Source organism: Nicotiana attenuata, unplaced genomic scaffold (assembly GCF_001879085.1).
Source record: "Nicotiana attenuata strain UT unplaced genomic scaffold, NIATTr2, whole genome shotgun sequence".
NCBI classification, from domain to species: domain Eukaryota; kingdom Viridiplantae; phylum Streptophyta; class Magnoliopsida; order Solanales; family Solanaceae; genus Nicotiana; species Nicotiana attenuata.
In genome coordinates this window covers 71,698-143,786 of record NW_017672880.1, presented here as the reverse complement: position 1 = coordinate 143,786, position 72,089 = coordinate 71,698, and the positions used below count along the sequence as shown (strand labels likewise).

At 40.9% G+C, this 72,089-nt stretch overlaps 2 protein-coding genes and 1 pseudogene across 2 annotated transcripts; all 3 read right to left on the bottom strand.

Annotated features, from left to right (window-relative positions):
* Nucleotides 1-12,339: 12,339 nt before the first annotated feature.
* LOC109214801 lies at nt 12,340-23,330 on the bottom strand (annotated as a pseudogene).
* Nucleotides 23,331-46,487: 23,157 nt separating this feature from the next.
* On the bottom strand, nt 46,488-49,037 carry LOC109214804 (5-epi-aristolochene synthase 1). The gene is made up of 7 exons (XM_019378757.1): nt 48,921-49,037; nt 48,559-48,817; nt 48,084-48,459; nt 47,789-48,007; nt 47,522-47,660; nt 47,123-47,368; nt 46,488-47,009 (listed from the first exon to the last, which is right to left on the bottom strand). Exons 1-7 carry the CDS (start codon nt 49,029-49,031, stop codon nt 46,713-46,715), a joined length of 1,647 nt encoding a protein of 548 aa, XP_019234302.1. The 5' UTR covers nt 49,032-49,037; the 3' UTR covers nt 46,488-46,712.
* A 682-nt stretch (nt 49,038-49,719) lies between these two features.
* On the bottom strand, nt 49,720-55,654 carry LOC109214803 (acyl-CoA-binding domain-containing protein 4). Its single transcript, XM_019378756.1, has 14 exons — nt 55,493-55,654; nt 54,148-54,275; nt 53,838-53,915; nt 53,631-53,711; nt 53,363-53,429; nt 53,216-53,277; nt 52,874-53,013; nt 52,679-52,805; nt 52,419-52,533; nt 52,219-52,307; nt 51,346-51,429; nt 50,725-51,045; nt 50,583-50,642; nt 49,720-50,114 (listed from the first exon to the last, which is right to left on the bottom strand). Exons 2-14 carry the CDS (start codon nt 54,241-54,243, stop codon nt 49,950-49,952), a joined length of 1,485 nt encoding a protein of 494 aa, XP_019234301.1. The 5' UTR covers nt 54,244-54,275; nt 55,493-55,654; the 3' UTR covers nt 49,720-49,949.
* Between the last annotated feature and the right edge of the window lie 16,435 nt (nt 55,655-72,089).

Here is a 72,089-nt window from a genome sequence, read left to right as displayed (position 1 = left end):
CCAAGTCTGTGTTATGGACGGCCCTGACTATCTTCAAGGAGTCTAGAAATTTGTGTACAGCTACAACTCGGGGTGCAACCAAGTATTTGTTCCTCAACGGAACCTCATCCTTTCCAATGTAGCCCGCTATTTCCTCCAATGTCGGGGTAAGCTCGAAATCCGAAAAATGGAACACATTATGTGCTGGGTCCCAACATGTGACCAGTGCTCTAATAATATCTCCCCGAGGCACAATATCAAGCAGACCGGTGAGCCCTTTCAAATGTTTCTTGACCGCATCTTGCCCTTCTTTGCCCAAATCGTTCCACCACAGACGCAACTCCAAAGGGATTTTATGCATGACTGAAAAGGGTTCATTTTGAGTCGTGCTCATCCTGCACATTTATTAAGGTGATTTACTAATTTATTTGACCTAAAAGGAAAGCAAATAACACTATTTTTGTTCAAATTTACAATTTAAAACAAACGGTTGGTTTTGCAGTTACGGCCTTTCAGCACTTCTGAGAGAAGACCCCTAAGGCTGTGCCTGCTAACCGTTAAAATGACTCAAGATGGCTGTTCTTGCAAAAACAGCCTTCCGGCGCCCGTTTGGGGACATTCGGCTATTTTGACAAAACGGCATCACCTTTATTTATGACAAAAATAAAATTATCATTTTTGGCTATTTTTGCAAAAGGGAGGGTTGCCTACGTATCTCACATCCGGTGGGAATCAAACCTGCGTAGTTCGGCAGATAAACCTAATTATTTTGAAAACATAACTTTTTTTTTTTGGTTTTTGTTGGCAAATTCACTTTTCTGAAAACAAGACTCTTTTTATATTTTCTTTTTTTAGTGGCAAATAAAACGAACTACTTTGCAAATAAGACTCTTTTTGTTTTTCTTTTCCATTGGCAATCAAAGCATTTCGACACTACTTGGCCATTGGTTTTTTTTTTCTAGTATAGGTAATTAACTCTCCACACTGCTGTTTTCTCTCTCTCTCTCTCTCCTTTGTTTTTTCCAAATATTCAAAGCCGGTCAGCATGCGAGTTCAAAACATATAAATGCACAAGTAGGATGCATCATGATGGTCCATTATTCCGGGTACACCTGTCCTAGACGGACCCAACCCCTGTGTTGAGTCCCCTAAGTCAAAATGCACGTGATGCAGATAAGCGTTCCTACTAGGGATCCGGCATGGAGTCAAGTTCTTCTAGGTTCAAAACCTGGGTATGTGTTCTAGACTGTGTACCCGAGCGGACAACTCGAGTCGAGGAGGGGACTACGTACCGGGGACCCGCGGGATCGTCCGGCTTAGTAACTTGTCCGGCCTCTTTCTTATTTCAAGGTATGACACTAACATAATAGGGAGTCTCCACCAGTGAGCACATCCCCGGAGGTGAGAAGAGAAGGGTTTCGGCACAGTTTATATATAGTTCAGATAATATCAAAGCGGTAAAGCATCTAGCACATTTAACAGGAAACATGTAGGAAAATCAGATAAAGCCAAATACAACAATATATCTAAGCTCGAATTCTGAACCCTAAACCAAAGTTCTGGGTTCTCGTCCCCAGCAGAGTCGCCAGAGCTGTCACACCTCCTTTTTCCTACACCCGCAAGGGTGTAAAGGAGTTTTTCCAATTAAAGGACAATCGAAACGGGATTTATTATTAAGATTCAGAGTCGCCACTTGGGAGTTTAATGGTGTCCCAAGTCACCGATGGAATCCCGAATCGAGGAAATTATGACTCTGTTAACAGTCCGCAAATCAGAAATCCGAGTAAGGAATTCTGTTAACCGGGGAGAAGGTGTTAGGCATTCCCGAGTTCCGTGGTTCTAGCACGGTCGCTCTACTGTTGTATTTGGCTTATTTGTTTGATTTTGAAACATGTTTTATGTGCCTTTATTAGTAAATTACTTTTACTATTTTTATGAGAATTGCAACGTAGTAAAAATGCGTCTTGAACCACGTCGCACCAGTGCACCCGTGATCATTAACACATTTCGACTTCGTTGGGATTTGGGATTCGGGTCACATAAATGTGCACCCATATTTAGGAAGGTAATTTATTAGAATACGTGCCTAAAGCAACTACGCGTTTATTAACTGTGTGGGGAGACGTGAAATTCGCTAAATGGCATCCCCGAGGTCTAAATATTTTGATATAGGCAATTGATGAGGGCCCCGCAATTTGTGTTCATTGGGCGAGGCTCATCTCGTCTGTTGTTTATTTAAAGGGTAAATCCTAAAGCAATCTATGATCTCTATATTTACTCGTTTCCAGTAGCATTCTAATTATTTATTATTGGACCTATTAGCGATTTTATATTGTATTGTAGCCACTGGGCTCCAGGATGAGCCCAACGGAAGGAGAAGGTAAAATTATGTGCACATTGAAGGCTGTCCAAGCAGATCTGGGCCCAGGCCCAAACGTACACAAACATCTAACTGAGCCTGGGCCATTCATTGAGGCCCTGAACTTTGTTCTTCTTGATAATAGAATACAGAGCCCAAACTATCAAGCCAGGCTTCCGATTTAGATTTCAATATACCGTCCTATTGATACAAACTAAAAATCGAAACAGTCCAGAAGCTTATTCAAGTTGTCCTATTGATATCAACCNGATTTGACGGTTTTTCTTATGTGTCATGGAAAAGTGTTATTTTGTATCCTTGAGAAATTATTAGCCCAATACGGTACGATCAGAACCGGCTTGAGGTTTGTTGATGGGTCTAAATGTGGATGTGTTCTCTACACCAGGCCGGGTGTGTTCATTCAGTATAGCATTTCTTATGGAGGAGTCTTCGGGCATTGAATGTTATTTTCGTCGTCAGCTATTCATGTAATACTCTATTGTGCCATGTAGTTGTGAGACGGCTTGATTATTCGCACATTTGTTGAGGTCTCGCGTAGTTGTCGTGTTATGTGAGCAGGATGATTCTCGAGATGCAGATCATATATCGCACCTTAGTTGTGCTTGAGTTTCGTAGCGTATGGCGCTACCCGTCTCCCCAGGGTTTGTATTATTCACTTGGCGTGATTGTGGTTGATATTCGGACATTTCATAGGTATAAGCATTACGGCTTGATGTGTGTTTTCTTTTTTGATTGTTATGTGCGTATCGGGTGGCACGCCGCCATGGGTATATTGTTTGGATCAGGTGGCATGCCGCCACGGGTATATTGTTTGGATCGGGTTGCATGCCACTACGGGTATGTTGTGTGGATCGGGTCGCACGCCGCAACAGTGTCATATTGGATTGGGTTGCACACCGCAACAGTGTCACATCGGATCGGGTTGCACGCCGCAATAGTGAGATGTTGAGCATAGTTCCTTACACTCATTTTCTATGCCTTGTTTTCATCCCTAAGGTAGGTTCGTACCACCTATTCGGCCATGTTATTCATTGCGCTGGCTGGGTAATTCCCCATCAGAGTTCGTTCTTCCTTATGAGTTATATTAGAGTTTGTAGGTTGTTGGCACATTGTTGGTGTTATATGAGATTTTGGCAGTGTTTGAGATTGCTATCGCCGGAACAGCTTGTATTGGGCGAGATGAGGTTATTGGACATGGGATCAGTGCGATTGGAGTTATTAAGGGTATATTAAGGAGAAAATATCATTATTCAGTTCAGAATGAGGTAATGGTCCTTGTCAGGAGGAGAGACTCCATGTTTTGTCGATTCGGCAGGTGGTTATGAATTTCTACACATCTCTTTCGTCATGGCAGTATTGCAAGAGTTGGAACAGGACTTACATGCGTCATGAGGCATGTTATGGGCATGGAATTCGTGGAATTGCGGCTAGACACCGGACGGCTGACGTTATCCCCGTGTAATCAAAGTACACTAGATAAACTCCACTTTGAATCTCTGTAGATTTTCTATGAGTTTTATTTATGATTTAAAGTTATTTTGGCTAGATTTGGGCTGTCTGGAGGTTGTTTCACTTGAGAAAGTCATTTTAGAGTAACGGTCTAGCTTATTTGAGGTAAGTATCTTGCCTAACTTTGTGTGGTGGAAACTACCCTTAGGGTTTGAGTCATTTGTGCTAATTGTGTCATGTGAATGCCATGTACGCGAGCTAACAAGTACGTACTCGGGCTTATTTGTGGAAATTTGATCGTTTAGGGCTTTTAGGTTCATATGTTCATTAGATGTGAAATTATTTTAGCATGTTAAATCTTCCATTTACTAAATTCACCCTTACGTGTCTTATTTGGAATTTATTGATTCATGTTCTAACCTTGTTGCCAATTAAACCCTTATGTGCCTTAATTGAAGTTGTTGCTTCTTTATTGCCTTTTTGTCCTTTCAATAGTTTTTTAACTTTAACTGAAGTTATTATTATTTCTTCTGTAATTGCTTAACCTTAATTGAAGTTACTATTATTTCTTCCGTAATTGCTTAGCCTTAATTGTTGTTTTGTTATCCAGTTTATTGTTGACATATTCTTATTCGAGGTGGAGGTGGTGCCCATTTCTGGCGAGGTGGAGTCTACCGTGGTAGAGGGGAAGAGGTCGGAGGCCGCTGCTATCATTCCGAGTGGTCCGTCGACATCACAACAGGCTCGCGCTTCCTCTTCGGCCAGCGAAAGGGCAAAGGGCATGGTTGTAGATGACTATGAATCCAGTTCGGATGTTGACCCTGAGGACATAAGCATGTTTGAGACGGGGTTCACTCGGGTGGAGGCGGGAACGAACGATTCTTCATGCGTGATCGAGATTGCTCCGGTTTGCGACTTGTTGGAGGACATGGTGAGCCTGGTGCCCCAACTTTCCCTTCTTTTTTCCGCCATTGAAAGCAGGGCCATTCAGGAGATCAGTGATGCTGGCCTATCACGGGGCGTAGCCGGCATAGCTTTGAGGGTGAGTTCTTTATTGCTTTCTTCTCTTTACGTCTTCCACTCTTGCTGACTTTCTCTTTCTGTTCTCTCTTCTTTTTTCACGCTTTTATTTTGGAGACTGAGAGTATCCGCCTTGAGGAGAAGCAGGCTACCGCTTTTCAGAAAATAGTTTCAAATTACCACCGTTACCGAGACAAGTGCTGCGGGATACATGCACGACTCAGGGCGTGCGGTAATCCTCAGTCCCTTAGGGAGGAGTTGGAGTGGAAGGACGAGGACCTGATGCGGTCCATTGGTAAATGCAGCGAACTCGAGGGGCTGCTTAGGGCTAAAGAAGATCTCGAGGTGGGCAACGAGGTTGCAGCTGAGTGTGTTGATCTTCGGGCGAAGGTGGTGGCCTTGCGGGCGGAGCTTGGGCAGAGTGCCATTAGAGTCAGCAGTCTAAGTGTTGAATTGGCAGAGAAGGTGACCGAGTTGGAAAGGAAGGCGACCGAGCTGGAGAGGGCTGAGGGAGGCCGAGTAGCGACCTTGGTGAGGGCTGCGGCGCTGGAAATTCTATCTGCGTTCTCAGGTCTGAACGTGCAACCGAGATAGAAACGCCTGCTCTAAGGGAGGCGCGACTTGATGAGCAGATTGGCGGTCTTGAGGGAGACGTGTCGAACCTGGGTGATGTGCTTTAACTTGGGTAGCTCAGAAGCTAAGGCACTACTTCTATGCCTATACTACATATCTCATATCAAGGATGGATCCTTTGGACCTGAAGCGATAACAGGGAGAAACACTGGGCTACGAAGGCCGAGCAGCTACCTATTGGACTCCAGAACTCTGCTGGAAGCTATCAACCTTCGCTAGCAGGACCTGAAGCGCCCGAATCTGCACACAGGGTGCATGGAGTAAAGTGAGTACCCCAACTAAGTGAGTAATAACAATAAATGAAGACTGAGCGATAAGAAATCACGTAAAATCACAACAACAAGCTATAAACAGGTAGAGTAAAATCAATAAAGTGCATTTAAACAGTGAAATCACGTAAAACACCTTAATTCAGTATAAGCTTCTTTAAAACACCCTTTTAACAATTAAACAAGTAAATGAAAGGCAGCCAGGAAAGATAAACACATAAAATCCGCCCCTCGGGCACAATGTCAACAGAAATCAGCTCCTCGGGCAATAACATGGAACAACACCAGCCCTCAGGCTATATCTTATATCACAACGGGTACCGCGCTCACGTGGGGTGTACAGACTCCGGGAGGGCCCTAGTACGCCAAGCACAATACTCAAACCATCTCGTGGCATAATCAATAGGCTCTCGGCCTCATANCCTAAGTTTATTAGAATCTACACTATAGTCCCTCCTAGAAAGTTCCATGCCTATCACAATCCCTATTCTACCCTCAAACCTCTTCAAAAACTACCAATCCTGCTGAAAGTACCCTTTTCCCATGTCCAAACTACCCTTTAAGCCTCCTGAAATTGCTAGACTACCCAAGCCCCCTTTAATTAACTTAATACTGACTATGGTTAATTTTGTCTAACCTAAATCAGCTATAACCAATCAATCAACCCTAAATATTGCATTAAGAAACAATTATCAATTTAAATTGGAACTAACATCACACTGCCATTGACCAGGCAATATTCGAACAAATTTGGAACAGTAATTAAATCAAGATTAAAGCACATTCAAAATTAAACTACTGCTATGCATTAAATGCAATAATTACTGGAACACAAGAACAAAAGAAAAATAGCATACCTAATCGGATTAAAGACTCGGCCAACCTTGTTGCTTGAATCCTCGAGGATTCTTGACACGTAACATACCTAATCATGTATTTTCACAAGAACCCACATGATTAGGAAGGTTACGGTCAGAAATCCCCAAGGTCCTCTAGTTAGGGTTTTTACAGTTTTTAAGATCTAAAATTGGAGGAATTCTAGCAAGATTTGAACAATTTTGGTTGGGGATTGACGATGAGGAAGCCATGGGGACTATGGGGTGTGAATTTGGGCCGGTTTGGATAAAGTTGCATTTTGGCCGGAACTTTTGATTCAATATTCGAGGGATTTGGCTAGGAATTGGAGGATGATATTATGGGGGTTGGAAAGAGGAGAGGAAGACGAATCTGTGGTGTATTTTTGGTGTTGATTGGAGCTTCGCCGCCGCCGGCGGCGGACGGCGGAGGGACGGTGGTGGGACGGTGGGGTACGGTGGTTTAAGGCGGAGACAGTGACGGCGTTACAGGGGTACGAGGAAGGTGAGTTATGTTTTTTTAGGATTAATTAATTTTCGGACAGTTATAAGGGGTTTCAGATTTAGTTCCCAACCGTTGGATCTTTGACGGATCAACGGATGAGATTCAACTGGGCAAAACGACGTCGTTTTTGGATGGGTTTGCTGGACCGGGTTACAGGGGATGGGTTGGGCAGACTTGGGCTGGGGTGTTTTTGTTTGGGGCTACTTGATTTTGGCCCAAATGTGGTCTTTACTTAAGACCATTTTTAATTTTTCTCTTTTCTTTTCCCCTTTTTTTGTATTTTTTCTTTTGTATTTATTTATTTTTTCTGATTTTTATAAAATGCCTAAGCAAAGCAAAGACCTAATTAAGCTATTTTAATTCCTAAAATTGCTTGTAACTCTATTCGACACAAATGCAAAACTAGTAATGCAAAAGACTATTTTCTTGCAATTTCTTTGTATTTTATTCTAAGACTAATTAATACTAAAATTGTGGAATTAAATCCCTAAATGCTAATGCATATTTTGGGTATTTTTTTTATGGATTAAATGCATAAAATGAATGCAACAATTACCAAAGAATGCCACAAAACTCACACAAAATTATAAAATATTAGAAAAATTATTTTTCTTGAAATTTGGGAATTACTGCTTAGGGCAAAAATCACATGCTCACAACTATATTACTTCACGTTTAGCACTAATTACCCTTCCAAACTAGCTCGGGAATAGATCACGTATTTTTAGAATCCCATTTACAAATTTAATTGTTGTTACCATTTTCACGGTAAATAGTAAGGCCATCAATAAACCTCCTGATCCTCTCTCTCTCTCTCCTTAGCAACTAGCCAAATAGCGTGACGAGCTAGCTCTGAGAACCTCATCTCGTACCGAGTAATAGTCATATCCCCCTGTCGCAACTGCTTAAACTGCCTACACAGCTCCTCCCTGCGAAACTGTAGAACATACTTCTCCAAAAATAGAGCGGAGGACTGCTGCCAAGTAAGGGGGGCTGCACCAAGAGCCCTACGCCTCTCATATGCCTCCCACCAAGTGAAGGAAGCTCCCGTAAATTGAAAAGTCGTGAATGCAACCCCGCAGGTCTCCAAAATACCAGCGGTGCGAAGAATCCTCTGACATCTATCGGAGAAACCCTGGGCATCCTCGCCCTCTACACCACTTAAAGTAGGAGGCTGGAGTCTGCCAAACCTCTCCAATCTGCGCTGCTCGTCCTCTGGCATAACTGGAGCTACGTAACCCTGAGCAACTGCCACCGGTTGGGCTAGTGGTGCCTTATGTGTCTGCAATCACTGACCAACCTGATCGGGTGTGCGGGCGACGGGAGTCTGAGAGCCTCCCCCAGCTTGAGAAGGGGCTCCGGCAGTGGAAATTGCGATTGCCTGAGCAAGACTCGTACACACTGTCAAGATCTGGGCCAAGGTCTCCTGAAGACCTGCAATCACAATGGGCACAGCTGGTGCCTGAGTTGGTGCTGCTGGAGCGTCCACAACTGGGACCTGATCCTGAACTGGGGCGGCTGGTGGATCTGCAAGTGCTGCCCCAGCTACTGTGCGAGCTGCACCTTTACCCCTACCACGGCCTCGACCGCGTCCTCGGCCTCTAGTGGCCCCAACTGGTGGTACTGGTAGTCGTCCATCCTGACTGGTCGCTCGTGTCCTCACCATCTGTGAGAGAATAGAATACAAGAAGTTTAGTACTCGAACCAACTGATTCGCACGACAAGAAATTCAAGAATATGAAGTTTTTCCTAAAGGTTCTGCAGCCTCTCGAGGATAATTACAGACGTCTCCGTACCGATCCGCGAGACTCTACTAAACCTGCTTATGACTCGTGAGACCTATGTAACCTAGGCTCTGATACCAACTTGTCACGACCCTAAACCCAGACCCGGTCGTGATGGCGCCTCTCGTAAAGACAAGGCCAACCGACACAACTCCCAATTCATTTAAACAACTATAATATCACTATTTAAGTCATTAACATGCTAATAATCCCAAAAAGAAGTGAAATAGTACAATTTGCGGAAAAACAAGCAACACAACCCGACATCAGGGTGTCACCAGTCATGAGCATCTAACATAAGTCTCGAATTTTGGAAAAGGAACTTTACAGTCTATTACAAATTCCAGTACGAGGGAAAGAAAATATGATAACAGGGAGAAACACTGGGCTACGAAGGCCGAGCAGCTACCTATTGGACTCCGGAACTCTGCTGGAAGCTATCAACCCTCGCTAGCAGGACCTGAAGCGCCTGAATCTACACACAGGGTGCATGGAGTAAAGTGAGTACCCCAACTAAGTGAGTAATAACAATAAATGAAGACTGAGCGATAAGAAATCACGTAAAATCACAACAACAAGCTATAAACAGGTAGAGTAAAATCAATAAAGTGCATTTAAACAGTGAAATCTCGTAAAACACCTTAATTCAGTATAAGCTTCTTTAAAACACCCTTTTAACAATTAAACAAGTAAATGAAAGGCAGACAGGAAAGATAAACACATAAAATCCGCCCCTCGGGCACAATGTCAACAGAAATCAGCCCCTCGGGCAATAACATGGAACAACACCAGCCCCTCGGGCTATATCTTATATCACAACGGGTACCCGCGCTCACTGGGGGTGTACAGACTCCAGGAGGGGCCCCTTATAGCCCAAGCACAAATATCAAACCATCTCGTGGCATAATCAATAGGCTCTCGGCCTCATATCAAGTCACCTCATGGCGTACAACTCAGGCCCTCGGCCTCATAATCACAATCAGTACAATAGTGCTGCGGCGTGCAACCCGATCCCATATAATCCTCACAACGCAGGCCCTCGGCCCTACTCAGTCAGAAATCTCTAAAAGTCACTCGGGCACAGTAAAATATGATGCTCAGCCCAAATATCATTTAAAGTGTTAAAACAGAATAAACATGGCTTAGTTACGAAACGATATAATATAGCATGACTGAGTACAGATATAAAATAAAAATAGTGAGGAAATGGCAGTAAAAATCCCCTAAGGGTCCAAACAATTGGCACAAGGCCCAAACACGGCATTTAGCCCCAAACATAATAATACTTTCAAAAATATAATAATATTAAATAGTTTCCAAGTAAATACGCGACTTAATAGCCGTACGGAACGGACCAAGTCAAAATCCCCAACGGTACACGACCCCACGCTCGTCACCTAGCGTGTGCGTCACCTCAAAATAGCACAACGATGTGTAATCCGGGGTTTCATACCCTCGGGACAACATTTAAATTATTACTCACCTCAATCCGGCCCAAACTCTAGCTCGTGATGCCTTTGCCCCTCGAATCGGCCTCTGGATGCTCCAAATCTAGGCAAAATCAGAACATAACCATCAAAATATGCTAAGGGAACAAAGCCCACTCGAAAACAATCGAAAAACAATGCGAATCCCGAAATTAGCCATACCCGACCCCTGGGCCCACGTCTCAAAATTTGATAAATTTTACATCATTAGACTCCTTATCTCCCCACGAGTTCATACATATCAAAAGTACCAAAATCCGATCACAAATGACCCCTCAAACCCTTGCTCAAAGGTCTCGAATTCTAAAGCCCTAGATCCCAAATAAGTGAAATAATGCCATAGGATCGATTATTAGGTTCAAAGATCTTACCTCCAGACGTTATCCCTTGAATCCCTCTTCAAAATCTCTCAAAAAGCTCCAAAACCGACTTGAAATGGTGAAGAACAACTCAAAAATCGCGAAGGAATTCTTTTATACCTTCTGGCCCAGGCTTTGTGCACCTGCGGCCCGATTCCCGCTCCTGCGGTCCCGCTTCTGTGGTCTAGACCACCGCACCTGCGGTTTTCACTTAAGTGACCATTTCCGCATCTGTGGTTAAAATATCGCACCTGCGCCACCGCAGGTGCGCCTCCTCGATCGCTTATGCGGTTCCAGCTAATCTTCTGCTTGGCTGCATCTGCGGCTGCCTTCCGCTTCTGCGGCCATCGCACCTACGGCCTACCAACCGCAGGTGCGGTTATGACAGCAACAAAATGGCTTCAGCTTCCCAACTCAACTCCAAACCTTCCGTCAACCATCCGAAATCACCCCGAGGCCCCCGGGACCTCAACCAAAAGCACCAATAAGTCTTATACTACCATCCAAACTTATACCAATCTTCAAAACACCTCAAACAACATCAAATCAACCAAAACACATCGGATTCAAGCCTAAGGTTCTCAAAATCTTCCGAATTACGCTTTTGATCAAAAAGTCTACCAAACCACGTTCGGATGACATGAAATGTTGCACACACATTCCAAATGACACAACAGACCTACTACAACTCCCGAAATTTCATTCCGACCCCTATATCAAAATCTCACCTATCAACCGGAAAATGCCAAATTCCAATTTCGCCAATTCAAGCCTAAATCTACTCCGGACCTCCAAAACACATTCCGATCACGCTCCTAACTCCCAAATCACCTCCCGAAGCTATCTAAATCATCGAAATTTGCATCCGAGCACTATTTCACATAAGTCAACACCTGGTTGACGTTTTCCAACTTAAGCATTCTTAAAAGAGACTAAGTGTCTGAAACCTTACCAAAACCTCTCTGAACCCGAGCCAACCAACCCGATCACACATAATACAGCTGAACAAAACAATAAGAAGCAGAAAATCGGGAAAACGAAGTGGTAACTCATGAAACGACCGGCCAGGTCGTTACATCCTCCCCACCAGATGTAACATTATCTCGATATTCATACAGGAATTATTATTGCATCCTAGATATATACATGAAATTGCAAAAAGGAGGAAATGGACGCGGAATGAAAAAATGTATTTATGTTGATAGCACAGAAGTGAAATCGGATGAACTTTAATTTCTATCATTTGAAGTGTTAAACAAGTATATTCAGGTATGAATATCGAGATAAAAATAGACCTACTTCTAGTATTATAGAGCTCTCGATCAATAAACATGTATTTAGTTATTAGATCTTAAATTTCTCTTGTAAACAGGCAAGACTGAAATAGGTTTTCAAATTAAGGTCAAGAATGAAAACATAAAATTAGTGTATAAGGACAAATGGTTGACAACTACAAAAAGAATTTGATTCTCATCGATACAAAATATTGCGATTACAAGGATCTTAAGAAGGTCCTAGTTTAGGAGGTGCACTGCACATCACGCAAAAGCAGCTCCCTAACAACGTAGTTATACAACAATGAAGAATGAAGTTTCCTTGAGATGAGCAACAAATGGCAGCTCAACTTTTGATGGAGTCCACAAGTAGGTTAATAATGTGAGGTTTTAAGACTTTTTCCGGATGAGTGTATCCATCTAGAATGTGTATGTATGTAACCTCAACAATACGAGCAAGATTGAGAATAGGAGTTAAAAATTTTGTAGCGACAGGAGTGGGACTAAGAAGTCCTTCATTAATATCTTTCCATGCTGTCCAGCCATTTTTTGAAATTTAGCCATTGCCTCTTTTGTTGATATACCATAATCTCTAATGCAGCACTCAATTCCAGTTGCAATTTGCCCCCTGCTTTTTTCAACCTAGAAAGCAGATAAATTAAAGGTTAGATTTTATATTGCCTTAATTGTCGTCGCAACACTTTGTTTGTCCAAATCCCATATAATGATATAATTTCTTGAGATGCAAATCATACCCCGTACGTGCCTGTGTCATCGATAACTCGACATATAATTACACTAGCTTCAAGAATTTTAGGATTCTTTGACAACCACTCAAAATCTAGCTCGAGAAGTGCCCGGATTCTTTGACAACTGCCCGGAATACAAATAGGACAGAAAGTAAATATGGAAATCTGAAAGAGACTCTGCTGGCTGCGGGTCGTCTCGAGAAGTGCAGCTCACCTAAGTCTCCGTGTCAACCATGCTGTTGTGCCCGCTAGGCCGCTAGAGTTACATGTGCCTGTGCAACAAAAATGCACAGCAAGTGTAGCATGAGTACGAAAATAACGTGTACTCGGTAAGTATCCCGCCTAATCTCGAAGAAGTAGAGACGAGCGGTCGACTTCGACACTTACTAGTTGTCCAATAATGGTACATTAATAATAAAACAAATCGGGGATTTATATAACATGATTATAATTCAATAGAGTGAAGCAAGTAAACAGTTCTTTCTTTTATGCGAAATTCCCAAATTTCCCTTTTCCATTATTTATGCACATATTCTCAAGTCGGGAAGAAACAATATCAATTTCAATAAATTTCAAGGCAAGCGATACAAGCATGCGCAAATCATGCCGAGGACGTACGGCCCGATCCAACAATATTTAATCTGTGCACTGCTTGAAGGTCGAATGGCGCGAACCATAGATGCATCTATTTAATCTACTGAGGCGTTCGGCCCGTTCCACAATAGATAAATACATCCAAATAGTCAAGTCAATAATTCATCAAGGAGAAATTATTCAGGAAAGGGCAAGTTTCTCTTTTAAAAGTCAAGAAATGATATCTATTCTTTTTGAAATTCATTTACACATTCGATATGTTTAAGCATTTTTAAACTTGTCAACAAGGTTGCATTTATTACAAGTAAGCATGCTTCTGGGTCCTAAACTACCCGGACATAAGCATAATAGTAGCTACGCACGGACTCTCGTCACCTCGTGCGTACGTAACCCCCACAATTAGCAGCACATGTTCAATTAATTCACCTATGGGGACAATTCCCTCTTACAAGGTTAGAAAGGAGACTCACCTCGCTCCGAAGTTCCTTAACCGGCATTCCACGCCCTTCCGAAGACTCAAATTGATGCACAACGCTCCAAAACTAGTCAATAATTATACAAATCCATTAATATACGTTCAATTACTCATTACAAACCAATTTATAACAATTCCTAACCCCGATTGACAAGTTGACAAAATTGCCCTCGAGCCCACGTGCCCGGATTCCAAATATTTTCGAAGATAAAGTTTACCCATAATCTCACGAACCCAAATATATAATTTGCTCTCAATTTCATGCCCAAAATCGTAGTCAAAATTCAAGAATATCAAATTTCTAGGTCTTCCTCAAAATCCCCAAATTTCTACAAATTTCCTTGTCTAAATACATATATAAACCTTGTATTTACTCAAAACTAGTAGAAATCACTTACCTCATGGTTGGTGATGAAAATGGCACTCCAAAGTTGCTCCAAAATCGGCTCCCATGAAAGATTTGAGATAAAAATGAGCCAAAACCCGTTTTAAAACACTTCACTGCCCAGGCGACCCTTCTATGCGATCGCAAACAATGCTCCGCGATCGCATAAGCCAATCCCAGGGCCTCCAAATCTTGCACAATGCGATCGCAAACACAGCCCTGCGATCGCATAAGCCAAAACCAGCAGCCTCCAATTTCTTCCTCTACGCGATCGCACATACAGCCCTGCAATCGCTTAAGCCAATACCAGCTGCCTCCAAATCTTGCACTATGCGATCGCAGACCCGCTCACGCGATCGCATAGAGTAAAAACCTGCTGCACTTATACCAGAAAACCAGCAATCCTCACAAGGCAAAAATCGACCCGTTGAGCATCCGAAACACGCCCGAGGTCCCTGGGACCTCAACCAAACCTACCAACCAGTCCTAATACCTCATTCGAACTTAGTCGAGCCTTGAAATCACCTCAAACAACATCGAAATCATGAATCGCAACCCGATTGAAGCTTAATGAACGTAGAACTTCAAACTTCTATACTCGATGCTGAAACCTATCAAATCACGACCGATTGACCTCAAATTTTGCACACAAGTCATATTCGACATTACGGACCTGCTCCAACTTCCGAAATCGGAATCCAACCCCGATATCAAAAAGTCCACTCCTGGTCAAACTTCTCAAAAACCTTCAAATTTCTATCTTTAGCCAAATGACTCCAAAATGACCCATGGACCTCCGAATTCACTTTCGATCGCGCTCCAACACCAGAATCACCATAAGGAGCTATTTCCAAACTCGGAATCCCAAACGGACATTGATAACACTGAAATGCACTTCAACCCAAACTTATGAAGTTCCTCCAAAAATGCTAACTTCCACAATAGCTGCTGAAACGCTCCCGGGTCTTCCGAAACCTGATCCGGATATATGCCCAAGTCTGAAATTATCATACGAACCTGCTGGAACCTTCGAATCCCGATTTCAAGGTCGTTTACTCAGAAATCCAATCTTAGTCAATTCTTTCAACTTAAAGCTTCCGAAATGAGAATTCTCTTTCCAAATCAACTCCAAACTTCCCGGAATTCAATTCCGACCATGCGTACAAGTCATAATACCTGAAATGAAACTGCTCATGGCCTCAAACTGTTGAACGACGCGCTAGAGCTCATAACGATCGGTCGGGTGTTGATACCCAATTTTTCCCTAAGTATTTTTATGTACTAAAAATATCCTCAAAATAGCATATACATACATATATAAGCATTCCCAAGAGTTTTGGTATTTTTCCTTATTTTAAATCAATTTATTGTCTATTTTAACAGTACAAAATCCAATAATTATTCCCAAAAGTATCATTTTTGTGAATAACTTATTTTATTCTCATAATTACACCAAATATAGTTAAGGTGATTTTTTGTATATTTTTACAAATTTGTTTGGTATTTTTAAAGCTAATTGCATATAAAGGCTATTATAGCCTATTTTACGATTAATAGTGTTTTATAATTGTAAAATTAGTTCTAATATTTTTAAATTAATACAAATGTATTATTAATTGGTTCAACATCTTCAATTTTCTTTTAAAATCATTTTCACTATTTTTATAAAATAACAGGGGGAAAACTGGCTATTTCAATTTTGGCCACATTTCATTTCAATTATTGCCTCAATTTCATTTTAATCTTAAACCCAATTGGCCCCAATCCTAATGCCCAATTGGGCCATCCCAATTCCAACTTAACCCAACCGCTGACCCATTAAACTAAACCCGCCCGGGATTCCTTTAAATCCAGGTCGTTGATCCTTTTGATCAACGGCCACAAATAACCCTTTCCTTTTTAATTCCAAACGACCTAACCGTAACCCTCATTTCTCTCAAACAGCCGCCCCCAAACTCTCTCCTTCTCTCAAACGCTCCCTAGCACTCGAAACCCTAATCGCCTCTGCCGTCTTCTCCGAGAAATCTCATCGGAGTCCATAGCTTATCCGGCCATGGACATCCTGTGCTTACCTTCCTTTCCCCCAAACCGTGGTTGTTCGAGATTTCGAGGCCTGACCTCGATAAAGTCCGTTCAGATCCGTTGTAGATCTATGGTTCTATGGCTTCTCCGGCCATGTCCCGGTGTGTTCGAGCTTTAAGAGCCTAGCTATGGCTCAGATCTGTTCGAGACCAGACCCTTTCCACGCCTTCTCATTTCTAGGGTTTCTCAGAAACCCTAAGCTATTCGAGGTTTTTTCTTTGTTTATTTGCCTAGATCTGTGTTGAACCTATGCTATATTTGACGTTTGAGTGTTTTCCCCAAATTTCCTTTTCAAAATCGTTGGTTTTTCAAAATTAGGGTTTCTGAAAGTCTTTCGATTCTTGTTGTTCTTTTCTTTTAGATGTTTGTCTGTATTATGCTTGTATGTTTGCTTCCTCTATTACGCATATATTGTCTTTCTACTTTTATATGTATGCTCACATGATTAGTCTATTTTTCTCACTCTTCTACCATGCATATTTACTATTGAGTTTCTTGATGTTTTGCTTTCCTGAAGTATGTTCGTGTTCTTGTTAAGCATGTTTTCTTAAATGCCAAAGTTTTTCTGAGCATGTTCTTCACGCCTTAAAGTGGTTTTCTTTCTTTGATTGTTTAAAGCCCGCCATTGTATTTGCCTGATTCTCATGAGCTCCTTGAGTCTGTTCACTTGCCTTCTCGTTTCTATGTTTGATTCAATGGGGAAACCCTAGAATTTGGGGGTTTTTCTTGGTAAATTGAATTAGGGTTCCACTTTGGGGACCCTGTACCTTCAGACTCACTATGAGTCTCTGGTTGAACTCGTATCCTTTTGTTTACGATTCTAAACACTTCAATGTTAAACTCTTCTGTATGAATTGTTTGCTTTATATGCAAGAAGATCCTCTTCCAAGGTTTTTGGTGATTGCTTGATTGATTTTAGATCCCTTTGATAGGGTCTTGATTGATTGCCACTGATTTTCTTTGGTTAAGCCCTCTTTACCTATTTCTGGTTTGGTTCATTCGATTTAAACTTAGTACTTTGATTTTGTTAATTGTTTGATTGATTCCCTTTCCTTTCTCTTTACAAATCAAGTACTATTGAAACCTTTCCTTAAATATACCTCGTGTATTTTCCCTTCTTATGCTACTATGAAGGATTCTATTCAAATTTCCTTTCCTTGTTACACTTTTCCGTTTGAAATTAAATCCCTTGACTAAAGGGAGAATATTTGAGACTAATTTTTTTTAAAAGGTTTTTCTTACCTTTCTTGTTTGCTTCTCTACACTATAAAAGAGGCTACCCTTCTACACTTTTACACACGAACACAGAATACTATCTGAGTTCACAACTCCCTTTCACTCTCTCTTTCTGATACTCACACTGCTATGGACTTTGCTCGCTTTCTTCTGCATTCTTCATTTCTATACCGGTATGTTTCAGTTAGTTTATACGCCCCAAGAACAATGTGTTTAATTCTGTCCACATGTTTTCTAGCATATTATAACGTGTTTCCCCTTATCTTACACTCCAGCATTTAAATAATCTGTGCGGTTATTTGTTTGTTGTGAATATGATGCTTTATGAATTCCCTTACCCCTTTTACCCCTTTGTATGTGAGTTTATTGTTCAGGGCATAGCAGCACCCCAATATTGCTGTCTATGATCCTGAACTGGGTTCATTGAACTCCTTAACTCAATCAATTCCCACTTCCCATTCTCCCCATTATGTGCTTGAGCCTTGACTTAGGTCTGATAGTATCCTAATCACTATCCAGACCTTTGTCTGACCATCAAAGGGTCTGCTCCTAACTTGTTCATCTAGCAAGTGGTCAGGGGTGTGCCAGCCTACCTTATGGCTAGGTATGACCACCACCTGTCATGGCCCCCTAATTCCCTTTCACTTTGCACTTACTCCTAGCTATAAGTTCTGCCCCTCTCTTGCAAGCCATGCTTTGGGACACCTGAGCTCCCCCTGAACATGTATGCCTGAGGGTTGGCTATTCCACACTGCACTATCCTGTTGATAATGGCATCCTGGGTGTAAGCAATGCCTGGAATCCCTGAAGTTCCTTGAAACTTTGAAACACCCTGGATAATGAGAAGGCTTTGGAGATCTGGACCCCGAAGTTGGTTAAATACATATTATTGGACATTAAGATTGAATTAGGCTGCTTGGATCTAGCTGTTAGTTTTTGATGTATTTTTATTATTTCAGTTGATTCATTGGGTTGTAATAACTTGTATAGAACTCAGGGAATCTAGTAAAAGGGTGTGGGAGGGGTTTTACTTTCTTGCATCAATAAAGGGGTAGATATCATGACTTTAGGACCTTAATTTTTTCACTAGAAATACTGCCCATAAGATGGTTCGATGTTTCTGATTCAAGTCACCTAGATACCATGCCTATAGGATTTAACGTTTAATTATGATATAAGTCATCTAGAAATGCTTTCTATAGGACCTTAACGTTCATGTAATCAGTGCATATAGAAATCATGCCTATAGGGAATGCATATGCATTAGGCAAACTGTAGGGTAATTAAATAATTACCTCTTCTTACCAGTTCTTAACAGACTTTTTAAAATCATATATAGATATCATAGGATTCCACACCAAGTTCGTCCGATTATTCTTAAGCAATAACAATCTGTTAACTGGTCTCTAATGTCTTAATGTTTTCAGCCTCAATCTTTTGACAAAACTCTTTTGAATCAGTATACATTTGAGTTTTTCAAATCAGCACCTCTTCTGAAATGGTTTCTTTCTAAAATTCTGCCTAAACATTTTCCAACTCAGTTTTGGTCTTCCTGAAATTGTCTTTAAAACAGTTCTGTAGTTTACTCTTTCCTTAAGTATTTCTGACTCTGGAACTCCTTTTATGGTTTATACTCATGATTCTCTTAAAACTTATTTCTAAACTGACTGCAGTCTGTACTTTCCGGCATTAGACTACTTTTCTAGAACCAGTACTTTCTAAATCACTCGCTTAAAATACCTTAAGTTTTGACAATTGGGTCCAAGTTGCCTACTGTGGGCTTCCTGTCTAAACGTATGTATCGAACCAGTCCGCCCGCTGTTTAATTTTTAATTTTAATGACCAAACCAGTATGTGTAAAGGCATGCTAAACTATATGTTATCTGATTTACGGGGTTTATGTGAGCCTTACCTGTTTGTCTGTTCATTCCCCCTACTTGTTACTTGTTTTTGAATGTCGATTTGAATTTTCGTCCTTTAAACTCCATAAAGGTCCCTATCCCTTTCTTCCCCTTTTAGGATTAGAAGTCCTAATGCCCCGGGACTGATAGCTTGGGACGGGTAATAGCATGCAATGGGCAAACGAGACCATTCCGCGCTCCAATACCTTAACGGGTGGGAAAGGGTAGACATGGAGATGATGATTACACGATAACACTATGCGTACAATTGAGTACCAGTGTTGTGCGAATGATCCATGTAATATATAAACCTAGGACCCCCCTCCCTCTTTATTAGTTTAACAATTTTCTGAATCTTAAAAAGCTGTTGCACTTTCGACTTCTGTTTTTCACATAATTTTCAGATCGTTCGCACTAAGTACTTGACTTCTTCCTACTTGCACTTTTAACTAAACTGCTCCTTCCCTAAAATTCAGCATTTTTTTAACCTTTTGTGCTTCTTATTTGTAATAGTTTTCTCGTATTTGCAATGCTTGCTTGTTTACTTGTTTGTTTGCATTCAAAGTCACAATTGTAGCATGGCCGGGAACCACACTAGTGGATCTTGAGAGGTGCCTAACACCTTCCCCTCAAGATAATTTCTAGCCCTTACCCAAACTCTGGTTCTTCATCTCAAATTCTTCCTTAAAGTATCCTAATGCACTATAATCATTAGGTGGCGACTCTTCAAACTAAAAAACCCAGTTCTCGCAAGGGAATAGAGTTGTCCTCCTGAATGTCGTATACCCGATTCCGATCTCCGTTTTGGAAGAAAAAGGGGGCGTCGACATCGGGTCGTTACATTCTCTCCACTTAAGCATACGTTCATCCTCGAACGTGCTAAGAACTGCGCTGGAGTTTTCCGAAATCACTGTTTAACACCTCGTGCACCTACCCGTGCTACTACAACCCAGTTGAGCACATTAGCTCGATCGATTCTGAAGATATTCCCTTTTATTCAAGAAAATAAGCTTAGAGCCCAATTCCAACATCTGGAATTCTCTGCTAGGCCTGCTTCCAATGTATGAACACCGTATCAATCACTACACGAGGTACCAGAACATGACTGCATACCTTTGCTGAATTCTTACCATGCACCACATCATTCACAGGACCATTATAACATTCTCTGATCATAATAACCGACATTCCCTGAATCTGATGCTCATAATGCACCTCATGATATATATAAGTCTTATTCCAACTCTCGCAATGCCGCCACGACAGAGGAGATGTGTAGAAATTTATAATCAACTGCCGAGTCAGCAAATCATTGAGTCTATACTTCTGACAAGAACCATTACCTCATTCTGAACCAGATTATGATCTTTGCTCTTTAATATACTTCATATAATCCGACTGCACTGATCCTAGATCCAATAATCTCGTCTCACCCAGTACGAACTGCTCAGGCAATAAGCCACCCCGGTCATGATCAAAAGTCCCATATGATGCCACAATGTGCTAATAGGCCACAAGCTCGAACGTGATACATAAGGAAAATGAACTCTGGAAGGGACTACTCAACTCACGCAACTAATATGAACTTTCCTCAGAAAATGGGAAACAAAACACACAAAAATAGATATAGGGAATTGTACTCAACACCACACTATTACGGCGTGGAACCCGATCTGCACATAAAACTCACATAAGGAGATACACATCGAGCTAAATTGCTCATTACCATAAAATACCGAATATCGGTCATAAGCACGCTAAGTCCATAATACCGCCCCTAAAGGGACATATAGCGCCATAAGCTAACAAACCCAAGCACAACTGAGGTGCAATATTTATGTTCTGAAACTAAAGAGCCATCTTGCTCACATAACACCATCGCTATGCGGAACCTCAACACATAAGAAATTTACCAAGCCGTCTCGCAACTCACATGGCACAATATAGCATTACATGAAATAGCCGACGATGAATTAACATCCAACGTCCGAATACTCCTCCATAAGGAGAGCTATGCTGAAATGAACACATTCGGCCCGATATAGAGCCCATATTCATATTTAAATCCATCCACAGACCTCAAGCCGATTTTGATCGTACCGAACTAGGCCAATAATCTTTTCTTGGTCCATAATTGCCCCTTTTTCCCATAACACACAAGAACAACCATCATAACCGAAGTAATCCTCCACAGTCCATAACCCAATAAACCGAGTGCCCTCCAGGCATAATATCTCAAATTAACGATACCACCACAATCTCCGTACTTGGGTTCATTCTCCAATCAATTAGTGACTACATGCCACACTTATACAATCTTCCCGTGGAACACGCTCCCACGACCTTCCGTAACAGATAACAAGTCTGTATATCCCTACCACCGGCCGCACTAACGCTGAAAAGCGATCAAGAATCCATAACCAGGATGCAAAGCCTCTTTCACAAAACACCGATCTCAGGTGACACTGAAGACAATGCTAGCTTACTCTAAACATTCAAATCCCTTTCATGCTCATCCGAGCTCGTGACATCCTTGTCAACACCAAGTCGCAACCTTGATCCTCACTTTCAAATTTCATACCGCTCACTGCACCTAACATGCCAATATACGATACTGCCAGAGTTTCATCATAACTCCTGAATCACTAATAGGGTAAACATTTCATCATATAAACACTTTTTACTTAACTCATTCTGAGAGAACCATGGTAACACACGAGTAATATCTTCGTGATTTTAAAATATGCAACCTTCAAGTAGTGGTCTAAGCCACCATACCCCTTCCGGGATCCGCCTACACATAACATGCCAAAATACTAGAATACTTCTGAATAAAATCAATTATGGCGGTCGACAAGCCTCACACGTACCGTCACAAATCACTTGCATACTTTAATCACACTGAAGGAACTGATCACTGCCACCAATACGCCAATTCAACTATGGCTAACCAATCCAACCTCTTCAAATTTATCCTTAATTGCCTTTAAATAATAGTATCTTCCTTCAACACATAACACACTCAACCCGCACCCATCCGGAGTGGCCTTGTAACACGAGACCATGCTGTCTCAAATCCCACGAACCACTTCATACCTTCCTTGTGGGCATGTTCGCATCTCGACTGGTACATCCACTTTGATAATTTCACTACGAATCCGAAGTCTTTTTCTCTTTTTTCCTCCCAATGCTACACTGCAGGTCAAAACATCATAGAACATTCTGAGCCTCTTATCATAAGCTGCTTCACAAGCCCGATTCCTAAACACATTGCTGGCTTAAATCCTTAGGCACCGCATTTTTAACCTTTGAATTCACTAGGACCGTTATTGAGAGTCACCCACTCTGACATGGTCCCGAATATAATCAACTGCAAGGCTCCGCTAGCACATGACCACCCTCTCGAAGAAGCACCCGACAGAATCACCTTCCTTACAACTCACTTCTACGCGGAGCATAAATCTTGAGTCTTCCCAAAGCTTGAACATGAGCCAATCAGGCCAACTATAGCACACTTTTACCAATTCCTTTGCTCAAATTACCACTTAGGTTCTTTTCCTTAGCCGAAACAACTTACCAATACGCCGATAACCCGATCTTCACAAGAAGATAATCATACAACCCAACCATAGACGGTGGGACTCTCCCACTTAGCTTGAAGCCACCACTACGCAACTCCGGAATCCAACAAGATTCTTTCTTCATTGTTGACATGATCTAGCACAACCAACCCGCCAAGCTCTTCAAAACCTTTCCGTAAAACCACTTACGAATACTCTAAATCATCAACCACATTCACATGTTCGACCTCCTTACCGGATAGCCAGTAAAATTCTTCGCGGAAGCTTCTCCAACCACACGACCACTAATCTGCTCATAGGAGATAACCCACCTGTGGAGATTACGCGCCGACATCTTTCAACACCGCCGCACGAGGCACCATCACTACGTCGTTCATAACTCATCATGAGCCCGTGCTCACCCACCAATTGTACTAGTCCGTTCACTTCTTAGGAACATTAACTAAATGGGAGACAATATCTCCCGATTCAAAGTTATGTCGTATCCACCTTCATATCAAGCAGCTCCTTTCCGCCATATCGAATCTCCCGCCGAATAATAGCCGATACTTCCAATTAGGGTCGTAGGCCCAGCCACTGAACCCACATACTACTCTGTCACTCTCCCACTTTGGGTAGACTCACTTCTCTAAGAAACCACTCGACCTCCACTTCTTACACCTGGCCTTCTAGAAGTTTAACCCCGCATGACACTTCCCACGCGTCCTTCCTCGCCTTTTGTTGCTCTGCTGATGCCTGAGATCAAAATCAATCTCGGTAGCACTTGAACCAACAACCGCTACTAACCTTTAAACCTTTCCGGAGATCATCTTTCTCGAACCGTCAACATTAGAAATACACATTAAATCCTGAACCACCGCACCCCGCGATCTCTGACAGCCGCTTCTCCAATACTATCTTACAATATCTTGCCCCAGAGGTGAATTGTTGAAGGTGTTGACATACAATTTTGTCCATCCTTTCTTCCAATTAATTTCCTTGAGCTTCTAAACTTAGTACCTTATTTTTACTACTTTTATTACGATTGTTACTATTACTATCATTAGTATTAATATTAGTATTAGTTGTAGTATTTTTATTAGTATTAGTATTTCTTTTAGTGTTGGTCTTATTATTATATTATAATTACTACTTTTACTGCTATCACAATCATCATTATTATTGTTATTATTTATTTATTTTTATTTTATTGTTGTTGTTGTTGTTATTAATAATATTACCGCGAATAATATTTTTATTACTTTAATATTATTAATATCTCTTAATATTATTTTTCTCATATATATATAGTGTATAAATTTAAATCTCAATACAAAGAAGTTCAAAAGAAATAATTTGAAGATTGGAAAAAGACCAATTAAATTCGGTCTATTAAAGGCCCAAGTTCATTCTTTTATTTTCACACAATAACCCATTTCCATGGTCCAATTCGTCAACCCAGCAGCCCAACCTAAGAAGCCTCTAGAATTTCCCTAAATGACGTCGTTTTGGCATCTCACCATATCAGATTGTGCTTAATCCTAATTTCCCTAGAACGACCATTTCTTGTCTTCTTCCCTCTGTTTCCTCATAGACATGCCACTCCATTTTGGTGAAAATTTTCCTTCTCTTTCCATCTTAACGCTTCAAATGTTTTTCCCTCTATATCATTAACGTATCTTCAATGATTCGTTCAGCAAATAAAGCCAAAATGACTTTTCAGAAAATCTGATTTAGAATCAACACCAAGGATTTTATTTGCTTTCTCCAATGGCTCTTCTCAATCACGAGTCTGTGATTCAATAGTTGTTTTGACCAAGTTCAAAATCAATTTCAGAATCCCGCCCAAAACCAAGAACGCTAGATTTTCACCTATAAAAACTAGCACTTGGAGTCCATCTGGGGACAGAGGTTGGCCGCCCCTTCTATCTCCCTTAACCCTCACTGTTTGGCTAACTATTCATAGTTTATCTTCCTCTTACTCTCTTAAAATCTAGCTTTTTAAGTTTCTTTGCCTTTTGATCTCTATTTAATCTATCGCCCTGCCAAAGCTTTTATTTTTATTTGTGTCGGTATTTTACGATCTTCGGAGAGAGAGAAAGAGTTGGGCCAAAGCCGGAGGTAGTAAATTTTCTTAACGTCGCCCCGTTTGCTGCCTACAAAAAGGTCAGTGACTCTTAGATCCTAGTCTTTCTTTCTCTCAGATTCAAAATAAGTGTTCATTCATCTATTGGCTTTCCCACGTTGAAAGCATGATTTAAGATTTCTTTGTGTATATAAAGATGATAGAAGATTATGTGTTCTGTCTCTGTGTTAATCAAATAAAATAGGATGTCAATTAATTGCTCATATGAATATATTAGTTTGTTAGTTGTGTTCTTCATGGTTTCTGATATTTTTAGTTGTTTGTTCGTTGAAGAAGTCACTATCTTCTCTAGGTTGCCATTTGAACATTTTCTTGAGTAAAAAACGTCCATGATATGACTTTTAATAGTTTTCCTTTCCAGAACTTAAGAAACATGATGTTTAATATTTTTGTAGGTATGTAGGATATGGCTCTTAGTTTCCCTTTATTTCAGTAACTTGAGAGAAATATGTTTATATGAGAATCTTAATTCTTTTAGACAAAAAAATATACAAGATTATTTGTTTAGTAGTGTTAAAAGACTATCCTCTAAGTGACGGTTTAGCTTAAATGCCGAAAAGAAACATGCTCTTCTTTGTTACTTTATAAATAATAAGAAAACATGACCCTAGGATTTAGATATTCTAATAAAATGAAAAGATATATGCATATCAATATGTTAATTTAATGATAGTGTAGAGCTGCTTTCTTTAATGGTTTATTAAGTGAGAGCATAAATAAGTATGCATATATGCTCCTATTATGAATGTGGGTGTTAATGAAGGCTATATGAGGTTCTGTTAAAGGATAGATTTCATCTTAGGTTGATCTTGTAGATAAGAGCTATATGTTCCAGAATGAGTGCATTTAAGCACTATTAAAGAGGGCAAACCTAAAGATTTAGAATGATACCAACGTGAAGAATACAATTGAAAATTTAGTCTAAGTAGGCTTATGTGTGCTTCGGAAGATTTATTTCCATAAGTTCCATGTGTAGTTAACTAGTTAAGTATTAGTTTAATATAACATTGAGAAGCCTGTACTGCTATTTCCTTTTACTGTCACTATAGAGTGTGCCATCAGAGGTTTTAATATCTGGTTTTAAGACGTGAAATAAAATAGGAAACCATGTATTTTGTGTATTATGTGTTGCAAATATGATAGCATGAATAAACTCCTTGAATGAATTTGGTCTCATGTTTATGAATTCTTAATTTACTACTATCTTCTCTTTGTCCCCTTTAAATCTCTCTTTTCTAATTCTTTTTTTGTTTTATCTTTGCATATGCACGAGGAGTAACAAGAGTCTTAATGCAAGACTCGCCTGCCCCTACCCAAGCATGGAGTCGTTGCATACCATCTTCCTTAGAGCACCGGATAGCGAGAAAAATAAGCTAAACGCTTGGGGACGCCTATGACGCCTTTCATTTCTTTTTTTTCTTATGATTCATGATATTTGACTTACTTAAGTGATTTGAGTTTATCTCCAATTTTTGGGATTACATGTTAAAATTTGTGTTAGCATAGTATGTTTAATTAATTATCAATTTGGTACAATTTTAATCACACAAAAATACAGCATTTATATATAAGAATATAAAATCAGTTTCACTTAAATTGATGCTTTCAAAAACTTCTCGTCAAGCTAGTTTCTAATGACGTTAAGTTAGACTTTTATAAATCTAGCCAAGTGTTTTGGTAAATACACATGTAAACCATTCTTTTAAGTCTTAATCTATCTTTAATATTTTCCATAAAGTTCGAGATTGTTTTCCTTGAATTTCAGATTAACCAGTTGATATACATTTTCATCCAAATCGAGCTTTAAGTCTCATTAGAACTTTGTGTCCATTTCTTTAGTTTAGACGAGTTCTGCTGTAATTAATCATTTGAGATCTAGCAAGTTTCTGAGTTTAAATCTGAACATTTTGATAAATTATTTAATCAAAATATACTCTTGAGCTTCTTGTTAGTTAAGTTTAAAGATTTTCTCTTAAACGTGTGTTAGACAGAACAATTTGAGGATTACTCACTATTTTGAAAGCCTTTTTAAGTCAATGTAACAAATATTTTAACCTATGTATATATGTTTCTGAATCTTTTTTATATAATCTTAGCTATCAATTAACCTAAGTTTGACCGGTTAACCATATTTAACGGATCATATAGAGTGCTTAATACCTTCTCTATAAGATAAATTAGAACCCTTACCCATAGTCTTAAAGGTTAAGTAGGCCATAAAACAAAGTAACTTTAAGCATTATTAAGCTAAAAATGGTGTCCTAATTCACCTTTAAAATAATTAGGTGGCGACTCTCTTTTTAATTAATTAAACCTCTAGAATTACCCACATGTTGTACTCTAATTTGACCCGTGTTAAAATGGGGTATAATAGAAGGTCTTAACACCGGCGAACTTAGTACATTCACCAAGGACAACGGCACCTCATCACAGATGAAAATTCCACCACGCTCGCAAATACCAAGCCTTGTTACTCCATCAACCCAAATCTGAACATCCTTAGCCCAATTGCCTTTCCCCCCGCGGGAATAACGAATCTCTAAATCATGCACTGAGTAAACCTCCCTTCGAGTCATTCACTGCCCCGACACGTAGGCAAGCATCCTACCATCACATCCATACTGCACGACAACCGTTCATAAGCATCATGGCAGTTTGTGCCTAGCCTCAGAGCTCTTAGAAGTACAGCTGCTGGGCTGAAACTACAGAATACCCTTCGACAGGCGACGACAATAGTCAAACCAACTGCCCAGGGAGAAGCATCCCGCACCACCTCTTTAGTACCTTTAGAATTTCTCAATTCCTGATTTATAATAAGCGCTTCGCGTCGCATAAGATCGATTGGGAAGGAAACAAAGGCATAAGCCTCAAAGGAATCAAATCGTACAATGAGAAAATCAAGAAGGGAAGTGTTCCTAACAGCCTTGTAGCCTCCCGAAGATAAGTACAGACGTCTCCGTACCGATCCGCGAGACTCTACTAGACTTGCACATGACTCGTGAGACCTAGGGAACCTAGTGCTCTGATACCGTGTTGTCACGACCCAAAATCCACTAAGGGTCGTGATGGCGCCGGACACCATTGTCAGGCAAGCCAACACTAAATAACTAGTGACTTCTCATTTTAGATATTTCTGAATTCACTTCTTTTATACATCTAAACAATAAAGAATAAATTTCACTGAATAAATAATGATATCTTTAACAATTTCAGAATACTGACTAATCCCATGGACTTCCCAGAACTCGGTGTCACAAGTACATGAGCTATCACTAGGAAACATTTAAATACAACAACTACCCGGAATACAACTATGACAGAAAGTAAATATGGAAATCTGGAAGAGACTCTGCTGGCTGTGGGTCGTCTCAAGAAGTGCAGATCACCTAAGTCTCCGTGTCAACAATGCTGCTGCGCCCGCTAGGCCGCTAGAGTTACATGTGCCTGTGCAACAAAAATGCACAGCAAATGTAGCATGAGTACGAAAACAACGTATACTCAGTAAGTATCCCGCCTAATCTCGAAGAAGTAGAGACGAGAGGTCGACTTCGACACTTACTAGTGGTCCAATAATGGTACATTAATAATAAGACAAATCGGGGATTTATATAACATGATTATAATTCAATAGAGTGAAGCAAGTAAACAGTTCTTTCTTTTATGCGAAATTCCCAAATTTCCCTTTTCCATTATTTATGCACATATTCTCAAGTCGGGAAGAAACAATATCAATTTCAATAAATTTCAAGGCAAGCGATACAAGCATGCGCAAATCATGCCGAGGACGTACGGCCCGATCCAACAATATTTAATATGTGCACTGGTAGAGGGTCGAATTGCGCGAACCATAGATGCATCTATTTAATCTACCGAGGCGTTCGGCCCGTTCCACAATAGATAAGCACATCCAAATAGTCAAGTCAATAATTCATCAAGGAGAAATTATTCAGGAAAGGGCAAGTTTCTCTTTTAAAAGTCAAGAAATGATATCTATTCTTTTAAAAATTCATTTACACGTTCGATATGTTTAAGCATTTTTAAATTTGTCAACAAGGTTGCATTTATTACAAGTAAGCATGCTTCTGGGTCCTAAACTACCCGGACATAAGAATAATAGTAGCTACGCACGGACTCTCGTCACCTCGTGCGTACGTAGCCCCCACAATTAGCAGCACATGTTCAATTAATTCACCTATGGGGACAATTCCCTCTTACAAGGTTAGAAAGGAGACTCACCTCGCTCCGAAGTTCCTTAACCGACATTCCAGGCCCTTGCGAAGACTCAAATTGATGCACAACGCTCCAAAACTAGACAATAATTATACAAATCCATTAATATATGTTCAATTACTCATTACAATCCAATTAATAACAATTCCTAACCCCGATCGACAAGTTGACAAAATTGCCCTCGGGTCCACGTGCCCGGATTCCAAAAAATTTTGAAGATAAAGTTTACCCATAATATCACGAACCCAAATATATAATTTGCTCTCAATTTCATACCCAAAATCGTGGTCAAAATTCAAGAATATCAAATTTCTAGGTCTTCCTCAAAATCCCAAAATTTCCTTGTCTAAATCCATATATAAACCTTATATTTACTCAAAACTAGTAAAAATCACTTACCTCATGCTTGGTGATGAAAATGGCACTCCCAAAGTTGCTCCAAAATCGGCTCCCATGAAAGATTTTAGATAAAAATGAGCCAAAACCCGTTTTAAAACACTTCACTGCCCAGGCGACCCTTCTATGAGATCACAAACAATGCTCCACGATCGCATAAGCCAATCCCATGGACTCCAAGTCTTGCACAATGCGATCGCAAACACAACCCTGCGATCTCATAAGCCAAAACCAGCAGCCTCCAATTTCTTCCTCAACGGGATCGCACATACAGCCCTGTGTGACGACCCGGCCGGTCGTCTTAAGAATTAACGCCCCGATCCCCTATTTACTGCTTCCCTTAAGTTCATTTCTGCTATTTTGGTTTGCCGGGATGTTCGGCGTTGAGTTTCGGAGAGTTTTGGGACACTTGTCCCTAAATGAGAGCTTAAGTGTGGAAAAGTGGTCCATAGTCGGAACATTGTGAAGACGGCCTCGGAATGGATATTCGATGGTTCCGTTAGCTCTGTTAGGTGATTTCGGGGTTTGGGAGCGTGTTCGGAATGTATTTTGGAAGTCCGTAGCTCATTTAGGCTTGAAATGCCGAAGGTTGAATTTTTGAAGTTTCCGGTCCGATAGTGAGTTTTTGATCCGAGGGCCGGAATGGAATTTCGGAAGTTGCAGTAGCTCCGTCGTGTCATTTGGGATGTGTGGGCAAAATTTCAGGTCATTTGGACGTGTTTTGGTTAGGTTTTTTATCGAAAGCGTATTTTGATAAAAATTGAAGTTCTTAGGCTCAAATCCTTGTTTAATTCGAGTTTTCGGCGTTGTATTAGGTGGTTTAAGGATTGGTACAAGTTTGAATGAGGTATTAGGTGTTATTGGTGCTTTTGGTTGAGCTCCCGGGGGCCTCGGGATGATTTCGGGTGGTTAACGCAGAAATTTTTGAAGTGCTGAAGCGGCTGGTTTTTCTCTTCTGGTATTTTCGCTTCTGCGGCTTGGGAACCGCAGAAGCGGTCAATCAATCGCAGGAGCGAATTTGGGCTCCCTCAGCTTTTTCCGCAAGTGCGGAAGATCTACCGCAGATGCGGTTACGCACCTGCGAGGCTTCTATCGCAGATGCGGTCCTGGGTCAGCTGTAAGAAAACCGCAGAAGCGGACGCCATTTTTTTTGTGAAAGTCGCAGAGGCGGCTCTTTTTCCGCATAAGCGGTCCCTTGTCCGCAGAAGCGGAAATGCCTGTGCAGATATAGAAATTCCGAGGGTTAGATTTCATAAGTTAGAAAAATCAAATTGAGTTCGGGGAAGGGCGATTTTCAGAGGGTTTTGAAGAGAAGACTATTGGGTAACGTTTCTTTAATCCCTTCTAGTTATATTTCATCATTTTGTAGTTAAATCCATCATTAAAATTCGAATTTGGGATCAAAAATTGGAAAATTGGGTGAAACTTCATAGGCTAAACTATTGGGTTTTTGAGTGGGTGTTTGACCTCCGATTTGGGAGATTTTTATATGGTTAGACTCGTGAGAGTACAAGGTTTCTGAAAATATGAAAATTATTCGATTCTGAGGCGTTGGCTTGGAGGGCATTTTGGTCATTTTACCTAATTTCACGTCGTAGCTTTGAATTTAATAGTAAAACCAGTTGGTTGCGATGTTATTCACAATATGTAATTTAATTGAATAGATTTGGGCCATTTGGAGTCGGATACTCGTGGCAAAGGCGTGACTTCTAGTTGATTTTGAGCCGGTTCGAGGTAAGTGGCTTGTCTAACCTTGTGTGGGGGACCTTTGCCCTTAGGTTTTGTTATTTGATATTTGAGTGCCTGGTACGCGAGTTGACGAGCGCGTACTTGAGCCAATTGTTGAAAATCCGATTTTTACTTAAGATATTGAGACTGAGCCTTCCTTCATATTCGCCTTATTGTACTTGGAATTATAACCTGTGTTAGATTAGAAAAGCATGTTTAGTTGATCCATTTTGCCTAATTGTTTAAGTTGCCTTGACTGAACTACGTGAAGCATGCTAGGCTAGTACTACATGTTGCTTGTCTTTGTACTTCCTTTCTTAGTATCTTTTGGTTGTGGTTGCGCATTTACATTGGGACTACGGATGTGGGATTCCGGTAGCTCCAACCCCCCCCCCCTGTTTGTTTACTTTGGGACTACGGGTTCGATTCCCGATAGATCTCCCTGCACATTGATAGTTGGACTACGGGACGGTATCCCGGGAGATCCTTCGGATATACACATATGATGGACTACGGGACGGTATCCCGGGAGATCCACTGGACAGTTGAGAAAAGGACTATAGGACGGTATCCTGGGAGATCCTCATTGTTAGCATTGGTATTGAGCTGTACTTATTCTGTGGTTGTTCCGTTCTTTGTGTATTTGATATTGCCTTGTTTAACCTGTCTTATCTCACTGCTGTACTCATTATTATTGTCAGTTTTTCATACTGTTAGTTTATTATTATATTTTATCTCAGTAGGACCCTGACCTTCCTCGTCACTACCCAACCGAGGTTAGGCTTGGCACTTACTGAGTACCGCTGTGGTGTACTCATGCCCTTCCTGCGCATGTTTTTCATGTGCAGATCCAGGTACCTCCACTCAGGCGCACTATCCTTGAGGCGAGGAGATACACGGAGACTTCGAGGTATATCTGCCGCATCTGCAGACCAGGAGTCTCTATTCTGTTCCAGCTTTAGTACTTAGTTTATTCCTTTTTACTCAGTTGTTTAGATATTCTGGAGATAGAGCAGCATACTATGTTTCTGTTAGCCTGTGGTTCCCATGAGTTTCCGGGTTTTGGGTTGAGATTTTTGACTTCCGCGATTTACTTTTGAGTTGTATATGCCAAGTGGCACTTATTTACCGTTTTCTTCTAGTTTTGCTTAATTTAGTTAAATGTTTCCGCAAGTTATATGAATTTCCGCATTGTTAGGCTTACCTAGTTGTAGGAACTAGGTGCCATCACGACATGTTCATGGAGGGTGAACTGGGGTCGTGACAAGTTGGTATCAGAGCTCTAGGTTCATAGGAGTCACGGAACACAGGCCGGTTTATTAGAGTCTCGCTGATCGGTACGGAGACGTCTGTACTTATCTACGAGAGGCTATGTAACTGTTTAGGAAAAGAATCTTCATTTCATTTGAATTCCTTGTCGTGCGATATTTTTGGACATCAATTCTAAACTTCTGACTTCTATTCTCTCACAGATGGTGAGGACACGTGCTACTCGAGATGATCAGGCACCCGCGCCCCCTACTGCAGCCGTTAGAGGCCGGGGCCGGGGGAGAGGTCGAGGACGCGCACGTGGTGCAGCCAGCGCACCTGCGCGAACTGCCGCCGAGGTACCACTAGCAGATCCAGCCGGAGCCCAGGCACCTGGCACACCTACTACTGCCACTACTACTCTAGCACTCCAGGAGACTTTGGCTCGGTTCATGAGCATGTACACCACCTTGGCTCAGGCAAGGTTGCTTCCCCTTGCTGCAGCCACATCCTAGGCCGGGGGAGGAGCACAGACTCCCGCCGTCCGCACTCCTGAGCAGCGAGTACAGGTTGAGCAGGCTCTCGAGATTATTCCCGCGCTGCCTGCAGCGCCAGTTCAGCCCGAGGATGGGTCAGCTGCTTCGGAGGACGAGCAGCGGAGACTTGAGAGGTTCAAGAAGTATGATCCCCCAGTGTTCAGTGGATTAGCATCAGACGATGCCTTGGGATTTCTAGAGGAGTGTCACCGTATTCTTCGCACTATGGGCATCGTGGAGTCCAGCGGGGTTTCTTTCACTGCTTTTCAGCTTCGGGGAGCCGCCTATGATTGGTGGCGCACGTATGAGATAGACAGTCCAGTCGAGGCTGCTTCACTGACTTGGACCCTGTTCTCGGATATGTTTATGAGAGAGTTTGTTCCCCAGAGTCTCAGGGATGCATGGCGCGCAGAGTTTGAGCATTTGCGCCAGGGTGCTATGGCCGTTTCATAGTATGCTATCCGTTATACCATATTAGCCAGGCATGCACCGGCCTTGGTTGCTACAGTTTGCGAGAGGGTTCGCAGGTTCATTGAGGGTCTTATCCCACCCATCAGATCTAGCATGGCTCGAGAGTTGGAGATGGACATCCCTTATCAGCAGGTAGTGAGCATTGCTAGGAGGATTGAGGGTATGCTCGCCAGGGAGCGAGGGGAGAAGGAGGCCAAGAGGTCTCGAGAGTCGGGTCACTACTCTGGTGCCCGTACCCCATCAGCAGGTCGTTATGGTAGAGGTTATGCGGGTTGCCCTATTCATTCAGCTCTTCCAGCAGCCGGCAGTACTTCATCTCCGCCTACACCTCAGGAGCCTTATTATGCACCTCCAGTTTCTAGCGCGCCTCCTGCGCGGGGTGCTTCCAGAGGCCAGTCCAGCAGACCTGGCCCTAGACAGTCACAGCCACCGCATCCTCCCAGAGCTTGTTTCAAGTGTGGTGATACACGCCACATGGTTAGGGACTGCCCCAGACCTTGTAGAGGTGCATCTTCACAGACTGCTCAGCCACAGCGTGCTCCTCAGAGTTCTCAGGCCATGGTCACAGCTCCAGTTGCTACCCCACCTGTCCAGCCGGCTAGGGGCAGAGGTCGGGGAGATAGAGGTCGCCCTCGAGAGAGGGGCCGGGCCAGATATTATGCTATTCCTGCTCGTACTGGCCTCCGACTCCGTCATTATAGGTATTATACTAGTTTTTCATAGAGAGGCATCAGTTCTATTCGATCCGGGCTCTACTTATTCTTGTGTGTCTTCTTATTTGCTCCGCATTTGGGTGTGCCTCGGGATTCTTTGAGTGCCCCCGTTTATGTTTCCACTCCTGTGGGGGATTCTCTTGTTGTGGACCGCGTTTATCGGTCATGTTTGGTTACTATTCGTGGTTTTGAGACCAAAGCGGATTTATTGTTACTCGGTATGGTGGATTTTGACATTATTCTGGGCATGGACTGGTTGTCGCCCCATTTTGCTATTCTTGATTGTCACGCCAAGACCGTGACGCTAGCTATGCCAGGTATTCTGCGTATTGAGTGGAGTGGTACTTTAGATCACACTCCCAGTAGGGTTATCTCTTTTCTTAAAGCTCAGCGCATGGTTGAGAAGGGGTGTGCCGCGTATTTAGCCTATGTGAGAGATGTCAGTGTTGACACCCCTTCTGTTGATTCAGTTCCAGTGGTACGGGATTATCCCGATGTGTTTCCAGCTGACCTTCCGGGTATGCCGCCCGATAGAGACATTGATTTTGGCATTGATCTGTTGCCGGGCACTCAGCCCGTTTCCATTCCTCTGTATCGTATGGCTCCTCCTGAGTTGAAGGAGTTGAAGGATCAGTTGCAGGAATTGTTTGGTAAGGGTTTTATTCGACCCAGTGTTTCACCGTGGGGTGCTCCTGTTTTATTTATGAAGAAGAAGGATGGTTCTATGCATATGTGTATTGATTATCGCCAGCTGAACAAGGTTACAGTGAAGAACCGTTATCCCTTGCCTCATACCGATGATCTGTTTGACCAGCTTCAGGGCGCACAGGTGTTTTCTAAGATTGACTTGCGCTCAGGTTACCATCAGTTGAAGATTTGGGAGCCAGATATCCCGAAGACTGCCTTCAGGACTCGGTATGGTCATTACGAGTTCCTTGTTATGTCATTTGGGCTGACCAATGCCCCAGCAGCTTTCATGCATTTGATGCACAGTGTGTTCAGACCATATCTTGACTCGTTCGTTATTGTTTTCATTGATGATATACTGGTGTATTCCCGGAGTCGGGAAGACCATGAGCAACACCTGAGGACCGTGCTTCAGACCTTGAGGGAGAAGAAGTTATATGCAATGTTTTCAAAATGTGAGTTTTGGCTGAGTTCTGTGGCATTTTTAGGCCACGTGATTTTGAGTGAGGGTATTCGGGTGGATCCGAGAAAGATAGAGGCCGTACAGAGTTGGCCCAGGCCGTCCTCAGCTACAGAGATTCGCAGTTTCCTTAGTTTGGCGGGCTACTACCGTCGCTTCGTGGAGGGATTTTCATCGATTGCGGCCCCTATGACTAGATTGACTCAGAAGGGTGCCCCATTTCAGTGGACAGAGGAGTGTGAGGCGAGCTTTCAAAAGCTCAAGACAGCTTTGACTACAGCCCCAATCTTGATGTTGCCTACCGGTTCGGGGTCTTATACTGTCTATTGTGACGCCTCGAGAGTTGGCCTTGGAGCAGTGTTGATGCAGGACGGTAGGGTGATTGCCTACGCGTCCAGACAGTTGAAGATACATGAAAAGAATTACCCTGTCCACGACCTTGAGTTAGCTGCCATTGTTCATGCCTTGAAGATCTGGCGTCATTATTTGTACGGTGTGCCTTGTGAGATCTATACTGATCATCGGAGCTTGCAGCACTTACTCAAGCAAAAGGATCTTAATATGCGTCAGAGGAGGTGGTTAGAGTTGCTGAAGGATTATGATATCACTATCCTGTATCACCCGGGCAAGGCCAATGTGGTGGCGGATGCCTTGAGTCGCCGGGCGGAGAGTTTGGGGAGTTTGGCATATCTACCAGCTTCAGAGAGGCCTATGGCGATGGATGTTCAGGCCTTAGCCAGCCAGTTTGTGAGATTGGATCTTTCGGAGCCCAGTCGGGTTCTAGCTTGTGTGGTTTCCCGGTCTTCCTTATTTGATCGTATCAGGGAGCAGCAGTATGAAGACCCTCATTTGCTTGTCCTTAAGGACAAGGTTCAGCGTGGAGATGCCAGAGATGTGACCATTGGAGATGACGGGGTATTGAGGATGCAGGGCCGGATTTGTGTGCCCAATGTTGATGGGCTTCCAGAGTTGATTCTAGCAGAGGCCCATAGTTCGCGGTATTCCATCCATCCGGGTGCCGCGAAGATGTATCAGGACTTGAGGCAGCACTATTGGTGGAGGCGGATGAAGAAAGATATAGTTGGTTATGTGTCTAGGTGCCTCAACTGCCAGCAGGTGAAGTATGAGCACCAGCGCCCGGGTGGGTTGCTTCAGCAGATAGAGATTCCGGAGTGGAAATGGGAGCGCATCACCATGGACTTTGTATCTGGACTCCCACGGACCTTGAAGAAGTTTTATGCCATTTGGGTTATTGTGGATCGGCTGACCAAGTCCGCTCATTTTATTCCTGTGTGTACCACTTATTCATCGGAGCGGTTGGCGGAGATTTATATCCGGGAGATCGTCCGTCTGCATGGTATTCCAGTTTCTATCATTTCGGACAGAGGTACTCAGTTTACATCGCGGTTCTGGAGAGCCGTGCAGCAGGAGTTAGGTACTCGGGTGGAGTTGAGCACAGCATTTCACCCCCAGACGGACGGACAGTCCGAGCGCACTATTCAGATTCTTGAGGATATGCTCCGTGCGTGTGTGATTGAGTTTGGAGGGTCTTGGGATCATTTCTTGCCATTGGCGGAGTTTGCTTACAACAACAGCTATCAGTCCAGCATTCAGATGGCGCCGTATGAGGCTTTATATGGTAGGAGGTGTAGATCTCCGGTGGGTTGGTTTGAGCCGGGTGAGGCCAGGCTATTGGGCACAGAGTTGGTTCAGGATGCATTGGAGAAGGTTAAGATGATTCAGGATAGACTCCGTACAGCCCAGTCTAGACAGAAGAGTTACGCGGACAGGAAGGTTCATGATGTTTCATATATGGTTGGTGAGCGGGTTCTGCTTTGGGTTTCGCCTATGAAAGGCGTCATGAGGTTTGGGAAGAAAGGAAAGTTGAGTCCAAGGTTTATTGGCCCTTTTGAGATCTTGAGGCGAGTTGGGGAGGTTGCCTATGAGCTTGCCTTACCTCCCAGTTTGGCCGGGGTTCATCCGGTATTTCATGTTTCTATGCTCTGGAGGTATCACGGTGATCCGTCTCACATGTTGGAATTCAGTTCAGTCTAGTTGGACAAGGATCTATCCTATGTTGAGGAGCCAGTGGCTATATTGGACAGACAGATCAGAAAGTTGAGGTCAAAGAACATTGCTTCAGTGAAGGTTCAGTGGCGGGGTCAGCCGGCCGAGGAGGCGACTTGGGAGACCGAGCGGGATATGCGCAGCCAGTACCCTCATCTTTTCACTACTTCAGGTATGTTCTCTATGCTCGTTCGAGGACGAACGAATGTTTAAGTGTAGGAGGATGTGACGACCCGGCCGGTCGTCTTAAGAATTAACGCCCGGATCCCCTATTAGCTGCTTCCCCTAAGTTCATTTCTGCTATTTTGGTTTGCCGGGACGTTCGGCGTTGAGTTTCGGAGAGTTTTGGGACACTTAGTCCCTAAATGAGAGCTTAAGTGTGGAAAAGTGGTCCGTAGTCGGAACAGTGTGAAGACGACCTCGGAATGGAAATCCGATGGTTCTGTTAGCTCCGTTAGGTGATTTCAGGGTTGGGAGCGTGTTCGGAATGTATTTTGGAAGTCCGTAGCTCATTTAGGCTTGAAATGCCGAAGGTTGAATTTATTAAGTTTCTGGTCCGATAGTGAGTTTTCTATCCGAGGTCCGGAATGGAATTCCGGAAGTTGCAATAGCCCCGTCGTGTCATTTGGGATGTGTGGGCAAAATTTCAGGTCATTTGGACGTGTTTTGGTTAGGTTTTTGATCGAAAGCGTATTTTGATAAAAATTGAAGTTCTTAGGCTCAAATCCTTGTTTAATTCGAGTTTTCGGCGTTGTTTTAGGTGGTTTACGGATTGGTACAAGTTTGAATGAGGTATTAGGTGTTATTGGTGCTTTTGGTTGAGGTCCCGGGGGCCTCGGGATGATTTCGAGTGGTTAACGGAGAAATTTTTGAAGTGTTGCAGCAGCTGGTTTTTCTCTTCTGGTATTTTCGCTTCTGCGGCTTGGGAACCGCAGAAGCGGAGCTGCAGAAGCGGCCAATCAATCGCAGGAGCGAATTTGGGCTCCCTCAGCTTTTTCCGCAGGTGCGGAAGATCTACAGCAGATGCGGTTACGCACCTGCGAGGCTTCTATCGCAGATGCGGTCCTGGGTCAGCTGTAAGAAAACCGCAGAAGCGGTAAGAAATCCGCATAAGCGAAACCGCATATGCGGTTATTGAAACGCAGAAGGGGACGCCGTGTTTTTAGTGAAAGTCGCAGAGGCTTCTCTTTTTCCACATAAGCGGGACTGCAGAAGCGGTCCCTTGTCCGCAGAAGCGGAAATGCCTATGCAGATATAGAAATTCCGAGGGTTAGATTTCATAAGTTAGAAAAATCAAATTGAGCTCGGGGAAGGGCGATTTTCAGAGGGTTTTGAAGAGAAGACTATTGGGTAACGTTTCTTTAATCCTTTCTAGTTATATTTCATCATTTTGTAGTAAAATCCATCATTAAAATTCGAATTTGGGATCAAAAATTGGAAAATTGGGTGAAACTTCATAGGCTAAACTATTGGGTTTTTGAGTGGGTGTTTGACCTACGATTTGGGAGATTTTTATATGGTTAGACTCGTGAGAGTACGAGGGTTCTGAAAATGTGAAAATTATTCGATTCCGAGGCGTTGGCCTAAAGGGCATTTTGGTCATTTCACCTAATTTCACGTCGTAGCTTTGAATTTAATAGTAAAACTAGTTGGTTGCGATGTTATTCACAATATGTAATTGAATTGAATAGATTTGGGCCATTTAGAGTCGGATACTCGTGGCAAAGGCGTGACTTCTAGTTGATTTTGAGCCGGTTCGAGGTAAGTGGCTTGTCTAACCTTGTGTGGGGGACCTTTCCCCTTAGGTTTTGTTATTTGATATTTGAGTGCCTGGTACACGAGGTGACAAGCGCGTACTTGAGCCAATTGTTGAAAATCCGGTTTTTACTTAAGATATTGAGACTGAGCCTTCCTTCATATTCGCCTTATTGTACTTGGAATTATAACTTGTGTTAGATTAGAAAAGCATGTTTAGTTGATCCAATTTGCCTAATTGTTTAAGTTGCCTTGACTAAACTACGTGAAGCATGCTAGGCTAGTACTACCTGTTGCTTGTCTTTGTACTTTCTTTCTTAGTATCTTCTGGTTGTGGTTGCGCATTTACATTGGGACTACAGATGTAGGATTCCGGTAGCTCCCCCCCCCCCCCCCTGTTTGTTTACTTTGGGACTACGGGTTCGATTCCCGGTAGATCCCCCTGCACTTTTACTTTGGGACTGCGGGTTAGATTCCCGATAGATCCCCCTGCACTTTTACTTTGGGACTGCGGGTTAGATTCCCGATAGATCCCCCTGCACATTGATAGTTAGACTACGGGACGGTATCCCGGGAGATCCACTGGACAGTTGAGAAAAAGACTACAGGACGGTATCTTGGGAGATCCTCATTGTTACCATTGGTATTGAGCTGTACTTATTCTGTGGTTGTTCCGTTCTTTGTGTATTTGATATTGCCTTGTTTAACCTGTCTTATCTCACTGCTGTACTCATTATTATTGTCAGTTTTTCATACTGTTAATTTATTATTATATTTTATCTCAGTAGGGCCCTGACCTTCCTCGTCACTACCCAACCGAGGTTAGGCTTGGCACTTATTGAGTACCGCTGTGGCGTACTCATGCCCTTCCTGCGCATGTTTTTCATGTGCAGATCCAGGTACCTCCACTCAGGCGCACTATCCTTGAGGCGAGGAGATACACGGAGACTTCGAGGTATATCTGCCGCGTCCGCAGACCACGAGTCTCCAGCTTTAGTACTTAGTTTATTCCTTTTCACTCAGTTGTTTAGATATTCTGGAGTTAGAGCAGCGTACTATGTTTCTGTTAGCCTGTGGTTCCCATGAGTTTCCGGGTTTTGGGTTGAGATTTTTGATTTCTGCGATTTACTTTTGGGTTGTATATGCCAGGTGGCACTTATTTACCGTTTTCTTGTAGTTTTGCTTAATTTAATTAAATGTTTCCGCAAGTTATACGAATTTCCGCATTGTTAGGCTTACCTAGTTGTAGGAACTAGGTGCCATCACGACATGTTCATGGAGGGTGAACTGGGGTCGTGACACCCTGCGATCGCATAAGTCAATACCAGCTGCCTCCAAATCTTGCACTATGCGATCGCAGACCCACTCATGCGATCGCATAGAGTAAAAACCTGCTGCACTCATACCAGAAAACCAGTAATCCTCACAAGGCAAGAATCGACCCGTTGAGCATCCGAAACACGCCCGAGGCCTCCAGGACCACAACCAAACCTACCAACCAGTCCTAATACCTCATTCGAACTTAGTCGAGCCTTCAAATCACATCAAACAACATCGAAATCACGGATCGCAACCCGATTGAAGCTTAATGAACTTAGAACTTCAAACTTCTATACTAGATGTCGAAACCTATCAAATCACGTATGATTGACATCAACTTTTGCACACAAGTCATACTCGACATTACTGACCTGCTCCAACTTCCGAAATTGGAATCCGACCCCCATATCAAAAAGTCCACTCCCGGTCAAACTTCTCAAAAACCTTCAAATTTCTATCTTTAGCCAAATGACTCCAAAATGACCCACAGACCTCCGAATTCACTTCCAATCGCACTCCCAACACCAGAATTACCATACGGAGCTATTCCCAGACTTGGAATCCCAAATGGACATTGATAACACTGAAATGCACTTCAACCCAAACTTATGAAATTCCTCCAAAAATGCTAACTTCCACAATAGGTGCCGAAACGCTCCCGGGTCTTCCAAAACCCGATCCGGACATACGCCCAAGTCCAAAATCATCATACGAACCTACTGGAACCTTTATATATATAGGTGTAATATATCATTACGTCTTTCATTTTTTCAAGTAAAAAAATGTTGCATAATTCATGCACGCGCGCACACACAGATATATATATATATATATATATTAATTTCATAATTAAATTCTTTAACATTTCACAATTTTAATGTATTTTTCTGATTTATGTAATGATTTTATTATTTTATAAAATATAAAAAATAAAACACCCATGGGGCATACGCCTTGGGGCTTTCACCTCGCTTCGTGTTAGATAAAACGCCTCAACTTTCGCCCACACCTTTTAATGTAACGATCCGGCCGGTCGTTTTTAGAATTTACACCCCGATCTCCTATTAACTGCTTCCCCCGTGTCTATTTCTGCTATTGTTATTTGTCGGGATGGTTCATTTTGATTTTCGGAGTGTTTTGGGACACTTAGTCCCTAAATGTGAGCTTAAGACTTAGAATTTAGACCGTAGTCGGAACAGTGTGAAGACGGCTCCGGAATGGAATTCTGTCAATTCTGTTAGCTCCGTTGGGTGAATTCGAGCTGAGGTCCGTAGCTTATTTAGGCTTGAAATGGCGAAAGTTGAATTTTTGGAGTTTCGGGCCTATAGTGAAATTTTGATGTCGGGGTCGAAATCCGATTCCGGAAGTTGGACTAGTCCTTAGTGTTAAATATGACTTGTGTGCAAAATTTGGGGTCAATGGGACGTGGTTTGGTTGATCCCGGCATCGGTTGTAGAATTTTGGAATTTCAATTTCATTAAGTTTGGATTGGAGGGTGATTCGTGGTTTTAGCATTTTTTGATGTGATTTAAGGGCTTCACTGAGTTCATATGATGTTTTAGGATTGGTTGGTATGTTTGGTTGAGGTCCCGGGGGCCTCGGGTGAGTTTCGAATGCTTAATGGATTGGAATTTGGACTTAGGCATTTTTCTGATATTGTTGAACCTGCTATAACCGCACATGCGTATGTGGGAACGCAGGTGCGGCGCCGCAGAAGCGGCTTGGTAACTGCAGAAGCGGGATTCGCCTTGTGCTTCAGGGATCGCAGATGCGGCTGGGGAATTGCAGATACGGAACCGCAAATGCGGCCCTAGCCCGGATAAGTTGTTTCGCACCTGCGATACTTTCTACGCAGGTGCGGGACCGCAGGTGCGTCCCCATGACTGCAGATGCGGTAATCGCTCGGCAGAAATATGAAATTTCGAGGGTTTGAAGTTCATAACATCAAATTCGATTTTGAGCTCGGGAGAAGGCGATTTTGTGAGGTTTTTGAAGAGGAAATTAGTGGGTAACGATTCCTAACCCTATTTCGTTTATATTTCATTAATCTATTATTGTTTTACTCATCTAATCAAGGAATTTGAGTGGAAAAAAGGAAATTTGGGAGAAAAGTTCCCCAATCGATTTTTTGGGTATTGACCGGGTTTTAGTTGTCGGAATTGAGTAATTCTTGGACGAGTGATCTCGTGAGTGAATGGGTGTTCTAAATTGGTAACTTTTACCCGATTCCGAGACGTGGGCTCGTGGAGGATTTTGGGCGTCTTTCTAATTTCTCGCCGTAGCTTTTAGTTCATTAGTTAAATTAGTTGCTTGTAGCTATATTTACGTTATGTAATTGATTTGGTTAGGTTTGGGTCACTCGGAGTTGGATACTCGTGGCAAGAGCGTGATATCAGATTGATTTTGAGCTGGTTCGAGGTAAGTGGCTTGCCTAACCTTGTGTTGGCGAAACTCCCCTTAGGATTTTGGTACTGTTGTTATATGAATGCCGTGTATGTGAGGTGACGAGTGCGTACATGTGCTAATTGTTGAAAAACTCCATTTTTATTAAGTAAATATCTATGTTTTTCCTTTGATTGAGCAATAATAGTATGTGAAGCCTCCTTTTTAGCTTAGGATAGCATTCTTATGTGACTTAACTGTCTTATCTGCTTTAACCGCCTACTTGGATTTTTGTGTAGCATGTTTAGAGTAGGAATTATCTGCCTTTTTATACGAGCTTGAATAGAACTGTAGATTTTCTTGTTGAGACTGTTGTGTATTTATTTTGGGACTACGGAACGGTATTTCGGGAGATCCCCTGCACATTTATATTTGGGACTAGGGGATGGTATCCCGGGAGATCCCGATGTACTGGATATTTACTTTGGGACTATGGAACGGTATTCCGGGAGATCCTCCTGCACATATACGATTTGAACTACGGAACGATATCCCGGGAGATCCTCTATACATTTACGTTTGGGACTACGGGACGTTATCTTGGGAGATCCCTTGTTGCTAGCTCTGTGTACTGAGTTATTTCTTTTTGTGTTTTCATTTTTCATTGATTGTTAGTATCTTAACTCTACTGCCATATTTCATACTGTTTTACCTTTATATATATATATATATAACCTGCAGCGCCCTGACCTGATCTCGTCACTACTCGACCGAGGTTAGGCTTGGCACTTACTGGGTACTGCTATGGTGTACTCATGCCCTTTCCTGCACATATTTCTCATGTGCAGATCCAGGTCCTTCTGCTCACCCATACTATCCGTGAGGCGAGGCGATCCAGGGACTTCGAGGTATATCTGCCGCGTCCGTAGACCTAGAAGTCTCTCTCTATTCTCCCTTCAGTTATAGACTTCTTGTATTTTCCTTCGTTTAGACTTCTGGAGTTAGAACATTATGTATTTTTTTAGCTTGTGATTCATGAGATTCCGGGTTTTGGGAGTACTATGTTCAGTTCGAGAGTGTTATTATTGTATATGCCGAGCGGCATTTTGAACTCTTTTATTATATTTGCCTATTAGTTGGCTAGTTCTGTATCTTAAATTCATTTTCCGCAAATTGTTAGGCGTACCTAGTCGTAGAGACTAGGTGCCGTCACGACAGTTCACGGAGGGAGAACTTGGGTCGTGACATTTAAAATACTGATTTTAAATACACAGCTTTACCCTACTATAGTTCTAATTGAAATTTAAAACTTTCTTTTTAAGTTACTTTGGTAATATATAAGTAGTTTACGTCTTTTTACATCTAATTGGTAAAGCTCTGGTAATATATAAGTAGTTTACTTTGGTAATATATAAGTAGTTTACGTCTTTTAATACTTTCTTTTTACATCTAATTGGTAAAGGTAGATGATGGGCTTGTACAGAAATTTGGAAATACCTATTCTTGACCAATTTCGCAAAAGGGATTTTTGCCAATAACCAGTGAAATTTCTCAACAATGTTGACGGGCATAATTAAAAATTAACTTTGTCCCATGCAACATTTACAAGTAATCAGTACCCCAATATGTATTCTGATACGAAGTCCTGGGGTTTGACAACAGCAAGCTTCCTAGCGGCAGGGGCATTCATGTACCTCTCATAAATTTGTTCTATTCTTGTATTGAACAGACAGTCAGTGGTTGTAAATCGAGTTCTATTTTCAGGACCATACTTTCTTCTCTTCCTCAATTAGTATAAAATAACATCAATGTGCTGCAAAAAAAAATACACTACATAATTTCTCATTACATCAGACAATGTATAAATAAATTTTAAACAAAATATCTACAGATATCTAAAAAAACATAAAACTTTAGCTTATAATTATATGCCGGGGTATGAACGAACTGTGTTGTTCAGGATTTTTCCAGGATGTGTCAAACTATAAAACCAGTCCTTCATATCAACTTTCTCCACTCCAAGATCAAACCACGGGTTGAGCAGGTTATCTTTTACAGTATAAGGCACCTTCTTCCTATTTAAAGACATATAAAAACCAATTAAAATGTAGTTGCAAACGGAAATCCATAAATTCTATGCCCTCCATAATATGAAAAAAGTGGAAACTAACCTCTTTAAACCGTGTCGGTCCCAAAATAAAACCACTTATTGAGTTCTTCCAACGAATCAGGATCAATATAGTCGCCAGTAACCCTAGTAAATGGATGCTTAACGGTTAAAATAGGGAGAGGTCCAACAAAACTGCTTCCACTAGAACTGAAATAAGGAAGAAAGGGGGATCTGGCATACTTTCCAGGAACCCTTGTTCTTCCTTGCTATAGAGGGGTTATTTTATCTTCATTAACTTCGCGGAACTTAACGATCAATGAAATGTTCGCAGGCAGCTCAAAATCATCAAGGGTTATTGGCCTTTTTCCATACTTAGAATCATTGTCTGAGTCAGCTACATTGATGAAGTCGACAAGTTCACCTACAACAATAAAAATAAGAGAATAATATGGTATGTTGCTTGCATCAGATATGTTGGAAAATTGTAAATTATATAAAAGTTGTTGTTTTCTCTACAATTATAATGTAATAATTAATACCACTGAAATCTTCATTCTAATCCTCTCCTTGATAGGATATTCACCATAGTAGCTTTTTTAGGTCTTTTCCTCGGTGTTCCTTTCTTTTTCATCGAAAGGGAAGGAATTGTTGATGAACTAAGGATTTCGTAGGGCTTTTGAGAGAAAAATCAGGAAATTTGAGAGAGAAAATGGAAAAACTTTTTGAACAATGGAAGAAAAGCATTAATGGAGGGAGAGATGTTCAGAAGCGTCGAAGGTGTGGGCAGAGAAACATGGGGGATTGGGATATATACGTTAGATAGTGTATAGCGTGAAAACGGACTTAATAGATATCTCATTTAATTCCTACAATGTATATAATTGGTAAATTGTATATGCACATGTAATTAAGTTGAAACTTGAAGGGTAAAAAGGTTGTATATAGTGTATCGCTTGGTAAAAATCCCAAATAATACTGTTATTTAGAATTATTATTGCATCCTAGATATATACATGAAATTGCAAAAAGGAGAAAATGGACGCGGAATGAAAAAATGTATATATGTTGATAGCACAGAAGTGAAATCGGATGAACTTTAATTTCTTTCATTTGAAGTGTTAAACAAGTATATTCAGGTATGAATATCGAGATAAATATAGACCTACTTCTAGTATTATACATCTCTCGATCAATAAACATGTATTTAGTTATTAGATCTTATATTTCTCTTGTAAACAGGCAAGACTGAAGTAGGTTTTCAGATTAAGGTCAAGAATGAAAACATAAAATTAGTGTATAAGGACAAATGGTTGACAACTACAAAAAAAAAATTGATTCTCATAGATACAAAATATTGCGATTACAAGGATCTTAAGAAGGTCCTAGTTTAGGAGGTGCACTGCACATCACACAAAAGCAGCTCCCTAACAACGTAGTTATACAACAATGAAGAATGAAGTTTCCTTGAGATGAGCAACAAATGGCCGCTCAAATTTTGATGGAGTCCACAAGTAGGTTAATAATGTGAGGTTTTAAGACTTTCTCCGGATGAGTGTATCCATCTAGATTGTGTATATATGTAACCTCAACAATACGAGCAAGATTGAGAATAAGAGTTAAAAATTCTGTAGAGACAGGAGTGGGCCTAAGAAGTCCTTCATTAATATCTTTCCATGCTGTCTCAGCCATTTTTTGAAATTTAGCCATTGCCTTTTTTGTTGATATACCATAATCTCTCATGCAGCACTCAATTCCAGTTGCAATTTGTCCCCTGCTTTTCTCAACCTAGAAAGCAGATAAATTAAAGGTTAGCTTTTATATTGCCTTAATTGTCGTCGCAACACTTTGTTTGTCCAAATCCTATATAATGATATAATTTCTTGAGATGCAAATCATACCTCGTACGTGGCTGTGTCATCGATAACTCGACATATAATTACACTAGCTTCAAGAATTTTAGGATTCTTTGACAACCACTCAAAATCTTGCTCCGTGGCAGACTTCATGCCCAAATACGATGTTGTCGCGAGGTAGTAATATGTGGTAGTTGCTAGTGCATTGCTTAGGTATTCAGAAACAGGCGGCATATATCCTTCAATAAACCATGTTGACTCGACATTATAATGTCCTACTACTTCTTTCATCTGTGAATACAAAACATATATGTTCAAGTGTTAGAAAATTTTGATTGAATTGTATCAAGTTTCTGATCACTAAAAGACGGACACAAGGTAAAACAAAGTGAGAAATGGATTAAGGAAAAAATGTATTTCGATAGTTATGTGGCTCAAACATACTCTTTCTATTGCATGGCAAACAATATGAGATTTTTCGGCACTAGACAATTCCTTTTCATAATCCTTATAAAGATCTAGAATAGCTTTATAACTGATTTTCATGTAATCAGGAAGCCGATCAATTTCGTTGATATCCCATCTGCAGGATGACAAAATTAAGGTGAATTCAAGCATTTGGAAAGAGCACAACTATAATGAGTATAAATGATTCACGACGACATTCACTATCAAGGAATATCAGAATAAGTGAGTTGATGAAGTTCATACCTTTGTATGGCATCTGTGTATGCCTCAAGTTCTTTAACTGTACCGTAAGCATCAAAGGTGTCATCTACAATCGAAATCATTGATATGGTCTTAACGAGCATGACGCGAGCTTGAGAGTATTGAGGCTCAAAATAAACTCCTAATGCCCAAAAGTAGCATTCAACTACTCGATCTCTAGCATATGGAAGTGTTGTTACAAAATCCAAATCTTTCCACCACCTGCAGCATAACAAATTAACATCAGTACTTGAGATATGATCAATCAAAAAGGGTTCATTGTTTTTATATATTGCACCTTGATACTTCAGCAAGTTCTTGTTTGTGCAGCATCTGGAGCAAGTTGAAATCCAATTTGGCAAATCGAAGTAACACATTATTCTTCGATTGTTCCTTCTCATAGATTGATGAGATGAAGAATCGAGTCTCGACTCTAGGAACACCTTTGTGCAAACATTGCTCAAGGGCATGTGTCACTTGCTCCCTAAGTGGAGATTTCAAATGTGGAGCTGCAGATTCAAGACGGATAGTGGAGAAAGCAAGTGCGTCTTCTAAGATATCGTCAGCATGAGTCCTTACATGTGAAGCTTCATACAAGTTTAATAATCCTAAGACATCACTAGCAAGAGACTCCCTGAATTTGCCATTTTCATCTTGGAATTTGCTGAAAATTTCTGGTATTTCAAGAAAGAAAACTCAAGATTAATTAGCCTTCTTCCAATAAATGGATAATAATTTTAACAACTTTAGGGTGTGCTTCACGATGAACTTACGAGGAGAGATGTTGAAACCGTGTTGCCTGAGCAATCGAAATTGAAGTGCAGAGGTGCAGAAATCATTGCAGTTTGAGTTTTGGTTGTAAATGTGATCCAAAATCTCATCAATTTCTTTCTCAAAGTAGTAGGATATGCCAAGGCGTTCAATAGTGTCTATCAAATTCAATGTGTCAGCCAATTTTCTTCCTGTTGCTAACAACATACTCCTTGTCTGTTCCTTCAACGGTTCAATCTCTTGAGCGTACTTTTCCGCAACCTATATGTAACGTTATTGAAAGTTAAAAGAAAGTAAACTAAAATTAGCAAAATTAACCATGTTTTCAAGAAGAAACTACAAATGAAGAATATTAATAAATTACCTGATTATCAATGGAGAATGAAAGGAAGTGATCACCCCAGAGACTAGGGGAGAAGTTGGCGACGGGGCGAACAATCTCTTCTTCATAGTTGCCAACTGCTGCTGAGGCCATTGCTAATTAAAGATGAGTGTATTTTTACTTGTTCTTTTAAGGAAGAAAGAAAGGAACTTGACTTAAATGGAAGAGAAGGGACAAGTGTATATATATATATATATATATATATATATATATATAGTTAATGTAATTGATTAATCATTTCCCAGTTGCCTTACTAGACTTTACACTAGCTAGCAGCCTTTTGATTCATTGTTGGCGTCTGGGGTCTATTGATCCTGTTTGTCCATTTCTTTAAAGTCTGATACTTTATTCTTTTTCGCCAACTGAATAATACTATTATTTAAATAGCCACATTACCAAATAAGGGAGTAGAGTAGAGTTGGTTCCTGGAACTATCAAATTCCTATTACTTTATTTATAAAAGCTAATGTCATTATATTGCTGCCGCATAAATTTCAATTATTCCACTTTGATGAACTTAAGACTAACTATATGCATGTAGTATTTATTTTGGTCAGTTTAGACTTAAATTGACTGGATGGTCTAAAAGTTAATCAAACAGTTTCCACGAACGAAGGTTTTGCCGGACCTCCGAAATCGCAATTTCTCACAACTCACTCATTTTAAATAGTGTTTTAAAAGGCGTTTTTTGGGCGAGTCCCTGCGCCAGATGTACTGGCAGGGCATAAGTATCGTGGTGCATAAGCCCTCACAAAAACAATGAATTTGCTACAATTAAATATTGTGATTACAAAATGCAAGTGCCACAGATGACATATCGAAAGCAAGTGAAAAGAATGATATATATGTTTTTTCAACCATTTCCTAATCTTCTCACAAAAACATATATGTTCATCAAAAATTCCAAAGTTGCACTTCCTCTAACAGAACAGCATTACAAGAATTTCTTTTGCAAGCTGGCAGTAATGGGAAAAAAACTGAGGTTGCAAATGCGCAAATTGATTGTTATGCTCATCCAGTAATCCACTTCCAAGCACCGCCCGAGCCCTGTTTCTGGACAGATGCAGCACGCTCCATGTCACGTTCCAACTCAGATTTCTCTTTTCGTAGAGCTTGAACTTCCTCCTCTATAGACTGCATGGATTCGAGCATCTTTTGCAGCTCCCCTATTTGTGCCTGAGGATGATATAAAAGCTCATGTTTCGAATTGAGACATAATTGATTGGATTGCTCTGCTATAGGACAGTATTGTCAAAGGTGAAAAGCTCAATTGGGGCTTTAAGCGCAATCTAAGTGTGGGCTTTAGTTAAAAAATGGCGCAATGCAAGGAAAAAATAAAAATATACATGTAATTCAAGAGAAAAGTAACAAATTCATTTATATTGTTTTCCTTAACAACTAATATACTTATTTGCCAATTATATTTGTAGTCTAGCATTGCTCCATTCAAGATAGAACTCATGGGCAAGGGGCACGTCTTGGTGCCTTGTCTACACTGAAGCGCAGCTTAAGTGAAGCAAAACGCCTCCCTGAGCTTCAGGGCTTAAGTGCGCCTTAAATGAGCCTTTGACAATACTGATATAGGATACGGAGGGGAGAATTAGACTTTAAGTTCAAAAAGGAAAGAAGTGTCAGAAGTATAACCTCCAGTTTAGCACATGTTGATCTCTCAGATATAAGTTGCCCTTGAACTGACTGAAGCTCCTGTAATGAAGCAATGAACTTCAAGATTGGATACTTACGTGATTATCAATTCCTATAGCGCATATCACTCTAATGAGAGTACCTTGGACAAGTCAGCATGAGTGCTGTTGACTTCTTCAATCTTGGCCTTGAGATTAGCATTTTCTGCTTGGACGTCAGCAAGTGATGACTCCAACGCCTTTTTTTGCTGTCCAAGTGCACTAATTTCGGCTGAAAGCTTTTGCTGAGTGTTATCAACATGGACTTCCTTAAAATTGGAATCTTCTCTTTCAGATAAATCTAACTTTTCAGGTTTAGTCAAGGCATATGCAGCTCTAACAGAAGCTGCTGCTGCTGCAGCCGCTGGTGACTGAAGTATCTTGGGATGTAATGCATCCCTTGGTTTAGGCCTCATAACATATACCTATACCAATTGAAATGCAATAATTTAGGAAAGGAGGCTTCGTAGCACAAAATCGTTTTGTCTTAATACCATTTCCTCTCAGACTAGATCTAACGAACAAATGATGAATAATCCCTCCTTTTTCCAGTGAAGTAATGAGTTGGATTTTGAGCTTATCAATGAGTTGGATTTTGAGCTTATCAAACGTATGGAGAAGCAAAAGAGGAAGACACGACCCAATGCTTCTGTAATCCATTTATCTCCCCACAAGAAACTCTAAGGCTGTTGAAGAAAAGTGAATATAAAGAATTTAGCAGATACCTCGTTATTGTACTTCCCATTGTAGCCACCAAAAGCAACCAAGAATTTCTCACCATCAAGTAATGCCGAAGACACACTCAGTCCCTGTTTCAAATATCATATCAGACAGAATCATCAACAAAACCTAAAGACCAATTTAGAAAAGAAACTCACAACCTCAACGAAGTTTATGAATAATGGGAAATGATGTTGTCTTAGGCAATGGCTACTAAATAAACATATTGAACAGAGTATCCTAAGCTAATGAGTTTACCAATTTTTTACTCTTATGGGTTATGGAGTTTACCAGATTTAAGCAGGTTCCTGAAAATATACAAGTTCTAGGTGTACTACAACCACACTCTCTTAAATTTTGTTTAAGATTACAAAAGAGATTTTAAGCATATTTTTACAGTTTACTTCAATTGAAGGAACAGCCTTGATTTTCTTGTAGAAAAATCAATTTGATTCTGGGAAGCAAAGTAAAGTGAAAAAGTTCCCCATATCAATATTATTTTTCTCTTTCCGCATTAACTATTTTTCATGGAATTCCAGATTTTTTTCCTTCAGTTTGTTGAAATAATTTCCTCCACTGAAATAGAAAGAGTAGAGCTGATTCATCAGTGTCGACATATTACGAAGACCTGCTCAACTGTGTCCCGCCACAATTTTAATCGAGGAGTAAAGGACATAGTCCCATAGCTTACTAGAAGGTCTTTTTTGGATAGGTTACTAGAAGTTTCCAGTAAAGAAACCTCAGATAATCCAACATGATGACAGTCCAAAAGATACCACTGCTTTATAATCTTCCTAAAAATAGGGGATATCTAATTTCCCGGAAAAAGTCCATTGCAGAAAATATAACGCTAGTGGAGATAGTTAGCAGATGATAACCTCACTTGCGAGCGGATCTCTCCCCTTTACAGTTGCTAATACTGACACTACAAGCTTCGACATATTTAACACAAGAGTTTCTGGCACACCTGCAAAAAGAATAACATTTAAACATAAAAATAGAATAAAAAGAGCTGTGCATCATGAGTCAGAATGCACAGAGGGTATGGTTGAAGAGGCTGCTAAAATGTTTCACTTACCGCTTCTGTTATCTCCACCACCAACGATATACCAGTTGTCACCTAGAGTAACACCAGCATGACCAGCTCTTGGACTAACCAGATCCCCCTGAAGTTGTGGTCGAGACCATTCCATCTGCCAATGAAGAGAAGAGGCTTTCTAAAATTTTACAATCCAACTGACTATAATTATTAATAGTACTTTCTTTGGAGATCATTCAAAGGGCAAAATGGCTGCATCGTGAGTACTAATATGGCTCCATCCAAACAGGTAACTATACCGTTTCCAAGTCAAGGACATGAAGATCGTTGAAAAAAACTGAATGAGAACATCCGCCCAGAATCAGAAGGTAGCGATCGGCATGGAGTGCAGCCGTATGATCGAATCTGGGAGCTGGGGATGTCTGCCTATCAAAGCACAATGAATTAATGCAGACGCATAATTAGTGAAGAAATAAACTTAGTCAGATACTTACGTGGTCTCAACAGTACTCCAAGTCATTGTCTCTATATCAAGAACATTAACATCATTTAGCAAAAACCTATTCTGGTCTTCTCCACCAAACATTATGAGTTTAGATCCGAAAACGGTAACAGATTGCCCACCTCGGGCTACCTGGAAGACACAATAGACAAGAAGCAACATTACAGCTCTCAACCAGAAAGAAGCAACATAACAGTAATCAGTAGTAAGGTGACCACCAGATACACCATGAAGTGAGAGTGAGACTCGTGTAGTTCCAATAAGTTCGAGAATTGCCCAAAATAGAAGGCTATGAAAGCAAAGAGTGAAATCATAGAGGAGGATGGTTACTTACCGGAAGTTTTCCAAAGGTCTCTATAACACCACATTCATATGATTGAAGATCGATGAATCGAACTGCAAAAGATACATCGAGAAGATTTGAAGTTGAGATGAATAAGCATCGCTTCCTAGTTTTAAAAGGCTCCAAAGGACAACAAACCTGTTACTGTATCAGAAACATCCTTTGAGTGACCAGCAAGAAATAGAAGTTTATTTTCCCACTTAATCTGCCAACAACGTCAAAGAGCAGCACCAGAACAAGAAGAATAGAAGAAAAATCATACATTAGTGGATAATTAGCTAGAGAAGTGAAATGAAAATTACCTCACTGAACAACATATAAAATTGAAGGAAGACCAAAAAAAAAACAGATACAGCAAATAAAGCAATTAGCAGGTGAGGCATAATAATATTAGGTCAATTCTCACCATATTGTGGCCAGAGGTAGCTGGAAGAACTCCAGATTTCAACTTTATAATGGACCATGACAAACTTTTTAGATCAAAAACCTGCAGAATGGAATTAATTAAAGAAAGAAAAGAACATCAGTGTACGTGAAATCAAAAAATTATAAAACCCGCAAAATACTTGGAATTGTCAAACAAGAAAAACTGATCATAAGATTGACCAAATACCTGGATGTCAGACAGGTATCGTCCATTACGACTTCCACCAACGATGTATAATTTTCCATCAACTGTCGCAGCTGAATGCTACAGTGCAGTAAGAAAATCGTATAAGAAGTAATAGCCCAAGATATAATCAGAAGACCCACGAAATAAAAGTACCATATTGGGATAAAGAAAAGAATCAGAATATGCATGACAACACAGCGCTATAAAGCTTCAATGGAAGAAACAAAGAAGTCAAGAATGGCATAACCAACACAAGATCTTGCACAATGTGATCATGTAGGTTAATATAAAATGTAGAAGTAGGGGGAACCTTGTAGCGTGCAGCTGGTCTCGGACCAGAGACAGACAGAGGAGTCCATTGGTCATAGGTTAAATCCAAATACCAATTTTGACCATCAGATCCCATAGCAGCTTAATTTTGAGCTCAATCAACCTTGTCTGTTTGGACAGCACCAAAGAAATCAGTTACAGGTATAGCAGAGCACATAACATTATAACATTACACGTTATGAAATGGAAATATAACACCAGAGTTTGATGATAGTAAAGAATAATGAATTCTATTCCTTATAAAGAGAGTGAGAATTTTTGTGGTAAAGGGTGGCTGTTTATCAGGAGCTGAACCAACCCTTTGCTTGAGCAGGAGCAGCTTATAGAAAATCCCGCTAACCAGTTACCCATCAATTTTTATAACCAATTATGGAACTGAATTTAGCTAAAAAGTGGACCTTTCTAACGAACAATACTTACTTAATTGATCAGAAAGCAACACAATTAGTAAGCTAAAATTAAGTTGTTAAGTTTTCAAAACTTACTAATTATTGTGTATATATAAATATATTTTTAGTGCATAATGCACTATATTTAATTAAACTCTACAATAACACTTCAAAACAAAATTCCCTCAACACAATGTAAAACAAGAACTGAAAATTATATGCAAAGAAGACTCGATTTGAAATGAGTATTTACATCCATAGCTTACATCATCAAAACATAATCAGGTGCATACACAGGTTAATCAAAGCATGAGATTCCATTTCTAAAGACAAGAATCAGTTAAAGATCAATTAAACATAGGTGAGATCTTAAGATTTGTCCAACTTAATGCTATAAAATGTGCCAAATCCCTGGAATTAACAACCAAAGAAAATAATGCTGACAACTGAAACAATCAAAAGACTGGAATTTTAGCAAGATCGAAACAAAACAAAGAGAACTAAGCAACATAACTTTATAAAAGACAATTCAACTAAGCTCAGCTTCATCAGTATTGCTTTAAAAAAAAACCACAAATGTCTCTTAGCTAACTGAACAATTCCATCATAAATTTTGTATACTCTAAAACCCTATATATGTGTGAATCTCAACTAACAATTATATGCAAGCAGATCATTTAGGTGAAATCTTCAATTTAGTAATCTCTCATTTGATTATTTTCTATCATAAATTGCATTGAAAAAATACACAATTTTACCAAGAATGCTACTTTTATCAAGAATGCTGATTTTCACATCAACCCATTTGGGAAAATCATCAAACACATCAGAATTATATGAATACAGCAAATTTTCACATATAAATCTCATGGCTTTCATTGACAAATAAACATAATTGGACAGAAAAGTGATTTAAACAGAATAAAAGAAACTTACAGCAAATTGGGGATACGGATCTGAACTGAGATCGGACGGCGGGAATCGTCCGATCTCCGGAGGAACAATGGGAATGTACGGAGCAAATGTAACGGAGTGAGATCTTGGGAAGGTCTCAAGTTCCTCTTTTATTTGGTTTTTTCCTTTTTGGTCTTTTATTTGGTTACTTAAACTAGACATAAAACTTATAGTACTAAAAGAATATTTTTTTAATAAAACAAATCTAACCTTTTTTCACATAAAATACTACTTCTAAATATGTCTAAAAATAAATAAATACTAAAGGAGAAAGACATTAACAAACATCTGAAGTTAATAAAATTAATAATAGCAAAAATTAGACCGACACCTTCAGCTAGTAGCTTAGTAAAGGGGAATATATATTACTACTATATTCGCCCATTAATTGTCAAACTATGTATTTGAATTCTCAACAATTTCTCTAAGAGAAGAATTTCAACATCCCTTCGTTTATTGTTGTTTATACCGATTAGTTATCACACATATAACAATATTTGATATTTAAATGTTATTTGATAAAAAAAAAATACCTAAACACTCATTTATTTCAATTTATTTATGTTACAAAAAATAATATTATTTATTTTTAAATAATGAAATATTTTATTAATTAAATTTGCATCCCTTTGTTTATTGTTGTTTACCCATTAGTTATCACACATATAATAATATTTGATATTTAAATGTTATTTGATAAAAATACCTAAACACTCATTTATTTCAATTTATTTATGTTACAAAAATAATATTATTTACTTTTAAATAACGAAATATTTTATTAATTAAATTTGCATCCCTTTGTTTATTGTTGTTTATATGATTAGTTATCACATATATAACAATATTGATATTTAAATGTTATTTGATAAATAAATACCTAAACACTCCTTTATTTCAATTTATTTATGTTACAAAAAAATAATATTATTTACTTTTAAATAACGAAATACTTTATTAATTAAACTTGCATCCCTTCGTTTATTGTTGTTTACACCGATTAGTTATCACACATATAATAATATTTGATTTTGAATGTTATTGGATAAAAAAATACCTAAACACTCATTTATTTCAATTTATTTATGTTACAAAAAATAATATTATTTACTTTCAAAAAACAAAATATTTTATTAATTAAATTTGCATCCCTTCGTTTATTGTTGTTTATACCGATCAGTTATCATACATATAACAATATTTGATATTTAAATGTTATTTGATAAAAAAAAAATACCTAAACACTCATTTATTTAATTTATTTATGTTACAAAACTAATATTATTTACTTTAAATAACGAAATAATTTGTTAATTAAATTTGCATCCCTTTGTTTATTGTTGTTTATACAGATTAGTTATCACACATATACCAATATTTGATATTTAAATGTTATTTGTTAAAAAAAAATACCTAAACACTCATTTATTTCAATTTATTTATGTTACAAAAATAATACTATTTACTTTTAAATAACGAAATATTTTGTTAATTAAATTTGCATCCTTTCGTTTATTGTTGTTTATACCGATTAGTTATCACATATAATAATATTTGATATTTAAATTGTTATTTGATAAAAAAATACCTAAACACTCATTTATTTCAATTGATTTATGTTATAAAAATATTATTACTTTGTGATGACCGAAAAAGTCATCACTTGTTTGAGAAAAAAATTCAGCATTTTCGAGGCCTAAAAATCTCCTTTTACCTCACCTCGATTTGCGTGCATAGTCCGGACGCGTAGCTGGAATGCCATTATATGAAAATCTGTGAAAAATAATAAATTTTGCCTTTAAAATGAATTTAAGTTGACTTCGGTTAACATTTTTAGCAAACGGACCCGGATCCGTGTCCCGACGATCCCGGGAGGTCCGTAAGAAAATATAGGACTTGGGCGTATGCCCGGAATCGAATTCCGAGGTCCCTAGCCCGAGAAATAAATTTTTAAAGAAAATTGTTTTCTGAAAAATAGATGAGTTTTTGAAAATAAAATGTGTTTAAAATTTGATGGCATCAGGCCCGTATTCTGGTTCCGGAGCCCGGTACAGGTCTTATATGTGGTTTAAGTCGAGCCTATGAAATTTGGTAAGAAACGGACTTGAAATGACGTGAATCGGACCGTATTTGAGAAAATTGGAAAATTTGAAGTTCTTAAGTGATTTCATGATTTGATGCTAAATTCATAGTTGTTGATGTTATTTTGGCGATTTGATCGCACGAGTAAGTTCGTAGGGTATTTTTTAGGTAGTGTACATGTTTGGTTGGGAGCCCCGAGGGCTCGGGTGAGTTTCGGACAGGCGTCGGAGTATTTTGGACTTAGAAAAATCTGGTTTTCTGCTGTTTGCTGGTGTCCAGTTCTTTTGTGCTATGCGATCGCATAGGAAGGTTTGCGATCGCATAGTGTAATTTCATGGGGGCCCTATTTTGTGCTATGCGATCTCACAGCTTCTTCCGCGATAGCGTACAGTAAATTCTGGGAGTCATCATTTGTTCTATGCGATTGCATAGATAGGTCCGCGATAGCATAGAGTTAATTCTGGGAATCATCATTTGTTCTATGTGATTGGATAGATAGGTCGGCGATAGCATAGAGTTAAATTCTGGGAGTCATCATTTGTTCTATGCGATTATAGAGATAGGTCCGCGATAGCATAGAGTTAATTCTGGGAGTCATCATTTGTTCTACGCGATTGCGTAGATAGGTCTGCGATAGCATAGAGTTAATTCTGGGGGTCACCATTTTTCCTCTATGCGAACGAAATCCCTGCTCCGCGATCGCAATGCCCAATCCCCTTTACCCTATGCGATCGCATACCCTTGTTCGCGATCGCATAGACCAATTTTGCCCGGTCATTTAAACAGTAACAGAACACATACGGGATTTAACCTAAAACTCATAACTTCTTCTTCCAAACTCCAAATTGGGCGATTTATGAAAGAGAACTTCACCACAAATTCATAGGTATGTAATCTTAGACTCATTTTCTTCAATTTTTATTAACACCCATTAGATTTCTAGGCCTAAATCATGTTCTTAAGGGTAGAAAATTAGGGACTTGGGTAGAGTTAGGGCTTTTTGTATAAATGGAATTTAGACCTCGTTTTGGGGTCGGATTTCGAAACTAATTACATATTCGGACTCGTGGGTGAATGGGTGATCGGGTTTTGGTCCGAACCTCGTGTTTTGACTAAGCGGGCCCGGGGCTGATTTTTGAATTTTTGGGAAGAATGATAGGAACTCTATAATTAAGCCTTGGAATCGAATTGTTTAGCGTTTATTGATGTTATTAAGTCGATTATGTCTAGATACAATTGATTTGGAGCCAAATTCAAAAGGAAAAGCGGTGTTTGAGGCTTGAGTTGGCCGTGGAAGTTCGAGGTAAGTGTTTGGTCTAACCTTAGCTTGAGGGATTAGGAGTTGTGTCCTATTTGCTATGTGTTATTTGTTGAGTACGACATATAGGCATGGTGACGAGTATCTATACGTTGGTGTCAAGCATGCCCGTGAGTCTTATATTATGATTATTATGACTCCGTTTGTATTGTTTATGCCATTTTGTGATGATTGCTATTGTTGGGCAATGTTTGTGGAAGAAGTGGTAATATTTGAACATTGAGGAGCGTTGGCTCAAGTCGTGAAGTGAATTGTGAAAGAATAATTGGCAATTGAACCTTATTGAGCATTGGCTCAAATTGTGAATCGAGTTGTGAAGTAAATGTGAAAACGAGAAGAGGATTATGGTATTGTTCACTTGCCAGGATGTTGTTGTTTTAATATTGTTCTCTTGCCGGGATGTTGTTGTTTTGATGTTGTTCCCTTGCCGGGATTTTATTATGATTCATTTATTTCCTTGCCCTTATTGTTTGTATTTGTTGTTTGGGTGAGGAAGAGTGTAAAGCACGAAGGGTGATGCCGTGCATTATTTTGGTGAGAGAGTGTTAAAGCACGAAGGGTGATGCCGTGTATGATTTTGTGAGGCAGAGTGTAAAGCACGAAGGGTGATGCCGTGCCGCACGATGTACCATTCCGTGCCTTTATATGAGTGATTATGTGAGGTAAAAGCACGAAGGGTGATGCCGTGCCAATTATACTAATTTTCATGGTGAGGACGAGAGTAAAAGCACGAAGGGTGATGCCGTGCACTTGTCCTTAACTTTCCTGATTTTACTGGTAATTGAGTTATGGTGTTCTTTATGCTTACTTACTGATTTCCTGTTGTTACTTGATTTTATTATGATGTTATTGATTCCCTTGCCCAAATTGCTTTGTGATTGTTGCTTGGGTGAGGAAGAGTGTAAAGCACGAAGGGTGATGCCGTGCATTGTTTTGGTGAGAGAGTGTTAAAGCACGATGGGTGATGTCGTGCATTGTTTTGGTGAGAGAGTGTTAAAGCACGAGGGGTGATGTCGTGCACTTGTCTTTGATTTCCTGATTTTTTTTATTGATAACTGAGTTATGGTTTCTCTACATTTAGTTGTTGGATTTCTGTTGATACTTGTTGTGCCCCGCAGCATGATCCCCCTTCCTATCTTCAATTGAACTGTGGTGATCTTTATATTTATTCGTTGTTCTTCTGTTATTATTCGATGTCCCCGCAGCATGTTTCCCCCTCCCATCCTTAGCTGTACATTTCTGCTTGTATTGTTCTGCTGTATATGATTTAATTGCACAGGTTTATTTTGGTAGTCTGGTCCTAGCCTCGTCACTACTTCGCCGAGGTTAGGCTAGGCACTTACCAGCACATAGGGTCGGTTGTGCTGATACTACACTCTGCACTCTTTTGTGCAGATCCCAGTGTTGTAGATTTTGGACCGCAGTGAGATTGCTGCTTCTTGTTCATCAAGCGACCCAAGGTAGTCCTGTAGGCGTCCGCAGGCCTTGGCGTCTCCTTCTATCTATTATTCCCGTTGCCTTCTTGTATTTCTAGAGACAGTGTTTTATTATTTTTTTCAGACCTTTATTTGTAGTAATCTTAGATAGTCTGTGAAGTTGTGACACCAGTCTTGGGTACATTTGTTATGGAATGGCATTAGCAGTATTATTAAAACTTGGAATCCAAATCTTCCGCTTATTAAATTTTGTTGATTATTAACTGTTGGTTTATAACTGTTAACGAATTCAAAAAAATGGAAACAAGGCAAATAATTCAGTTGATTGGCTTGCCTAGCTTTCACTAGTAGGCGCCATCACAACTCTCGAGGGTGGAAATTCGGGTCGTGACATACTTACTTTTAAATAAAGAAATGTTCTATTAATTATTTTTTTTTAAAGATACTACAATATTAATAAGGTGAATGTGCGAAACAATTAATGGCAGAATACAATCCTAATTTCGGTTGTGTTTGGTATAATGGAAATTATTTTCCGCGAAAAATATTTTCCAAGAAAATATTTTCTTGGAGAACAAGTGGTAATCTTATTCATATTCCGGTGTTTGGTACGCAAATTAAGGAAATAACTTCTCAGGAGTATTCATAAATAATTTAGATACAATAAACATGAAACCATAAACTTCCAAACCAACAATGTTAACCTTCCAAACTCAAAAATTTCATGAACTTCTGAACTGCTAAACTTTCAAAACCGCGAACTTTCGAACCCGTAAATGTACGACCCGACCGGTCGTTTTGAGTCCTAGCGCGTCGTTCAGCGGTTTGAGGCCATGATCAGCTTCATTTCAGGCATTATGACTTGCACGCGCGGTAGGAATTGAGTTTCGGGAAATCCGGAGTTGATTTGGGAAGAGAATTCCTATTTCAGGAGCCTAAAGTTGAAAGAATGAACTAGGATGAGAATTTTTAGAAAACGACGTCGGAATCGGGATCTGAAGGTTCCAGCAGGTTCGTATGATGATTTCGGACTTGCCCGGTTCGGGTTTTGGATAACCCGGGAGCGTTTTGGCGCCTATTGTGGGAGTTAGCATTTTAGAAGAAATTTCATAAGTTTGGCTTGAAGTGCATTTCAGTGTTATCATTGTCCGTTTGGGATTCCGAGACTGTGAATAGCTCCGTATGGTGATTCTGGAGTTGGGAGCGCGATCGGAAGTGAATTTGGAGGTCCGTAGGTCATCTTGGAGCCATTTGGCTAAAGATAGAAATTTGAAGGTTTTTGAGAAGTTTGACCGGAAGTGGACTTTTTGACATAGGGGTCGGAATCCGATTCCGGAAGTTGTTGCAGGTCCGTAATGTCAAATATGACTTGTGTGCAAAATTTGAGGTCAATCGGACGCGATTTGATAGGTTTAAGCATCGAAAGTAGAAGTTGGAAGTTCTAAAGTTCATAAAGCTTGGATTGGGGGTTGATTCATGATTTTAGCGTTGTTTGATGTGATTTGAGGCCTCGAGCAAGTCCGTAATGTGTTTTGGGACTGGTTGGTGTGATTGGTTGGGGTCCCGGGGGCCTCGGGTGGATTCCGGGTGATTAACGGATCGAAAATGGAATTTTGAAGAAGGCTGAAGGGTCTGGTTGCTGTCATAACCGCACCTGCGGAAAGGGGGCCACAGGTGCGGCGCTGCAGAAGCGGCTAGGAAGGCGCAGGTGCGAAATTTAGTCTAAGGCTCATGACCGCAGATACGGTCAAGGTTCCGCAGAAGCGGGACCGCATCTGCGGAAGAGAGAATCGCAGAAGCGAGAATGGGCGGTCTAGGGAGGACCGCAGATGCGGTCAAAGATCCGCAGAAGCGGGACCGCATCTGCGGAAATTGTGTCGCAGAAGCGGAAAAGGGAAGGCCTGGGGAAACCGCAGATGCGGTAGAGCGGCCGCACCTGCGGAACCGCAGAAGCGGTCAAAGGACCGCAGGTGCGAAAAGAGCTGGGGCAGAATGGTTGTTTAAAGTTGGGGTTGAGTTCATTTCTCCTCCATTTTTCATGGCTTGGGCGATTTTGGGGNGAGCATGTATCTCTCTGTGTACCTGCGTCGCATGTATGATTCGCGAGCAGGGTATGTGTTATTTTATGTTGACCGCATCGCAGATTATTTCGCGAGCGGGGTAATAGATGCATCTATAGGCGCGCCGTCGACCCTCGGCAAGTGCACATTTCTTTTCTATTGGACCGGGTCGTCGCCTCGGCATGACTTGCGCATGATATTTTTATATATATTGATGCACGTGAAATTTTAAATGATGATATTGCCCTTAATGGCTTGATGTAAATTTATAAGATAAAGAAAGGTAAACCTTAAAAATCCTTTATTATTTGTTGAAGGTGTATTGCTTGTTTTCCAGCTTTGTGAGTTAGTACTGCCTTATAAAATCCTTGATTTCCTCACACATTTAGTATATTATTATTGGACCACTAGTAAGTGTCAAAGTTGACCATCTCGTCTCTACTTCTTCGAGATTAGACGGGATACTTGCTGAGTACACGTTGATTACGTACTCATACTATACTTCTGTGCATTTTTGTTGCACAGGTATAAGTAACTTTAGTGGCTTACTGGGCGTAGCGGCGCGGATAACTCTGGGACTAGGTGAACTGCATTGTTCGAGGCGACCCGTAGCTAGTGTAGTTCCTTTCAGCATTTTTATATTTATTCCCTGTCCACTGTATTTCGGACAGATGTTGTATTTTATTTTCCTTATTAATAGATGCTCATGCACTTGTGACACCGGGTTCTGGGATGGTTTTCGAAAGATGTGTACTAATAGTTATTTCTTAATTTGAATTGAAGCAAAGATTGTTTTAATTATGAAAAATGGAAGGAAAAACCCTAGATTTTCCAAAGGTATTAAAAGAGAATTTAATTGATAATTTAGTTGGCTTGCCTAACAGAGGTGTCCGGCGCCATCACGACCGTAGTGGTTTTTGGGTCGTGACAACATGGTATCAGAGCACTAGGTTCCTAAGGTCTCACAAGTCATGAGCAAGTCTAGTAGAGTCTCGCGGATCGGTACAGAGACGTATGTACTTATCCTCGGGAGGCTGCAGGACTGTTAGGAGTACTTCCCTTCTTGATTCCTTATCGTGCGATTTGACTTCATGTGAGGCTTATGCCTTTGTTTCTTTCTTACTCAATCATATGCGACGCGAAGCGCTTGATGTAAGTCGAAAATTCTTCAACCGTAATGGTACTATAGATGTGATACGGGATGATCCTCCCGGTATAGCTGATCAGATTATTGTCATCGCCTTATGGAAGAATATTTTATTGTTTCAGTCCAGTAGCGGTATTTTCGAGGGCTTTGAGGCTAGGCACAAGTTGTCGCGATGCTTATGAATGACTATTCTGCAGTAGCAATATGATGGTAGGGTATTGCCCACGTGTCAGGGCAGTGAATGATTCCAAGGGAGGTTTACTCAGTGCATAATCAAGAGATTCGATATTTTATTCCCGGCAGGGGGAAGGGCAATCGAACTAAGGAGGGTCAGATGTGGACTGGTGGAAGTAATGAGACTCGGTAATTGCAAGCATGGTGGAATTTTTCTTCTATATTGGGGTGCTGTCGTCCTAATTAGACGTATTAAGTTTGTCGGTGTTATGATCTTCTACAATTCGCCTTTGAGGCAAGGTATTGTGAAATAGTATCGGAGATACAACTATCAGATGTCGCAGGATGCGGTGGTTCAGGATTGAATCAGTATTTCTAATGTTGACGGTTCGAGAAAGATGACCTTCGGAGAAGTTTGGAGTTAGTAGCGATTTGTGGATTCAAGTGCTATGAAGATAAATTTTATTAAGGCAACAATTGAGCAGTAAAGGATGAGAAAGACATGTGGGAAGTTTCAGGCGGAGTTTTAAATTGCTAAAAGGCCGGGCTTAGGGAGTGCAGGCCGAGCAGTTGATTGAGGGAGTGAGTTTGCCCAATGGGAGAGTGGCGGAGCTGCGTAGGGAATTGGTAATAAGATGGCTATGCGCCTTAAGGAGAGAGCGATTTGGGAATATTGGTGCTTGGCTATTGGGGCCTACGGAATTAATTAGAAGGAAGAGCTATCATGCGGCAGGAGATTTAATATAATGGAAAGGAGCCGCTTAAGTGAAGAAGGATGCAGCATAACTTGGAATTGGAAGGATGTGTCGCGCATTTAAATGATGTCCACAAGGGGTAAATGGACCTGCGCAGCTGGAGAGTGAGCTCAGACTCGGGATGGGTTACTGATGTTAAAGTGATTGTACCCTGTGCAGTGGCGTTGGAAGATGCCAGGGAGAGCTTTTATAGGTGGGTTACCCAAGTGAGCAGGTTAGCGGTTGGCGAGGCTTCTGCGAAGGATCCTATTGGGTGTGCAGCAAAGAGATCGATCGTGCGAATGTGGTGGGTGATTTAGAGTATAAGGAGGGGGTTTTACAGAAAGAATCCGAGAATTTATACGGTTGATCGCGCAAAAGTTATGTTGATGGAAGCTAGGAATCTGGGTGAATTCCAGAGTTGTGAAATAATGGCTTCACGCTAAGTGGGAGAGTCCCACCGCTTATGATGGGGTTGCAGAGTTAACTACCTGCGAGGTTTCTGGTTATCAGCATATTGATGGGCTATTTCAGCTACGGGGAAAGACTATAAGTGGTAATCCGAGCAAAGGAATTATTAAAGGTGGGCTATTGTTGGCCTTATTGGCTCATGTTCACACTTGGGGAAAGATTCAGGATTTATGCCTCGTATAAATGCAGGTTTCAAAGGAAGTAATTCCGCCGGGTGCCTCGTCGAGAGGGTATTCATGTGTTATAAGATTTGTGGAGTTGATTATATTCGGGACCAAGTCAGAGCGGGTGGCTCTCAGTAACGGTCCTAACGGATTCAAAAGAGGTAAAGTATGGTGCCTAGTGATTCGAGCCTATAAGTACGGTTAAGAATCAAGCTTCGCAGCAGCTTATGAGTGGAGGCTCAGAATGTTCTATGATGTTTCGACTTGCAGTATAGCACTTGAGAGGAAAATGAGAAGAGATTTCGGATTCGTAATAGGAGTAGCAGAATGGTCATGTCAGTTGAGGGTGCGAATATGCGCGCAAGGAAGGTATGAAGTGGTTCGCGGGATTTGAGACAGCATGGTTTCGTGGTTCAAGGTCACTCGAGATGGGTGCAGATGGAGTGTGTGATGTGTGGATAGAGTTAGTATTATCTCTAAGGCAATCAAGGATAAATTGGAAGAATATAGATTGATTGGCCATAATTGAATTTGGCATAGTGGTGTTAGTGATCAGTTTCCTCAGCGTGATCGAGTTATGCAAGTGAGTTGTGATGGTACGTATCAGGCTTGTCAGCCGCCGCAATTGATGTTGTTCAGAAGCATTCTACTGTTATGGCTTGTTATGTGGAAGCAGATTCCGGAAGGGCTATAGTGGCTTAGACCACTACTTAGATGTTTGTATATTCTACGATTATGAGTATTCACCTGTGTGTTGCTATGGTTCTCCATAAAATGAGTTCAGTGAAAAGCTTTGATGTGATGAATTATTAATCTATTAGCAATTCTGGAATTATGATGAAGAATCGTGTCCTACTGTTCATGGGCATGCCAGGAGCAGCGAGTAATATGAAATTTGAAATGAGAATCAAAGTTGCAGTTCGGTGTGGGCAGAGGTGTCACAACCTCGGACAAGCAGGAAAGGAGTTTTGATGTTTAAGGTAAGTTGGTATTGTCTTCAGCGTCACCTGAGATGGGTGTTTGTAAAGAGGGCTTGTATCATGGTTAATGATTCTTAATCGCTTATCAGCGTTAGTGCGGCCGATGGGTTGGAGGTAAGACCCAGTTATTTGTTATGGCAGGTTATTATCGATTAGAGATTTAAACCAAGTATGAAGATTTGTGATGATATCGTTAAATTGAGAATATATGTCTGGAAGGAACTCAGTCTATTAAGTTGTGGACCGTGGAGGATTTCTCCGGTTATGGTGGTTGTCCTTGTGTGTTGTGAGAAGAGGGAAATTGGTATGAACCTTTGAAAGGTTATTGGCTTAGTTTGAGATGATCAGGATCGACTTGAGGTCGGTGGAGGNTAGATTTTCCAAAGGTATTAAAAGAGAATTTAATTGATAATTTAGTTGGCTTGCCTGACAGAGGTGTCCGGCGCCATCACGACCCGTAGTGGGTTTTGGGTCGTGACAACATGGTATCAGAGCACTAGGTTCCTAGGGTCTCACGAGTCATGAGCAAGTCTAGTAGAGTCTCGCGGATCGGTACGGAGACGTCTGTACTTATCCTCGGGAGGCTGCAGGACTGTTAGGAGTACTTCCCTTCTTGATTCCTTATCATGCGATTTGACTTCATATGAGGCTTATGCCTTTGTTTCTTTCTTACTCAATCTTATGCGACGCGAAGCGCTTGATGTAAATCGAAAATTGAAGAACCGTAATGGTACTACAGATGTGATACGGGATGTTTCTCCCGGTATAGCTGATCAGATTATTGTCGTCGCCTTATGGAGGAATATTTTATTGTTTCAGCCCAGTAGCGGTATTTTTGAGGGCTTTGAGGCTAGGCACAAGTTGCCGCGATGCTTATGAATGACTATTCTGCAGTAGTAATATGATGGTAGGGTGTTGCCCACGTGTCAGGGCAGTGAATGATTTCGAGGGAGGTTTACTCAGTGCATAATCAAGAGGTTCGATATTTTATTCCCAATAGGGGGAAAGGCAATCGAACTAAGGAGGGTCAGATGTGGACTAGTGGAAGTAATGAGACTTGGTAATTGCAAGCGTGGTGGAATTTTTCTTCTACATTGGGGTGCTGTCGTCCTAATTGGACGTATTAAGTTTGTCGGTGTTATGATCTTCTACAATTCACCTTTGAGGCAAGGTATTGTGAAATAGTATCGGAGATACAACTATCAGATATCGCAGGATGCGGTGGTTCAGGATTGAATCAGTATTTCTAATGTTGACGGTTCGAGAAAGATGACCTTTGGAGAAGTTTGGAGTTAGTAGCGATTTGTGGATTCAAGTGCTCTGAAGATAAATTTTATTAAGGCAACAATTGAGCAGCAAAGGATGAGAAAGACATGTGGGAAGTGTCAGGCGGAGTTTTAAATTGCTAAAAGGCTAGGCTTAGGAAGTGTAGGCCGAGCAGTTGATTAAGGGAGTGAGTTTGCCCAAAGTGGGAGAGTGGCGGAGCTGCGTAGGGGATTGGTAATAAGATGACTATGCGCCTTAAGGAGAGAGTGATTTGGGAATATTGGTGCTTGGCTATTGGGGCCTACGGAATTAATTAGAAGGAAGAGCTATCATGCGGCAGGAGATTTAATATAACGGAAAGGAGCCGCTTAAGTGAAGAAGGATGCAGCATAACTTGGAATTGGAAGGATGTGCCGCGCATTTAAATGATGTCCACAAGGGGTAAATGGACCTGCGCAGTTGGAGAGTGAGCTCAGACTCGGGATGGGTTATTGATGTTGAAGTGATTGTACCCTGTGCAGTGGCGTTGGAAGATGCCAGGGAGAGCTTTTATAGGTGGGTTACCCAAGTGAGCAGGTTAGCGGTTGGCGAGGCTTCTGCGAAGGATCCTATTGGGTATGCAGCGAAGAGATCGATCGTGCGAATGTGGTGGATGATTTAGAGTATAAGGAGGGGGTTTTATAGAAAGAATCCGAGAATTTATACGGTTGATCGCGCAAAAGTTATGTCGATGGAAGCTAGGGAATCTGGGTGAATTCCAGAGTTGTGAAATAATGGCTTCACGCTAAGTGGGAGAGTCCCACCGCTTATGTTGGGGTTGCAGAGTTAACTACTTGCGAGGTTTCTGGTTATTAGTATATCGATGGGCCATTTCAGCTGCGGGGAAGAGACCATAAGTGGTAGTCTGGGCAAAGGAATTATTAAAGGTGGGCTATTGTTAGCCTTATTGGCCCGTGTTCAGACTTGGGGAAAGAATCGGGATTTTGCTTTGTATAGATGCGAGTTCCAAGGGAAGTGATTCGGCGGGTTCTTCGCCAAGGGGGTATTCATGTGATGGAAGACTCATGGAGTCGAATATATTCGGGGCCAAGTCAGAGCGGGTGGCTCTCAACAATGGTTGTGGTAAATTCGCAAGATGAGGTGTGATGCCTAATGATTTCGAGCGTATAATTACGGGTAAAGAATCAAGCTTGTTAGCAGCCTATGAGAAGAGGTGCAGAATGTTCTGTGATGCTTTGGCTTGCAGTGTGGCATTTGGGAGGTACGGAATAATTCGTGGGATTTGAGACGGCATAGTCTCGTGATTCAAGGTCACTCGGAATAAGTGCAGATGGAGTATGCTATGTATTGAATGGAGTTGGTATTATTTCTAAGGCAATCAAGGATAAATTGGAAGAAGAGAGATTGGCTAGCCATAATTTAGTTGGCATATTGGCGGTAAAGATCAGCTCTTTCAGCATGATTAAGTTGTGCAAGTGATCTGTGGCGGTGCGTATGAGGCTTGTCAGCCGCCATAATTGATATTATTCTGAAGCATTCTACTGTTATGGCTTGTTATGTGGAAGTAGATTCCGGAAGGGCTATAGTGGCTTAGACCACTACTTAGATGTTTGCATATTCTACGGTTATGAGTATTCACCTGTGTGTTGCTATGGTTCTCCAGAAAATGAGTTCAGTGAAAAGCTTTGATGTGATGAAGTATTAATCTATTAGAAATTCTGGAATTATGATGAAGGATTGTGTCCTACTGTTCATGGATATGTCAGGTGCAGCGGGTAGTATGGAATTTGAAATGAGAATCGAAGCTGCAGTTCGGCGTGGACAAAGATGTCACAAGCTCGGATGAGCAGGAAGGGAGCTTCGGTGTTTAAAGTAAGTTGGCATTGTCTTCAGCGTCACCTGGGATTGGTGCTTTGTAAAGAGGGCTTGTATCATGGTTAATGATTCTTGACCGCCTTTCAGCGTTAGTGCGGTCGGTGGGTTGGAGGTAAGACCTAGTTAATTGCTATGGTAGATTATGGGAGTGTGTCCCACCGGAAGATTGCATAAACGTGGCACGTAGCCACTTGATTGATTAAGGATCTAGACCAAGTATGTAGAATTGTGATGATATCGTTAAATTGAGAATACATGCTAGGAGGGCACTCAGTCTATTAAGTTGTGGACCGTGGAGGATTTCTCCGGTTATGATGGTTGTCCTTGTGTGTTATGAGAAGAGGGAAACTAGTATGGACCTTTTAAAGGTTATTGGCTTAGTTTGATATGATCGGGACCAACTTGAGGTCGGTGGATGGATTTAAATGTGAATTTGGGCTCTATGTCAGGCCAGTTATGTTCATTTCAGTGATGCGCTCCTTATGTAGGAGTAGTCAGGGTGTTATTTCATTGGCAGATATTTCATGAAGTGATGCGTTGCACCGTGCGAATTGTGAGACGGCTCGAGAAATTGCTTATATGTTGAGGATCCGTGTAGAAATGTTGTATTATGAGCAAGATGGCTCTTGAGATTCTGATTGTATAGCACACCTCAGTCGTGCTTGAGTTTTGTAGCTTATGACGCTATATGTTCCCTCAGGGATGGTATTAGGCACATAGCATGCTTATGACCGATATTCGGTATTATGGTTGTAATGAGCAAATTTCGCTCGGTGTGCAATCTCCTTATGCAAGGTCTATGATATTTGAATCGGGTGGTACACCGCAACAATGTGATGTTGAGCACAGTTACCTATATCAGTTTTTTGTGCTTCGTTTCCTGTTTTCTGAGGAAAGCTCGTATTAGCTGTGGGCCCGGCCGCATGTATGATTCGCGAGCAGGGTGTCGGTGTAGTATGTTGCTCGCATCGAATGTATGATTCGCGAGCGGGGTAATTGGATTTCCTTTCCAGAGTTCGTTTTCATTGTATCGTGTTCGAATTGGTAGCCTATTGGCACATGGTAACATCATATGAGATATTAATAATGTTTGGGGTGGCTTATTGCCTGAGCAGTTGTATCAAATGAGACGAGATCCCTTGATCTAGGATTCTGTGCAATCCAGCTGTATGAGGTATGTTATGGAGATAAGACCATTATCGGGTTCAGAATGAGGTGAAGGCTTTTGTCAGGAGAATAGACCTAATGAATCGATGATTCGGCAGCTGATTATGAATTTCCGCACATCTCTTCCGTTGTGGCGGTATTGTAAAGGTTGGGGTAAGACCTGTGTATGTCATGGGGTGCAATTGAAGCATCATATTAGTGGGATTTGGACTAAATTGGTCAGATAAAGGTTATTGTGGTCCGGTGAGTAAAGTGATGCTAGGTATGAATTCAGCAAGGTTATGCAGCTGCGTTGGGTACAGCGTGTGGTGATTAATATGGTGATCCTATGTTGGAAACAGGCTTGGCAGAGAATTTCGGGTGTTGGAATTGGGCTTTAAGGCGTATCTGCTTGAATAAAAGAGGATATCTTCAGAATGGATCGAGCTAATGTGCTCAACTGAGCCGTGGTAGCACGGAAAGATGCATGAGAAGTTAAACAGCGATTTCGGACAACTCCAGTGCAGTTCTTAGCACGTTCGAGGACGAACGTATGTTTAAGTGGGAGAGAATGTAACGACCCGACCGGTCGTTTTGAGTCCTAGCGCGTCGTTCAGCGGTTTGAGGCCATGAGAAGCTTCATTTCAGGCATTATGACTTGCACGCGCGGTCGGAATTAAGTTTCGGGAAATCCGGAGTTGATTTGGGAAGAGAATTCCTATTTCAGGAGCCTAAAGTTGAAAGAATGAACTAGGATGAGAATTTTGAGCAAACGACCTTGGAATCGGGATCCGAAGGTTCCAGTAGGTTCGTATGCTGATTTCAGACTTGGGCGTATGCCCGGTTCGGATTTTGGATAACCCGAGAGCGTTTTGGCGCCTATTGTGGGAGTTAGCATTTTAGAAGAAATTTCATAAGTTTGGCTTGAAGTGCATTTCAGTGTTATCCAAGTCCGTTTGGGATTCCGAGACTGTGAATAGCTCCGTATGGTGATTCTGGAGTTGGGAGCGCGATCGAAAGCTGGAATTCGGCGGTCCGGTAGGTGCATGCTTGGAGCCAGTTGGCTAAAGATAGAAATTTGAAGGTTTTTGAGAAGTTTGACCGGAAGTGGACTTTTTGATATAGGGGTCGGAATCCGATTCCGGAAGTTCAGTATATTGATGCATGTGAAAATTTTAATGATGATATTGCCTTTCATGGCTTGATGTAAATTGACAAGATAAAGAAGAGTAAACCTTTAAAATCCTTTATTAATTGTTGAAGGTGTTTTGCCTGTCTTCTGGCTTTGTAAGTTAGAACTGCCATATAAAATCCCTGATTTCCTTGTACATTTAGTATATTATCATTGGACCTCTAGTAAGTGTCAAAGTTGACCATCTCGTCTCTACTTCTTCGAGATTAGACAGGATACTTGCTGAGTACACGTTGATTACGTACTCATACTACACTTTTGTGCATTTTTGTTGCACAGGTATAAGTAATTCTAGTGGCCTAATGGGCGTAGCAGCGCGGATAACTCTGGGACTAGGTGAGCTGCATTGTTCGAGGCGACCCGCAGCTAGTGTAGTTCCTTTCAGCATTTTTATATTTATTCCCTGTCTACTGTATTTCGGACAGATGTTGTATTTTATTTTCCTTATTAATAGATGCTCATGCACTTGTGACACCGGGTTCTGGGATGGTTTTCGAAAGATGTGTACTAATAGTTAATTTTTAATTTGAATTG

Coding starts and splice junctions, on each gene's coding strand:
- LOC109214803 (XM_019378756.1), bottom strand. CDS start 54,243: ATGGGATCTGATGGTCAAAATTGGTATTTGGATTTAACCTATGACCAA. Junction 53,712..53,837: donor GATACCTGTCTGACATCCAG/GTATTTGGTCAA, acceptor TCCATTCTGCAG/GTTTTTGATCTAAAAAGTTT. Junction 53,430..53,630: donor CTACCTCTGGCCACAATATG/GTGAGAATTGAC, acceptor CGTTGTTGGCAG/ATTAAGTGGGAAAATAAACT.
- LOC109214804 (XM_019378757.1), bottom strand. CDS start 49,031: ATGGCCTCAGCAGCAGTTGGCAACTATGAAGAAGAGATTGTTCGCCCC. Junction 48,818..48,920: donor CATTCTCCATTGATAATCAG/GTAATTTATTAA, acceptor CGTTACATATAG/GTTGCGGAAAAGTACGCTCA. Junction 47,661..47,788: donor TACACAGATGCCATACAAAG/GTATGAACTTCA, acceptor GTCATCCTGCAG/ATGGGATATCAACGAAATTG.